The following is a 72089-nucleotide window of genomic DNA, read 5'->3' as shown; positions in this document are numbered from 1 at the left end:
TTTCTTATATAAGCTTTGCCTGAACTGTTACTGACATGTATTTCTATTGGCACAAAACTTACTTATCCGGCATTAATACGACAATTTCAGTATGTATAAAGCAATATAGAGGGATAAATAAGATTGTTCTAATCTTCTCGGCCCCTCTTGTTTGTCTCTCATCGCAGGGTGGTGTGGCTGGCAGCACGTGTTTATCCCGGAAGCGGGATAAGGCCTATGCTACCTTGGTGACGATGATGTCATTGCATATAGTAGGGTCGTGAAGGAGTATTGGGAAGGGATACTCTCTAAGTATGATGTCAAGATCTCAACATCAAAATCATTGACCTCTAACCCTAGAGCATTTGAGTTCACCAAAAGGTTCTGCCTTAGAAAAACGGAATGATATCAGCCAAGGCTCCTCACCGGTGCAGAGCAGCATTCAGCCTTGCCTCCATTCTGAACACTATTCCTCCACCAACAGTGCTCAGAAAAGGTGAGAGTTCAAGAAACTCTGATTTAGCGTCAAAGTTTACCATATGCTATTTAGGATTAACAATTACTAACAAGGATAAAATTCTAAGGTAAGAACTCCACGATTTACAAAAATACGTAAAAGTTCTTCACTTGACATGGTGTACATGTTATTAAGATGTTACAATTAAGCAGTTGCACAACAAATAATACAAAATCAACACTAGCCTTTTCATCATCAATGACTGTATTCATGATCGCCTTAATGGATTTTCTTAATTAACCCCATTACATAAACAACACTTCTAATAAAGATCTGTAAGCTAACTGCAGCACTACACAAACACCAATAAGTAATCTAGGATATATTCTGTTTCTACAATCGAAGGGATGAAGATCAACAATTTGGCTGAAAGGAAGTTTAGAAAGTCCCAATACCAAGTAAATTATAAATTAATAAAAAGCACTCTAACCTCATAAGTGACAGTGGAACCAGAACTTGCAGGAGGCCGTAACGTTACAGCAGAAACTGCACCATTAGCTGTTAAGACACATAAAGCCCTTGGCCTCTGTTCCGCAAACGCCAGTAATTTTGCCGCAACATCCTGCAGACATTAAGGTACTATCTTATCCCATTGCATATACGGAACAGGCAAAACAAGCAAGAATATTTTGCATCATACAAAAATAAAATAGGCTGCAAAAATTTTGGCTGATTATAATGTTAAGGGCACACATATGTTTTTAGCATACAAAGACATATGCTGCTATCATATTTTCATAATTCTGCGTAAGAACTCTTCCTTTTAGAAACTTTGTGGATGTCTTCCCAACAACATCAAGTGTAAACAAGGAGCCATGAGCTTATGTGAAATTATACAGAGCACTTCAACTTTTCAATGCAGTGCTGATCATATGGTAACATACCACATGAATTCTCAATCATTTATGCGCCTAATTTCTTTTTTAATAACCGTGGTGTCTGAGCCAGCCTGCACGCACCTCGACTGATTCCATAGATACCTGCCACCTCCCACTAGCAACAGGAACCAGGTGTAACTCTATCCATCAAGATAGATGGGAAGAAATCACCTAGTGTTTTTTGCCTCCGATGGGATTTGAACTGAGACCTCCCACTTGAGCTCGCAATTGACATTCTCACTAAGTTTTTAGGAAACTCCCGAGAGTTCGACTGACTAAGAGGCTTTCACCGAGGTCTATTTTTTACTTGTTTGCTATGGCTTGAGAGTTAATCGCACGAGAGAGTAAGAAATTGAAAAGAGGATCATTGGACCTCCCTGTCGGTGTACTAAGTTCTGCGTGTACGCCTTCGGATGAAGCGATGTACCGCTAGACTACACCCTTCGGTGCCATTTATGCGCCTTATTTAAGCTAGTATGATTTCAAATGTATAAAAAACATTGTAAAATAGGTAAAACTATTTTAAGAAATGAGGGATGACATTACCTCTCCTACATTGATGTGTAAAACATGAGGAGTGAAAGCCAATCCAGCTGAATTATTCATCCATTCACCTGCAGCAAGCAATTTGTCTTCAGAACTACACCTTAATAAATGGGACATTTTCCGAATTACTAGTACTGCAATTGGAAAAATTAATCGGCCAAGTTCAAGAATTAGCAATACTAAGTGAGAAGCGTTGCCGCCCACCAGTACTAACAGAAAAGATAATCACAATAAAAGAAAAACATAAGATATACGAATGAAGTTGGTTTGTTCAAATAGCATTAAGACCTTATAAGTTGCGGAAAACATCATTTAAGGTATCTCCATACCAAGAAATAAAAGCAAAGCAATTTGCTTCTCCAGGACACATAATAATAATAGGGGCATCAAACTGAGTTTGGATTCCTCATAAGATTATGTTCTCCTTTTTAAATGTAAACAAGTTTCAGGCCGTAAGCCCTAGTTCTCAGTGGCAAAATCACCATATAGTACAGATTAGACACAATAACTCAAACCCCAAAACTCATACTCCCTCCGTCCCAATTTATGGGACACTCTTTTCATCGTAGTCAGCCCCAAAAAGAATGACACCTTTTTTGTATTTAGTAACAATTTCACTTTAAAAGATCCATTTTACCCTTAGTAAGATGATTTATAGCCATACAAAAATCCATGACTCAAGTTTAAACTGCAAGTTTCAAAGGTTTTTCTTTCATTCTTAAACTCTATGCAATCAAACATCATCACATAAATTGGGACGGAGGGAGTAACAATTAGGTGATAATGAAGCACAGCAACAACAACAACAAACACAAACTCAGTATAATCCGACAGTGAGATCCGGGGAGAGTAGTGTAGTGTGTACGCAGCCTATGAAGGTAGAGAGATTGTTTCCGATGGACTCTCGGCTCAGGGGAAGCTTAGTCACATCACATGTTGGTAGGTGATAACTAAGCTCATAAATACACAATATGAAATTATATCATCTCATTCCCAATGTAATGCAAAAGTTATAAATCATCTTTACAACACACTTTAGACAAATAAATACAAAATAGAGTTCAAACAAACTCCTAACTCATCAATTTACACAACATTAATAGAATGTCATAATCCATTAAGTTCAACCAACTTAGAACTTACCAAGTGGAGCTAATTGTTGCTTCCATCCACTTCCAGGAGGTCGACCCTTAGCGCGCTTTGGCCCCGGAGTAATAGAGCCAGTTGAAGGACTAGATGACAAGGGTGATAGTCCTAATGACATTTTTGCCCCTCCGTCAGGACCATATTTCCTCGGCCGACCTCTCTTCTTTTTCACTGGATCACCACCAGGTGAAACACTAGACGCTACAACACTCATATTAATACCATGGCCAAAATTATTAGGTGATGAATTCCCAACAACTTGGTATGTACTAGAACTATTCAAACTACCACCTCCTCCTCCTACATTGGACTGAACTACATTGTAACCAGGTGGTACAGGTACTACCCCTGTGGGTCCCACAGACCCTGAATTAGACCCACTAATCCCTCTATTGAGATAATAACCACCACCCCCAGATAACACCATCCCTTCCCTTCCATCCATGCATTTACTCACCAAAATTTCCACAACTTAAAAAAAAAACTAATTCTCTTATGCTTCTATATTCAAAAAAATTGAAACTTTAACATAAATTTATCAAAAATACTAACACTACAACTCAAAATTCAACCAAAATAAAGATCTTAAAAACAACATAACTCTACTCACTAAAATTTTCTCAACTAAAAACTGATTCTTTTAGCTTCTATATACAAAAATATTGAAACTTTTAACATAACTTAGCAAGAACTTGACAAGGGCTTAAGTGGGGTATTTCAGAAATGGACTATAAAGCTAAAAACAAGAAAAATAAAGGGAAATGTTGGACTTTCCAGTTAAGAAAGTACCACAAACAAGGGGAAAAAAGTCAGTTAAAAATGCTAAAGGTTGAATCTTGAACTAAAAGAACTAAAAAAAGATCACATATTAAAGCTCAAAACTGAAAAATGGCTAAAATCTAAAACTATATAACACAACCCAAGTTGTAGTTTATAGTGAAAAAAAGCTAAACACTGAACTTGAACTAAAACAACTACAAAAAAATCACACATTAAAGCTCAAGACTGAAAAATGGCTAAAATCTAAAACTCTATAAGACAACCCCAAGTTGTAATTTTGAGTGAAAAAAGTTGACAAACAGCTCTTTAGCAAAAACAAAGATGAAAAAGAAAAAGAAAAATGAAACCCTAGATTTGAAGTGAGAGAGAGGAAAGAGAAGAGGGAGGGTAAAGACAAAAGTGCAATGAAATAGAAAATTTTGAGCTTTTCTTGATTTTGAATTAAAGTAAAGGAGTAGAGTCAGTATAGATACAGACACCTTTCTTTTTTAGACTTAGAAATAATATTATTTTAATGGGGTTTTAGAGAGGGTTTCAAACAGAAGTCAGTGAGAGAGAGAGTTTGTTTCTGACTTAAGGGGTTGGCTTTAGAGGTCATTGGTAGACAGTTGGCTAAGTTGGGTGCACCTAAGTATTAATATGTCTTTGTCATATTGCTAATATTAGTATTTCAAATTTCTGGGCAAGAAGTGGAGAGAGAAGATAAAGAAAGACCTTTTCTCTTTCTCAATTTCATTATAGTTGAAGAATTAAAAAGTAAAAATTGCAAGTGTGCCTATTTGATCACCTCATTTAATTTATACCTATTTTTTTTTTAATTTTAATTTGTATCCAATTTTTAAACAATTTCAGCTCATTTCTCCTCCTTCATTTTCTTCTTCTTCTTCTATTAACAACTGAAAGGCACTATGATTAATTCTCTAATACTACCACCATCTTAAGAGAATTTTTCATTCTGTTTTTAACATTGTATTGGTAGAATGTTTACATTATGTGAATGCAATGGTTGCAGCAGTGTCAGAACAAACATCTTTGGATTATTAGTGTTTTGTGTAACGTTTGTGGGATAATTGATTGTTGACTTGAAATTTGTGAAATGTTTCAATGCTGATTCGATTTTTACAGATAGAACTTAAGCTTTGCCATTTATATTTCACTCTTCCTGCAAAATGCTACTTCAACTTATATAGTGCTGAAGTTTTTACAAATGAACTAAATAACTTCAGCATCTTCTGCTGAAATTTTTGAAAAAGTTTGTCCATGACAAAAAAAAAAACTTCAGCTTATTTAGTGCTTGAGTTTTTACAAATGAACTAAATAACTTCAGCATCTTCTGCTGAAGTTTTTGAAAAAGCTTTATGACAAAACTAATGAATCCAGGACAAAAAAACTTCAGCTATTCTAGTGCTTAAGTTTTTACAAATGAACTAAATAACTCCAGGCCCGTCTACTAGAATGCTGAAGTTTTGCGTGATTGTCTTTGCTACTTCAGCACTTACGCGAAAAAGTGGGTACGCTTGCAATTTTTTTTTTGCAAAGTGGGCACAAGTTAAAACGTCACCCAAAAAGCGGGTATAGATGCAAATCCCCCAATTAAAAGTGATGTATAATTTATGTATACCGGCTAGAAAAGTAAATATGGAATCTGACCGGTTATTTGTGTAATAATCTCAGGAAGAATTAACTCAAATAGTCGTCCACCTAATCGGTTAAACTAAAAATAGTCGCGAGAGGTATGATATAAGTATAATTTGTGTATTATATGTGTATAATTGTATATAATTTATGTATATAGCTGGAAAAGGTAAAAATTGAATCTGACTGGCTATTTGTGTAACAATCTCAGGAAGAATTAACTCAAATAACCGTTCACCTAATCGGTTAAACTAAAATAGTCGGTGGATGTATGATATATCCATAACTTGTGTATTATGCCAATAATTGCGTACAATCAATATACTCTCTCTCTCTCTCTCTCTCTCTCTCTCTCTCTCTATATATATATATATATTGCTAGAAAAAATAAACAGTTAATATGACCGGCTATTTATATAAATATCCTTTTTATTTACGATGATGACCGATCAACTTGTTACACCTCAATTTTTAATCGAATATGTGTTACTTTTTACTAATATAAATATTAGATAAGTCTATCCATCAAAACTTAGATAAATATATAAAATTACCCAACATTTTTTGCATTTGTTGGGATCTTTCTAACTATATTTGTACCTTGGTGAATTTATTTTGGGGGACCCTTTGTTAATTTGCTTTTGAAAGTTTGGATATAAAAGGTGACTAAAGAGAGAGACAATAGAGAGATGGGAAAGAGTCAAAAGTTCTTTGAAAACAACAAAGATTCAAAGGAGGAGAGGAAATAACTCGTATCCTTAGCAAATTATTGTGACGGGTTTTGGTTTTAGTGTAGTATTAAATTTTTGTTGAATTTTTTTAAGAGAAATTTTATCTTTATATTAGTCTTTTTTTCAAAGTATTTTTATCAGCATGCTAAGCAATAATCGATTGTATCCTTCTTAGAATGTTAAGAAGCAGCTATCGTGTTTATGTTATGTTAAGCCTTCTTATAATATTATAATCCACATCAAAATAGGGTATCTATAAGAATTTTTTTTCCTCGAGATTCTATCAAAAACTTATACATGTGATCATTGTGGCTTTTTGTCACGATCCAAAAATTTCTGGTCATGATGACACCTAACTCAACCCGCTAGGTAAGCCAACTAACAGACAATATAACTCAATAGAGATTATAAGAAAATAAAGAATAAATAACTTAACATTTACAATTTATCCAATACCTGATAGTACGACTCATGAACTTCTAAAACTTGGAATTTACAAAGCTGGTACGAATAATATATGTTCTGTTTGAATGATACATAAACAGAATAGTAAGATCTAAACTGCCAAGGACAAGAGGCAGCTATACCCGGAATGCGCGAACATCTTTCGAATCAACACTCGATATCACCAACAGCTCCGTTCCAGAAATCTGTACACATCTTACAGAAGTGTAGTATTAGTACAACCGACCTCATGTACTGGTAAGTATTTTGTCTAACTTCGTCGAAGTAGTAACAAGGCTTTTAGTTAAAAGATGCTTATTGTTATAACATGTACATTAGATTAACAGTAAAAGCAGTTCAAAGCATAGCAGATAAAAGTACCATATATAACTCAGCGAGACAGTCAACAATTACTAAAAGGAATCATAGTAGAAGATTTACAATCTTTCCTAGTATGAGAAGTATATCCAAAATATTAAGTCAAACGGCACGGTAACACTCTTCGTGCTTCTATCTCTGCCTCGCCATATATAAAATGATTTTTGTGACAAATCAATTAGCACGACAATACCCCCCGTGCGTTCAACTCATCTTCCCAAATGTACGAGTAATAGAACCAACCAGATGACAGAAATATCGATAACAGAAGTTACAAAGTAGAAAATACACAAGTAACAACAACAGACAAGGATACACATGTGGGCACAATAAAAGACTAAGCGGAAAGCACGTGAATAATAACAACAATTGAAAAACAAGGAATATCAACTTCAATTAACTAGCATATTGGAGGCCTAAATACAAATATAACAAATAAGAAGGAAACACATAATTTTTACAAGTTGACAAATAAGAGCATGAATGGCTAGCATAGTGGAATGCTTATATTAAAGTGCAACATAATAGATACGATATGAGCATAATTATAAAAGTAGAAAATAAACATGGTATTTGTAAGTTAAGCGAGTTGAGGGCATGAGCAATACAATAATAATTGAGATAGAGATCAATGACAGGACAATAGCAATAGGTCATATCAGATCTATAATTATAACAATAACAGTTCAAGGTAAAGACATGAACGTATACATGGAAGACTAATATCAAACATAATGTATGTCCCTCATCCTCGTCTGCATAGAAACACCCATCGTTCCATGACCTCACTATAACATACAAGCATAACAATATAAATAAAACGGCACGACATCATCTTTCGTGCTTTTACCCTCAAATGATATGGTACGACATCACCTTTCGTGCTTTTACTCTCAAATGATATGGCACGACATCACCCGTCGTGTTTTACACTCTTTCTCACATGATAATATATACAAAATGACATGGCATCACCCTTCGTGCTTTACACTCTTCCTTACCAAGCATATGAATATCAATAAAATGACAAGGCATGAAGTATAAATAACATCGAGGGGAGTGTTTTAACAGATATATCACGCAAATTTCAAGTCACAACTTTCCAAGTCAACAATGATTTAACAACCTTTAAGAACCGTATTATTCAAATACTTCCACAAATCTCACAAATGATCCATTACACAAGTATAAAGTCTAGTATTTCAAGAATATCGGCCGTAGTAATAATATAATGATTTTGCATAGAGATAACCAAATTAGACACATCAATGTATTCTCAGAATTTCCGTCAAGTTTTATCAAGTTATAATAAGCTATGTCTTGATTTCTATCATCTAATATTATGTTCTTAGCATTTAAGAGTCAAGTAAGGTATGAAGCAGGAAGGTCACGAAGTTCTACAAACGCAAATGTAATATAATCTACCCCCGATCATGATTAACCCTGACACATACATATACGCTCGTTACCTCATATATGTATTACCCCCACATGTAGCAAACAATGTCAAATAGGAGGAAAAATTCCCTCAATAAAGTTAGGCAAGACACGTACCTCGAACAAGCCAATTACAATACCGAGCAAGCCTATCGATGCTCCAAAAATGCCATCACGCGCGTAGTGACATCCGAATGACTCAAAACTAGCCAAAAACAACTCAAATACATCAAATAAAGCCCAAGGAAAATAATTCCAAATGATAAATATCGAATCCTAAATCAAATCCCAAATGTGGCAAAAAATCACACTCAGACCCACGCCTCAGAACCCGATAAAACTCATAAAATTCGACAACCCATTCAATTACGAGTCCAACTATACTAGTTTCACTCAATTCCAACTCCAAATCAATGTTCAAAACTCAAAAATTCATATTATGAAACTTTAGACCAAAACCCCCAATTTCCTCTTTAAAATTCATCTACCAAAAGCTAAAATCAAAGATAGATTCATGGAGTATAACCAAAACTGAGTAGAGAATACTTATCTCAATTCATATGGTGAAAATCGCCTAAAAAATTGGCCAATTCCGAGCTGCCCAACTCAAAATATGTTAAATGAACAAAACCCTCATTTTAACATTTTTCTGCCTCATTTTTTGTGCCAAATGATCTCGTCACTTTTGATGTCTCCAATGGATTTCTTGTGAAATTCTAGTCAAGTTAGGTACTTGAATCACTCCATTTGACCTTATATTGAAGGAGATATGTTGGTTTCAATATTTGAAAATAGAGCAGATTTTTAAATACGAAGTGACAATTTCATAATTAATCCGAAAAATTTGGCAACCAAATTTTTAGTAAAATGATCATAAACTCATCATACGATGTCCAAATTCGATGATTCTTTTCGATATGACTCCATAATTACGATATGGATCTAATGCTTTAATAAAAACAGAAATTGTAGCTCATTTGTTTAATGTAGTACCATTTTATGCTTGAAGACACAATGTCGAAACATAAAAAAACGAGTGCAACCCAACCCAAACCTATCTAAAACTCACCCGAGCCCCTCGGGACCACGTCCAAACATACCAACAGGTCCCATAACATAACACGGACTTACTCGAGGCCCCAAAACACACATAACAACATTGAAACGACGAATCACACCTCAATCCAAAAATCAATGAATTTAAAACTTAAAACTTCCGCAACTGATATCGAAACCTATCGAATCACGTCCAATTGCCCTCATATTTGGAAAACAAGTCACATTTGACAGTACGGGCCTACTCCAACTTCCGAAATTGAAATCCGACCTCGATATCAAAAAGTCCACTCTCGGTCAAACTTTTCAAAAAAATCCAACTTTCGCTATTTCGAGCCAAATTCAACTACGGACCTCCAAATCACAATCCGGACGTGCTCCTGAGTTCAAAATCACCCATCGGAGCTAACGAAACCATCAAAATTCCAATACGAGGTCAAATACTAAAAAGTCAAACTCGGTCAACTCTTTCAAATTTAAAGCTCCCTAGTTGAGAATCATTCTTCCAAATCAGTCCCGAATAACCTGAAAACCAAAACAGACGATTCACATAAGTCAAAATGCATTAGACGGAGCTACTCATATCCGTAAACTATCGAGCGAAGTGCAGATACTCAAAACGACCAGTCAGGTCGTTACACTTTTCTTATAATTGATGTTATTATTACATACCAAAATGCATACATGTTAGGCATACAAAGGTGCAACAATATAATATATACGCATGTTTTTATATATATGAAGTATGTGCCTAAGTATTGATAAGTAGAATTATTCGGTATTTGACTAGTGGAAGGTGGTAGCAAATACTATATGGAATAGATGAAACACGCGCAAATTGATCAAGACACTATTATTATTAAAAAAAGTATTATGAAACTCGTTATGCGCAAGTTGACCAAGACACTATCGTTATTTTAAGAAAAAGTAATGTGAAACGCGTTATGTGATGTATTGTGATATACACACATTCAGAAAGGAACAGTGGCCGTCTATTTGACATTGATGAAATTAACTCTAATTAGAGTGAGCAGGGGCAACAAAATAGTCTTTTTGTTTATCTTGTGGGTTCAGAGAAGTGGGGGTTTCAACTGAGATAACAATATCATTCAACATAAAAAAAAAATAGTTACTAATTAGACTATTATATAAGCTAAAATCTGGAATTAGTTTATCATATCAATCAATTTGTCTGGGTGGTGTAGTTGGTTATCACGCTAGTCTCACACACTAGAGGTCCCCGGTTCGAACCCGGGCTCAGACATTACTCTTTTCTTTACCTCTTTTTTACTCTTTTTTTTACTCTTTTTTTTAGGCATTTAAAGCATCCCTTCTTCTTTTGAACAGAAAAAAGAGACATTTCTTGGTAGATATGAGATTTTCTTCTTCTCTTTTTATATCAAGATTATCTCTAGATTGAATGGTATCAAATTTTGCAGGTCACGTGTGGAAACTTATGTGCGCCTCAACTAAAACATCAAACATCTATTACCTTTCACTAGCGTAATTACCGAATAAATCTATCCGTCAAAGCTAAGAAAGACGGAACCTGGGATAGAAATCACCTAACACTTATCTTTATTGCATTTTGGACCATGACCTTTCACTCAACTTTATTGACCTCTAGGCCATATCCTTGGATGCAAAAGGTCTGGTTCTCGGTCGTTTTGTGGACTTAATTGGTCGAAAAAACTGCTATTAATCTTACTTGTTTGATAATGTGTATAGCTTCAGCCTTCAATGTGTTCTCTAACTGCATTAGGATTTGCTTCACAGAAATGAGGACATAATGGTAAGAGCACGAAGAGATATGTATGCAGCAGTTGTTTCAAATACTTCAGTACCTAGGCAATATACTCAATTGTATATGTTATACACTTCCTATATACAAATATTACTGGAGATCTATAAAAAATAATACTACTACATAAGATCTGTAAATAAATTAAAATTTAGACGATTTTTATAGATTTATTTTTTTTATTCAAATTATATTAGGTGATCTGTAAATATTGCTGTTACTTTGTTTTTTATGGTATTTATGTTATGTTATGAATTTTATGGTACTTTATGTTGTTTTATTATGAGTCTATTGATAGTACTAATATAGTGTCTCTTGTTGCCTCTTTGAGCCGAGGGTCTCCTGGAAACAACCTCTCTGCCCCTCGGGGTAGAGGTAAGGTCTGCGTACATATTACCCTCCCAGACCCCACTTGTGGGATTACACTGGGTTGTTGTTGTTGTTGTATATGGGCCATAAGAGATCATGTACTCCATATCAATATGTTATTTGCTTTTATCTTGATGTTCTTCCTTTTGGTTTTGAAACAAAGATCTTCAACTCCATCTTTACCTTAGCTTCAAACTCACAATTTTTCAATTTTGGCAAATTAATATAGCTTGTGTGATTATTTTTCAACTACTTTGTAGCATTTTTATGTCTAAAAATCAAGGTGGATGGACAATTTTAACAGGGTGGCCCAAGGGTCAAGCCACTAAAGCAAAAAGCTTTAGGCCCTCAATTTTTGGGTAAAAATAGCACGGTATAGCCAATTTTTGGACTGGTTATTTAAAAACAGCCAACGTTTACGAAGTCAATGAAAAATTGTTACTATTTTGCTGTAACTGAGACCGGTCCAGCATAATATACTAGATTTCGATGCATCTGTGTATGAACTCTAGCATATTATGCTGGATCGATATACTTTGCTGACTCCAGTATAATATACTGGAGACTGGAGCACCGATGCTCCAAACTCCAGTATATTATACTGGAAAATTATACTTGCTGGAACTCCATTATATTATGCTGGAGTTCTAGTGTACTTATGCTGGAACTCCAATATAATATACTGGCGTATTTTTCGGGTTTTGAATAGTATTTTCGCTCATATTTATCTTTACATAAAAAGTGGTTAAATTTCGATTACTTTTGAAACTGGCTATTTTTGAATGACCAGTTGTAAATCTAGCTATTTTTTAATTTCTCCCAATTTTTGGGCCCCCCAAATTTTTCATTTTGTTTCCTACTTGTATTTGTATTGAGACCCCGACTAATTGAGATTCGTACTGCGTAAAGCCTAGTAGAAAAGAGAACACATTTTAACAGGGCTCAAACTCAATATATCTAATTAAGGTAAATTGGATCATATACATCTCACAACAATCTTTAGAGATAGGGTCTAAATATATTAGGTATTTTAAAATAAAAAAGTAAAATATTTTTAAAAAGGTAAAGATAACTTTTAGTTTAGTAGTGGTGTAAAACTTTGAGCAAAAATTAGAGAAAGAGAATCACTCTCCCTAAACCGTTGTCGCGAATATAAAACTTTTTATTATTTGAATTTTAGGATTGATATCATTAGTGAGGTGCCGATATTATTATTCTCCTTTTATATTTCTCACTAAAAACGTGTAATAAATTTTTAGAATCTGTTTTTTGGTATCTTCAATATTTCAAGTCTTATTTTTTATCTTTCTCATCAATTGATTTCTAAAAAAAAACTTAAGTTTTCGATAGTTATATTGTTCTATGTAGAAAGAAAAAATTTATTTTTTCTATAAAAAACAAGAGTTAAGAGGACTGTTTAATAAAACTATATTGCCATTCTTTCTTTCCTTCTTTCTTCTCAGGTTTCAAGCATTTCAACAAGTATATTAGAACATCAAAAATTATTTCGATATTAAGTTATCAACTTCTTGAATCTGGTTCTATTATCTACGATCAATAATATCTTAGGAGAGATTAAATTATTTATAAAAGAAATTATTAACAACTTTTGAATTGATTTTTGCTGAAAGACCCCACATTAAAAATTGGCTTTCGGCCACCAATCTTCTCGAGCCGCCCCTGAATTTTAAACCAATTTTCATATTTTGACCCCATTAAGAAAAAATTTGGGAAAATAGCCCCACATAAGAATTTTAAAACACGCTCGCTAGAATTTTAAAGCACCTGCTAGAATTTAAAGCACCAGAAATTTGACGATCACCAAAATTTTTAGCGTCAAAATTTTGAAGCTCCAAAAATTATGCCGATCTCCAAATTTTCCAGCTACAATATTGAAAATTTCCTAGCAAAATCCTGATGATCATCATAACTGATACGTGCTTTAAAATTTGGGTGAAATTCAAAAATAGCCAGATTTACAAGTGGTCATTCAAAAATAACCACAGTTTCAAACTTTTTGCGTGTTGGAGTTCCAGCATAATATGCTGGAAGTTCATACACAGGTGCACCGATCTCCAATATATTATGTTGGAGCTTTTCGTGTTGCAGCAAAATAATGACCATTTTTCAATGACTTTGCAAACACTGACTATTTTAGAATGACCAATCCAAAAACTGGCTAGCCCGTGCTATTTTTACTTAAAATTTTGGCAATCCGTGAAAAATTCTTACGAGCGAATTTTAAAATTGTGGCTTGGGGCTTTCCTCCTAAACTTCTGTTACTTGGGTCGAAATATCAATTGGCGATACAGAAACGTCTTATTTCTATCCTTCTCAGCTTCTCCCTTTTTAAGTTGGGGCTATTTTTTAAATTATAAACACTGGCTATATTTCTATTAGCAGCCCTAAAAGTGTAAAAATAGCATGGTACAACAAGTTTTCAGATTGGTTATTCAAAAATAGCCAGCGTTTAAGAAGTCAATGAAAAATAGCCACTATTTTACTGCAACAGAGATCGGTCCAGCATAATATACTGGAGTTCGGTGCACCTGTGTATGAACTCCAGCATATTATGCTGGACTGATATACTTTGCTGACACCAGTATAATATATTGGAGACTCGAGCACCGGTGCTCCAAACTCCAGTATATTATACTAGATAATTATACTTGCTGGAACTCCAGTATATTATGCTGTAGTTCTAGTATACTTATGCTGCAATTCCATCATATTACGCTGGAGTTCCAGCATACTTATCCTGGAACTCTAGTATAATATGCCGGAGTTCAAGCATACTTATGCTGGAACTCTAGTATAATATACTGGCGTATTTTTCGGGTTCTGAACAGTATTTTCGCTCAGATTTATCTTTACCTGAAAAGTAGCTAAATTTCGATTACTTTTGAAACTGGGCTATTTTTGAACGACCAGTTGTAAATCTGGCTATTTATGAATTTCTCCCCCTAAAAGTGGCTACCTTCTGTAAATCTTACTACAATTACATAAGCAGCCCAATGTACAAAGTAATTCTTTGTTTTTTCTTCTGGAAAATAAACTTTTAAAAATTTCACAAGGAAAAAAATTCAGTCCGAACACTAAGGTTTCTTTCAAATCGCCGCCGCCGCCGCCAACTTCCGACGAGTTGCGCTGCTTCATAGTTGCTTCACTAGCTTCGGCGGCGGTTATCGTCGGTCTAAGATTCTCCAGTCCAGGTAAACCTACCTCTTTTGCTGCATCATATTTTCTCCTCCTCTTTGAATTTTATACGAAGTTACTTGCTCAAATTGCGTTGCAGCTCTGTTACATTCATGTAGAAAATTTTGTATTTTTGGTTTAGATACTGCTCCTTGAGCTTAAGGCCTTTATTTGTTTTAACCTTTTGGTGAATCCTATTACTTGTGTAAACTTCAGTACTAATGAATATAGACGAGTTTAAGTTGTGTGCATTGACGGTGTAAAAAAATATTTACACAATCATGTCACTTATTAGGTAAATTTCTGGTCAATTTCTTGATAAGCATTATTGGTAATTCGGTATAAGTGGTAACTAACTTGCTATTACAAGTTAAAATTCACCGATATTGTAAAAAAATCAATTATTTATATATATAGGTATACAATATATATATATTTTCTATGATGGTGGTTTTGGTCTCAACTTGCACATACGCGACTATTACGCTCTGGTACCTGCAACCTCCAATCAGCACAAGTACCAGGTAACTGCCGTCCCACCAGCACAAGTATTGGGTAACAGTGCCACCAAGGCTTAGGCAGATGGAAAGAGAAGAACTAAGTTTGTTTTCTTGCCTCTGGTGGGATTTGAATGTGAGACCTCAAGGTTTTTCTCTCACTTCATAGACCACTAGGCTTTGGGTGCTATGACTTGTTGATGTATTGCAAGTAATGAATTTAAAGTTTGAGCCTTGAGATTAAGTCCTTTGTGTGTCCATGAACTATTGGGTCATTTCCTTCTGTCTGTCCATTTTTATCTTACTTATTTTTTCTTTTCCAGTGTGAAAAAAGTTTAGAATTATTTGGTATTTTATTACTAGGATTGTAGTTGGTTCTTCCAATTGAAAATTCTTAGCATTCTTTGTGTTTCCTAGTTGCATCTTAGAAGTTACCGTCTGTATGTTGTGCCGATTTATGGATGCATTTACGTGATTTATTATAAGTATATGTCAAAAAGACATCAATCTTATGCCCCGAGGCTTTGATCTAGTGATTAGAGTGCAACTTGTGATGTGTTGGTTAGGCGCACGTCATAGGTTCGAACCTTGACGCAGACAAAAACCTGGTATTTAAGCGGAGAATGATAGAGGAATCGGTGCATTATCCACCAAATTTTGAACCGTGCGGCGTGTGCCACTGGCCTTCGGGATTTCTCAGCTATCAAAAGAGAAATAACATGATATAAGAAAGAAAAAACATCCTGTTGTTTATATTAATAATTTTTTTTATTCTAACAAATAAAATTTGCAATTCAGTTCATCCGTCGTACTCATCTTTTGCTGTTGAAGTTTAACTCTTTTTTCCTCTTTTCCCCCCAAATTAATGAATGCTGACAGATGAGAGTGAAAAAGCAGAAGCGGCATAGGAGAGCTGTGAGGTTTTACACAGCTTGTTTTGGGTTTAGAGAGCCATTTAAAGTCCTTTGTGATGGAACATTTGTGCATCATCTTGTTGCGAATCGCATAACACCTGCTGATACTGCATTGGCCAATATTCTAGGCGCCTCAGTTAAACTTTTTACTACCAGGTTTATTTTCACCAGCTCCATTTGTCTCTTCTCCACTTGATCTTCACATGACTTAGCTTTCTTTGCATTAATTCGGAGCACTAGCTAAATATGTTTTGCTTTAAAACCGTTTGGTCAATTGGTCAATTCATAGTTCATATTGCCTTTGCTTGCAGATGTGTTCTTGCTGAGATGAAGAGCCTTGGTAGTTCCTATCGTGAATCACTGAATGCAGCTAATAATCTTATTATGGCGCGGTTAGCCATTTCTTCTCTTCTTCTTGCTTGCTCCGCTCAAAAGCAGGATATGTTGCTTCAGTTCTCAGGACATTCGTTTGAGTTATGCCACTTAGTCTGAATCTGACTGTATTGCAGATGTGACCATGAGAAGCGGCAAAGTGCTGTAGCTTGCATAACTGAAGTTATTGGGGAGAACAATTCTGAACACTTTTTTGTTGCTACTCAAGATGCTGAATTACGGAGAAGTCTTCAAAAGGTATTTGAACTTAATTATTCGTCGGAGATGGTATTGATGATGTCCTATATTGTGATACAGACATTTCATGTTATTACAAAATGTGAACTGAAAAATCCCATAAGATCCTAGGAGAACATTTTATTATGTATATACCAACTGGCTTTTCTCCTGTTTTTTCTGACCTTTGTTTCCCCTTTTCCTGACCCGGGGTAGATACCTGGTGTGCCTGTAATTTATGCTCTTAGGAATGCATTATTTCTCGAACAACCATCGTCATATCAACGTCAGTTTGCCAAATCTGCTGAAGAAGAACGTCTTCATATGACTGACATGGAGTACAATATGCTTAGACTTGGGAAAAAGAGGAGATTGTCTGGCGACGAACAAGGGGATTCTTCCGATGCACCAGAGGAAGAGGTAGACAATGTTTCACAGGTCCAGACCATCAAGACAAGTGTTAAGCATAGTGGAAATGATGTCAAGGATAAAGCTCGCTTCAAGAGAAAGAAAGCTAAGGTCAGGGTTCGGATAATGTTTTATTTTCCCTTGCACAGCTTAAAATCTAACATGTTGCTTTCTCATTCTGTTGAAATATTGTTGTTTAAGACCATATTCTCCACTTTCATGTGAAACATTATACTTAACGTTTTATTAAAGCAGAATAACACGAAGATAGTGCTGGTATATGGGGCTGGTATATGTAGAAAGAAGCAACAGAGAAAGCCAACAAAATAATACACTTGTATTTCAGTCCTAAGGACACCATCAGTTCTTCCTTGAAAAAACTGAGGTTCCTTCCCTCTATACCCCTCGCTGTATATACATGCAGGGATAGAATTCCAAATTGATTATTTCCTTTGTCAGGTCCTCTTCATTGTTCTTGGCATGGACCACACTTCACCTCAAAGATGCACAATAACACTTTTAGTTGCTTGGTGATTTTACAATGCAAAAAATAAAGTTTGATATCAAACAAGCCTCCGACTATCTAAAGCACGCAACCTTGAAAAATAACTTTTTTATACTATCAATATAAGTTTTTCACATGGTGTTTATTGCATTTTCATTTGGGGAAAAGTGCTGATCCATAGTGTTGTTTATTGTGGTCTCTTTTACCATTACATATCTGTTTTATGGAATTAGCACAATATTATATTTTATAGTAGGGTCAAAAACGGTTAGAGGACCCCAAATGATGATGGTTCTTAGGATTTTAGGGAAGGGTCTCGATAAACTAGGAAAACCTATACATTCTCTGAGGATCAAGAGAATCTATGAAATAATAGATTGGAGCATTGGTCGCCTGGAGATTTTAAGTCTCTGCCTAGATTTGGTTGATTTGGAGTTGCAGCTTTTGCTAGTTTTGAGCCTCGAACTTTTGAGAAACAATAAATGATTTTAAGAAATGGAAGTCACCAGAAGCTTTTTTGGAAATCACTTATGAAAGCAGTTTTCTGAAACTTGGGTATTGTTTCTGGAATGATTGTTAAGAGCTAGGAACCGTACGATGCCCAGTAAGGTGACCAAACAAAAAATCAGTGCTGGAAAAACTCTGGAGAAAAGAAGTCTGGCCAGTTAAAAGACTCCAGGGTCACCTTAATCATGAAGGTGAAAACCATATGAGCTAAAATTTGAAGAGATGCATATGGGATTGAAAAGTTACTACACTCGGAGGTTGCACCTCTTTCTCAATGATGCTTGATTCATAAAGAATGATTTTCCTCTAAATTAATATCCTCCTATTTTAACTTGTGCTGAGATTATGATATTTAAGATCTGAACCAAGGTTTTTCTTTCTCTATGCGAGAGGGCTACGCAGATACTTGATATGAGATATTATGTTTTTTCTTGTAAGTGTGGTATTGTATAGAATATAGATCATGTATGTGTGTATTTAACTATAGCTGTGCGTGTAGCCGTCTCTTATTTTTGAGTGGGAAAAGATTTTGGCTTATGGAGTTCATGATATTTGTTGCATATATCATGTAGTAATTTGAATTTTTGGCCTGTCATTCCTCTAAGTTGACTGAGTCGACCATATTTACGTACAGAAGATGGTATTATGGACGTTATTGTGGTAAATCATGTTCAATTAAATGTGTCCCTGACTAACTATGGTTTATGCCTTGCCTTTTACAGGGTCCAAATCCACTCTCGGTCAAGAAGAAAAAGAAATCTGTTGATACAAATGTTACTACCTCAGGAAAGGTGAGATTCAGATTTTAGAACAGTATTTTATTATGACCTATAGTGGATTATGTAAAAGAAATTTTTTAAAATAAAATATATGGGGGCATACAGGGTGGATTGGCGGACAATTCAAGATGTAAAGTGTGCAGAAATTCTTGGGGGTGTATAGGCAAATAGTCCAAGATGCAATGCGTATATAGAGTAAACACCCCTCCTCTCGAAATGCCAGTTCAACTAGACCTTAGGGCCCTAAGTTTGCCTCGAGGTGTTTAGAGGTTGTCTCACCCCGCCACGAGTCCTGATGTTCTATTTTCAGATGTTGCTTATAACCTCTCGAACTTAATAAAGGTTTAGTTAAGAGCAGTATACATAAGAAGCAAAACGTCCATATAGCCTCCCTCCCCAAAAAGTCCATAAAGTCCATATTCGCCAACTGAAGTGTTATAAACTGTACTACTATTATCCGCACCCCCTCCCCCAATTTTTTTCCCCTCTTGGTGAATGTGGAAGTTCAAGTGCAGGTGCAGGAAAGCCAGAACAGGGATGGGACAGTGAGAAGCAGGAAGAAAAGGAAGAGGTCGAACAAGAGCAAAGATGCTGTTGAAGGAAACGTTTAGTGGTACTAGGCATCCACCAGGAAATCTTTTGCTCCTGACTTGCTTTGCAATATCAGGTAAGTGATAATCTATAAAGTTAAGAGTCCAAATGCTGATGCTGCATCATAATGTGAACATTTTTCGAGAGCACCATTTAACTGAAGGCATAGCTGCCACAAAATGCCAATACAGTGTAGAAGTTGCTCAACTGCTGTATAGTTTATGGCTAGTTTTATGGGTCTACTGCTTCTTTTCTTAGAACTTCCAAGAATTGATTGTGGTTAGTTTAGAATGGATCAACAGTTTCGGTTCTTTTGAATGTTGCGTCGTCAACTAATTACTTTTGTTGACCTATGCTAGGATCCTTACTAGTTTGTTTTGCATTAATATTGCATCTTCTGAATAGGAAAGTTATTAGAAGGAGAAACCTAATGTGTGCATGGTTTTTGACCCTTTCGCTCAAGGAGGATACTTGACGATATTCTTGGGAAGAGGAGACTGATTCTTGGGAGGGAAAGTCCATTCTTTTCAACTTAGAGCAGCATTAATAGTGTCTTTTAAATTTTATTTGGGGCTACTGCTTACGGGATTGACTAATCTGGTTTCAACAATCGTTATTATATTGCCATGCTCTCTTGTTTTGAGGCCTTTTGCTGTTTGTCCCTGCACTTTCCAGTTAGTGGATCCTTGCTCACCTTGCTTGAATCACATGTGAATAATTGTAGATTTGTAATATGTGAATCGAATTTTCTTTTAATCAGAAAATAGGCATCAATATTCTTTCTTTCATTGACGTTAGTGTTCAGGCAAGCTTGCCCCCACCTCTACTATTCCACTGTTACCTGCTATCTCCCACCAAATACAGGTAGCGGGTAACTCTACCTACCAACGCTTAGGCAAATGGGAAGAAATCATCCCTTGATTTTGTCTCCGTTGTGATTTGAACCTGGGATATTATGGTTCTCCTTACACTTCATTGACCTCTATGACACACGCTTGGTGCGAAAATGTGCATATGTTATTTGCTTAATTAATATCACACAGAATCTCTAAGAATTGTGTCACTTTTGGCAGGAGGAGTTTTGATTAATGGATACTATGAACATAGTACATCACCCACAAGAACTCTATTTATTTATCAAGGGAAGTGTCTGCCTGAGAGGTAGCAATTATCAGGAGAACACAATGGTCTATTGCTAATGTGATTCCATTTTGAGATGTCTTCATCTGTGTCTTTAGTTGATCAGCATTGTGTGGAACTTGTATGAATTTTGCCCTTGCAGTAACAGTTTTGTAACATGAAATTAGTTTCTGGAGTTCCGTTTGTGTTGACCTCAGTATACTTCTTACTTATTAGTGCAAGTAACTTAATGATAATATAAAATATTTATCTATTGACAGTGCACAAAACTTAAATACTATGATATTCTCTTCCATGACATTTCATACTAGACCAATCCATTGAAAATAAAGTATTTCATAATAATGTGTGGAATTAAACATTAATCTGTCTTCAAATGCAAAAATGGCAAATTAAAAGGTTATTACATTAATTTGAACTATAAGCACCCCCTTCAAATGCAAAAATGGCAAATTACGTCTTGATCCAAAGTCATGATGAGAATGTCGCACAAAGAACACCAAGAATTTGGGGGATTAATAGGATCTCTCCAACTTTAATTAAAAGTCTCGAATTCGAGCTTTGAGAATGAAAAAAAATTCTATTACAGTATTTTTTCTTTAATCTGTTGTATATGACCCGAATCTGGATTAGTTGGATTCCAAAGTAGATACAAAACGCCGCCGCCACCACCACCACCACAACCTAGTAAAATTTTACTAGTGGGGTCTGAGGAGGGTAGAGTGTACGTAGACTTTACCCCTACCCCGGAAGGGTAGAGAGGTTTCGGGAGACCCTCGGCTCAACAGAAGAGACAATAACATTAGAAAAGAAAAAACGGATAGATTCATAATAACAAAAGAAACCAGAAAAATAATAACAGCGTCGTAAATCAAAACACCGAGTGTGAGAAATAAAAAAGAAAAGGAATGTAGCACAAAGCAAAATTTTGTTGGCATGGATTTTCTTATTACTTAGGAAAAATTGTGGCCACATACTTGTTCTACTAAATACTAGTGATTAAGACGTGGACTATTATCATCATCCATTATAATTAGCATCATCATTATTATTACTATTATATTCATTATCAAAAACCCATTAAGAGTTGGCCAGTAAATAATAAAACCAATAAGGTGGTCCTAATCTCATATTTTCAACTTATAATAATTTCCATCTTATAAAATTCGATAATGTGGTTTATACTTTTTTTTTTTAAATTTTAAATTTGTTTTTTCTGTTTTTCTGTGGAACGTAATTGATTGGTCGGTTTGATTAGGGCGGCTCTGCTGACCCATGAAATTTATTAATGATGTGTTACGTAATTAGTCGATAATTAATGGTCTTGATAAGGTTTGGACGGCTTATTTATATTAGGCATTATAGATTGAATAGTTAATTTTTGTTTTCTATTGTTTTCGCCCTCTTTTTTTCATCTTTAAAAAAAGAGTACATCACACAATGTTTTTTTTTCCTGGGTTTCTCATTCAGTGTCGGTATTCGTATTGGGGCCCGACTAAATCCCGATTTGTACCGGAAAGTCTCACATTGGGCGGTAAAGCACTCCCCGACTAAATCCCTATTCGTACCGAAAAGTCCCACATTAGGCAGTAAAGTGTTCCCTAACAAAGGCGACTCCATACCTAGGGGCTCGAACACGAGACTTCTAATTAAGGATGAAGGAGTACTTACCATTCCACTGCAGCTCTTGTTGGTACATCACACAATATTGAATTACATGTAATCCAAAGTTTATTTAAATATAACATGTACTTATTAGTGGTGGGCGTTAACAGAGAGATGACATTGTAAGCTAAACAGGAGTAGAGCTAGAAGTTTAATCGAATTCAATAATTTTTATTCAAATTATATATTTGTGTTAAATTTTTTATTAAATATGTACAAATATCAAATTTGGAAATCAACTTAATACTTGAAATTGTTGTTCTAAAATTCATAACTCATAAAGTTAAAATTTTGATTCCGCCTTTAATGTCAAGGACATCATTTTTTTAACGTTGAATGTGTTTTCTTCCTCCATTTCAATTTTTTAGTTTATAATTTGTTGGGGCTGTCCAAAAAGAAACTTGAAAGAACATGACAAGAAAATTAATAAAAGAAAGAAAATCACAGGGCTTAGATTTGCATGTGAGTAGTTTGTTCAAAGCCAATTGGTCATCTCATGAGCATGAGTTGTCTAGACCATAATTGGGTAGTTTCTTTTTCATTTTACTCTTATTTGCATGTAAAAATAGCACGGTATAGCCAGTTTTCGGATTTATCAAATTAATAAAAAATAGCCACTATTTTGCTGCAACAGAGACCGGTCTAGCATAATATATTGGAGTTTGGTGTACCTGTGTATGAACTCCAGTATATTATGCTGGACCCCTTGCTGACTCCAGTATAATATACTAGAGACTGGAGCACCGGTACTCCAAACTCTAGTATATTATGCTGGACCGGTATACTTGCTGGAACTCCAGTATATTATGCTGGAGTTCTAGTGTACTTATGCTGGAACTCTATCATATTATGCTGGAGTTCCAACATATTTATCCTGGAACTTCAGTATAATATGCTGGAGTTCAAGTATACTTATACTAGAACTCCAGCATAATATACTGGCGTATTTTTCGGGTTTTGAACAGTGTGTTCGCTCAAATTTATTTTTACATAAAAATTAGCTAAATTTCGATTAATTTTGAAACTGGACTATTTTTGAACGACCAGTTGTAAATCTGGCTATTTTTTAATTTCACCCTATTTGCAGTTCTCTTCGAATTCTATATTATTTTGGCAGTATTAAGAAGAAAAGATTTTTTCTTCGAAATTCTTTTGGTCTTGTGTACAATACTAAATGAGTTTTTGAGAAGGAGCAAATAATTCTATTAACTTAGTCCTTCTTAGTAAATTTTACTCGGTTCAAAGAATTTGCACAGAGTAAGTGTAATATAATTAGTTTCAAAGAATACCAATCATTATTTATGTTACTAGCACATAGTTAAATGTGCTAGTAAGCGGAGATGGCAATTACTTTCATAGACTTATGAACGAAGAAGGGAACAGAGACATAGTGCTAGGGGAATTGAGGCACTTCGGGATTCACCAAAACTTTAGGTATTGTAGGAGTATTAAGACTGAGGATGTCGTGGGAGCTATGCGCAAGATGATTAGGTGTCGAGCGACCGAACAAACAAAATTTTGATGGAATTGTGGAGGTGTGTGGGTAAAGCAGGCTTGAAATGGTTGCCTGCGCTATTTAATGTTATCTTTAGGACGAAAAACATGCCAGATGAATGGAGGTGGAGTACGATGATACCATTGTACAAGAACAAATGTGATATTTAGAATTGTAACAACTATAGGGGCATTAAGTTACTAATACCATGAAAGTTTGGGAGAGGGTGGTAGTAGGGAGGGTGAAAAGGGCAATGTCTATATTTGACAACCAATTCGGATTCATGCTCGTTTTACTACAGAAACTATTCACCTTATCAGGAGGTTGATGGAACAGTACAAGGATAGGAAGAAGGATTTGCACATGGTGTTTGTTGACCTAGAGAAATCGTATTACAAGGTTCCTATGGAAGTTCTTTGGAGATGCCTGGAGGTGAAAGTTGTGCCGGTAGCCTATATTAAAGTGATAAAGGACATGTATGAGGGAGTTCAAACTCAAGTTAGGATTGTGGGAGGTGACTCAGAGCACTTTCCGATAGTTATGGGGTTGCACCAAGGGTCTGCGCTTAACCCGTTCTTATTTGCCCCTGTGATGGATGCACTAACACACTATATTCAAGGTGAGGTGCTATGGTGTATGTTGTTCGCTGATGATATAGTTATGATTGATGATACGCGCGACGACGTTAATGAAATGCTGGAGGTTTGGAGACAGACTCTTGAGTTTAAAGGTTTCAAGTTGAGTAGGACTAAGACAGTATATCTGGAGTGTAAGTACAGTGATGCATCAAGGGAAGCGGACATAGACGTGAGGCTTGACTCACAATTCATCCCCAAGAGAGGAAGTTTCAAGTACCCTAGGCCAGTTATCTAGGGGGGATGGGGAGATAGACGAGGATGTCGCGCATCGTATAGGAGTGAGATTGATGAAATGGAGGTTAACATCTGGAGTCTTATGTGACAAGAAAGTGCCACAAAAATTTAAAGGCAAGTTCTATAGAGCGGTGGTTAGACCGGCCATGCTGTATGGGGCTGAGTATTGGGGCAGTCAAGAATTCTCATACTCAGAAGATGAAGTGGCGGCAATAAGGATGTTGAGATAGATGTGCGAGCACACTAGGCTGGATAAGATTAGGAATGAAGATATCCGTGAGAAGGCAGTCGTGACTCCCATGGACGATAAAATGCGGAAAGCGAGGCTTAGATGGTTCACGCACGTGCAGAGGAGAAACATAGATGCCCCGGTTAGGAGGTGTGAGCGGTTAACATTGGCAGGTATGAGGAGAGGCAGAGGGCAACCGAAGAAGTATTGTGGGGAGGTGATCAAACATGACATGACGTGACTTCAGATCTCCGAGGACATAACTTTGAATAGGAAGATGTAGATGTCGAGCATTAGGGCTGTAGGTTAGGAGGGAGTCGAGTATTTTTTTACATTGTACCGGGGGCGGGGCTAGGCTGATAATGTTTCGCCTTGGGCTGTTAGTGGTTTATATAGTTTCCACACTATTTTCTATGGCATTATTATTGGTTATTGTTATTGCTTTTATAACTGTTTTCTATTTTTTACGATGCTTATATTATTTTTCTAACTTCTATTGTTGTCACTGATCTATTGTCTATTGTTTATTTTCTTCTTCTTGTAGCCTCTCTACCCTTCGGAGTAGGGGTAAGATTTGCGTATACTCTACCCTCCCCAGACCCTACTTGTGAGATTTTACCGGGTTGTTGTTATAGCACATAGTTAAATGTAAAAGTCTATTTGTAACTAATTTTTAATTACTTAATCCCTAATATAGTGTAGTAATATTCCTGTCAGTAACAAGTTATTAGCTAGCTAACAACTATGAAAAGACGTGTACCAACTCCACATCATTCTTCTTTCAGAATTGTGGCTGTGAATTCTCCCACATGAAGAATAAAAACTGGTTTTAGTGTTTGACATTTGAGCTTTATTACGTTGCTGAGCTAAGCAGCATTTATATAAAAACTTCTTTTTGTGTAAGTTGTGATACTTTTGACATTCAAAATAAAATTATACAAACAAATAATATGAGGGAAAGCCAGAATTTTACGGTTATGAGTTCTGAATGCCATCGAACCCTAACTCGTTTTAGTTACTGACTATATAGTTAAATATTTTTATATGTTTAATAATTTTTAAATACAAATACAAAGTTTAAGCAAAATATACGAATTCGGTCAAATTCATAGTTGTCATACTACCTCCTCCCCTACAAATAATTACTTCTTTAAAGTTTTAAAATATAAAATATTCACCTCAAACTTCATTCTTACACTTAATTATACGAATTAGTCTCACTTTACATGAAAGTAATTTTGCTCCATCATTGAGTTCGAACCGGAGAAACTTCTCAATAGGCAATGCTTTAATTACCTTTTTAGTGGATCTATATACGCGAATCTGGATTAGTGGGGCCAGTGAATTTCAGGACAAGATGGTTGGACTAATAATTTTCTTTTGTCTCCACCAAGAAATATGTGTTTCTTATTTTATCATTTTAGTATTCTAAAATAGTACGGGCTAACCAGTTTACGGACTGGTCATTCAAAAATAGCCAACGTTTGCAAAGTCATTAAAAAATAATTATTATTTTGCTGCAATAGGGACCGGTCCAGCATAATATACTGAAGGTCGATGCACATATGTATAAACTTCCAGCATATTATGCTGGAATTCCAACACACGGAAAGTTCCAACATAATATACTGGAGTTTGGAGCACCTGTGTATGAACTTCCAGCATATTATACTAGACCAGTATATTATACTGGAACTCCAGTATATTATGCTGGAGTTCCAGTATACTTATGCTGGAACTCCATTATAATATGCTGGAGTTCAAGTATACTTATGCTGGAACTCCATTATAATATACTGGAGTTCCAGTATTCTTATGCTGGATCTCCAGTATATTATGCTGGAGTATTTTTCGGATTTTGAACAGTATTTTCGTCCAAATTTATACAACAACAACAACAACAGCAACCCAGTATAATCCCACTTAGTGGGGTCTGGAGAGGGTAGTGTGTACGCAGACCTTACCCCTACCCTAGGGTAGAGAGACTGTTTCCAAATAGACCCTCGACATCCTTCCCTCCAAGAACTTCCCACCTTGCTCTTGGGGAGACTCGAACTCACAACCTCTCGGTTGGAAGTGGGGGTTGCTTACCATCAGAGCAACCCCTCTTGTCCAGATTTATCTTTACATGAAATGTGGCTAAATTTCGATTACTTTTAAAACTGTGGCTATTTCTGAATGACCACTTGTATATCTGACTATTTTTGAATTTCCCCCCTATATTTATGCTAAACATAACATTTTATCCAAATAATAGTACAATCTTTTGAGCCAAAGAGAAAAAGTAGCTTAAGTATACACAGTTGCAAATGACTATATTTAGACTATGAGGGAGGTTTTTTTAATTTTTTTTATTTTATAATTGGGGATGCTCTGATGGTAAGCAACCTCCACTTCCAACCAAGAGGTTGTGAGTTCGAGTCTCCCCAAGAGCAAGGTGGGAAGTTCTTGGAGGGAAGGATACCGGGTCTATATGGAAACAGCCTCTCTATCTTAGGGTAGGGGTAAAGTCTGCGTACACACTACCCTCCCCAGACCCTACTAAGTGGGATTATACTGGGTTGTTGTTGTTGTAAAAAAGAAAAAAAAGAAAAGTAACGCTATGCAATCATTATCTCATAACTATTTAATTTCAAATATATTTGCTTAGCTGCCCACATTCTCAGAATTATTTGAAGATTAGGTGAATAATTTGGGCTAGACCAGCTAATGAAATTGATATATGTTTAATTAAATAAATAATGAGATACTTTTTAAAAGATAAGAAAAAGAAATAAAACCAGACAAGAATATATCTGCCAACTCCTTCCCCTCTGGTGCTCTTTAATTTCCAGAACAGTCTTTTTAATTACTCTCCCTACTAAAGAATGTTGATAATAATATCATTAATTAAATAATTTGTATAATTTGTTTCAGAAATTACACTAATGAAGTAACATTTTTTTTTCTTTGATTCATTTTATATGACAAGATTCTTATTTCAAGTATCAGATAGCTTGCAGTATTTGATAATTATTTCTGTAGAAATACACCTTCATTACAAATTAATTGAAACTGCCTGTATAAATCCTTGCTATATAATAACTTTATAATTAAAATTTTAATTATATAAGAAAGTTGCAATTAGTGCTCTCACCTTCCTACAATGAATGGTACTTTTTTATTTTGGGAGTTATTTTACTACAATATTTTCAAATAATATTAAAAGATTTTTAACTTTAAAATAGTTGGTTTAGAGTATATTTTATATACAACAACAAACCCAGTAATTTTCCATAAAAGTATGTTTTATATAAATCTCTAAATACTATCAACATTTTGTTTCCAAAAGCTTAAGAAATTATTTTCCAAAACTAGATGGATGACTATCATATGTTGTAATTAGTGACGAAGCCACATGGTCATAAGGATAGTCAAATGACCTCAACTGACCACCTTTCGTCAAAAAATTGCATGTGTATATAGCTAAAATATTACGTTTTAGAGGTATATAACGCATATTGAACACCCTTTGTCGGAATTTTTTTTTCACTTCTTTCAAATTTGAATACCCTTGAGAAACTTCGCCACTGATTGTAATTCGTTACTCTATTTTAAACAAATAAAAGTATTATATTTACGTCATTTCTAATCATTTATCTCATATTTCAGAAATACAAAGAAATGGATGCTTAATATCATACTATCAAATTACGTCTTTTTTTTGGTTATCATCCACGTTCTGTATCCGTATTGGAGCCCTGACTTATATGAATTATACCGCATAAGGTCTATTAAAGGAGAAAACGTTCTCTACTAGATTTTTTTTCATTTCTAGACGATCTTATTCGTCCCACCACAATCGTCAAATATTATCAAGGTGGAAGTGTTCTCTATCGATCCATCCCACCAAATCTTTTTTCATTTTCAAAACTTTGAATACGAAATTTCTAATTAAGGATATAAGGATCCTATCCATCCCACCATAATCGTCAGATATTATTAAATTATGTCATTATTTTTGTTTTCACATGGAGATGGAGTTAAAAAGAATTAACGTTTAACTTTTGGCGCATTTTTCATTTATCAAATAATGACTTCTCCACTATAAAAAGACAGAAACACTTTCCTTTCTCAGTACCTAACTTAGAAACAGAAAAAAAGAAAGAAGAAAAAACCTTCTAGTGTGTGTCTGTGTGTGAAAAAAATGGCAGAAAACAAAGAAGAAGATGTGAATCTTGGAGCAAACAAATACAGAGAAACACAACCATTAGGAACAGCAGCACAAACAGAAAATAAAGATTATGTTGAACCACCACCAGCACCATTATTTGAACCTGGTGAATTATCATCTTGGTCATTTTACAGAGCTGGAATTGCAGAATTTATGGCCACTTTCTTGTTTTTGTATATTACAATCTTGACTGTAATGGGACTTAAAAGATCAGATAGTTTGTGTTCTTCTGTTGGTATTCAAGGTGTTGCTTGGGCTTTTGGTGGTATGATCTTTGCTCTTGTTTACTGTACTGCTGGTATCTCAGGTCAGTTATTCTTCTTCTTTTGTTGCTTCACTTGTTCTCCTCTTTTTCCTTATCGTTTTTTGTCTCGCTCTTCTTTCTTTCTTCTTCTCCCTTATTCTCTCTTTCCATCTTTTCTTGGGTCGATGGTCTATCGAAAACAACCTCTCTATCTTCCAGGTAAGGGTATCTTCCAGGTAAGGGTAAGGTCTGCTTACACCATACCTCTACCTGTAAGATTATACTAAATATGTTGTTGTTGTTGCTGCTGCTGTTGCTTCTCTTGCCCAAGTCTTGTTCTTTTACCAATAATAATAAAAATGTAATCTTTTTTGGTCTATTCTCCCATAATTTTGTGACTGTTTTTCATTTTTTCCCTTCTTTAGCTTAGTTTATTTTAGCTTGCTGGTGTGCCTCATCCTATTTTTGACAACTAGTTTTATGAAATATTCCTGAATGTAGGTATGTAAGTACATACCGTGGCAGAGCAAGAATTTTTATTAAGGGGTGTCAAAAGATAAAAAAGTAAATATATGAAAAAATAAAGGGGTTCCATATAATATGTGTATTTTTTTTTTTTTACCTAGTTACGCACTATAATTTTTCAGGCGAAGAGGTGACACCCTTGGGATAAGGTGGCTCTGTCACTGTGTGTATATATACCCAAAGTTTTCAGCTTTGTTTTTTTTGGTAGCTCAAAAATGTAATTTTTTGTGTATCATGTACCGAAAATGTGATTTTTTCTTTTCTTTTTTGGGGGTGCGCGTGTGTGTCGGGGCTGTTCTCTCTATAATTTGTGACTGATTTTCATTGTTTTCCCTTCTTTAATTAGCTTACAGCTTGTTTGGATGGTTGTTACTTATTGTATCGTATCGTATTGTTACTTTAAATACAATCTTTGTTTTGGTTGTTACTTAAATTTTATTGTATCGTATCGTTAAAACCGTCGTTATGTAACGATGAAATGTACCACTTTATGTAACGACCGATTTGGTGTGGTCGCGTCGTTTTATTGTATTTTTCTCTCAATCTCACCCTTCATTATTATTAAATAATTTTATTTTATCATTTACCCTACCTTTTTATATATCGTATCATAATTTTTCTTTATAATATTGCAAGTTTATTCATCATATTACTGGTGTGTGATACCATGAAACGACGCCAAAACGACACAATCCATCCACACATTGTATTTGTCAAACGATACAGTACAGTACAATACGATACGATATATTATGAAACAATATGTAACAATCATCCAAACAAGGTGTTAGTTTATTCTGGTTGCTTATGCTTCCATCCTATTTTTGACAACTAGTTTTATGAATTCTTGAATATATACCCATAAAAATAATTCAGCTCTCTTTATTTTTAAAGCCAAAAGTTGTTTTTGGTTCTCTTCTTTTTTTCAATCTTCTTTTGATATATGTGTTGCTTAAAGATCCAGCCTTGATTCAGAAGTAATTCAAGATTTTGAGCAGGTGGGGGTCGCAAAGGGGTACAACAACAATAACGAACCCAGTATAATTTCACAAGTGGAGTCTAGGGAGGATAGTGTGTAAGCAGAACTTACGTCTACTGTGAATATTGAGAGACTGTTTCCAATAGACCCTCGGCGCGAGGAAAGATGAAAATAAAGCAAGGGTAGTCTATTATATATAGAGTTGAACTTCTACACACAGAAGGGTAATTATTATCAAGTTGCCTAAAATAATTACATTTAATAATCCATAATAGATAGAACTAATAACTTCAAATACAAGGCAGACAACCTATTGAAATAGGTTATATTACATTGATTACTTTTTGCATATGTAGACATGATTCTAGTAGAAAGCTATTGGTTTTTTTCACCCTTTTCTATTTTCTATTTCAAGAACTGACTTTCTATTTTTGTACTGAAACAGGAGGCCACATTAATCCAGCTGTGACCTTTGGTCTATTCTTAGCAAGGAAACTTTCCTTAACCAGGGCAGTATTCTACATGGTAATGCAATGCCTTGGTGCTATTTGTGGTGCTGGTGTTGTTAAAGGTTTCATGAAAGGTCCATACCAAAGACTTGGTGGTGGTGCCAATGTGGTTAACCCTGGCTATACTAAAGGTGATGGACTTGGTGCTGAAATTATTGGTACTTTTGTTCTTGTTTACACTGTTTTCTCTGCTACTGATGCCAAGAGAAATGCCAGAGATTCACATGTTCCTGTAAGTGCCTTCTTGCCTTTTTAATTCAAAAGATATTTCTTACCGATAATGCGTCTGGATTTGAAGGGGAGCCTTGGTGTAACTGGTAAAGTTGTTGTTATGTGCCTAGGAGTTCACAGATTCGAGCTGTAAAAACAGCCTCTTGCAGAAATGCAGGATAAGACTGCGTACAATAGACCCTTGCAGTCCGGCCTTTTCCCGAACCCTGCGCATAGCGGGAGCTTAGTGCACCATACTGCCTTTTAATATGTTGGATCATTATACTATCCGTAGTAAGCTGTAACAAGTAAGAGGAGACAATTTGGATGCAAATTCTGTAACGATTTCTCTTTTGTTTTCCTCTTTTTGAGATTTTGGTTGAGTAGAATGAGTGAACATTTTTGGTCTAAAGGGCAGCCCAACGCACAAAGCATCTCACGTTTACACAGGATCCGAGGAAGAGCCGTATCTCAAGGGGGTGATATCGACTCCCTACCCTAATGCAAGCATTAGTGGCTGCTTCCATGGTTCGAACTTGTGACCTATAAATCACACGGAGACAACTTTACCGTTGCTCCAAGGTTCCCCTTCCGCCTTTGGTCTAGAAAAAAAATTGCTCATACTAGCATGTGCTATTGATGTTTGCTGACAGCTCTAAAATAAGATAAAAAATGCATAAAATTCCAACTTGTTTCGGATTGAGGCAGTTACGGTTGTTTGAAGAATAAAGAACTGCATTCCTAACTTTCATGCTTTCTTACAGATTTTGGCACCTCTTCCTATTGGATTTGCTGTGTTCTTGGTTCATTTGGCCACCATCCCAATTACTGGAACTGGCATCAACCCTGCCAGGAGTCTTGGAGCTGCTATTATCTTCAACAAAAAACAGGCATGGGATGACCATGTAAGCCCTTCAACTTACACATGTTTCATTTTTTTAATAACCTAGAAATCCCCGAGTGCTAGCTGGCGCACGATTTGAAATTTAGTGGATAATGTGTCTGCCTCTTTACCCTTCTCCACTTGAACATGAAGCTTTTGTTTACAGCCAGATTCGTACTCATGATATGCGCGTAACGCACGCGTCACGTGTTACGCTCTTACCGTTGAACCAAAGCCCCAGTGGCTTTCATTTTTTTATATTGATAGCCGATAAATTTTCGAGGGCTAGCTAGCGCACAGGTCGAAATTCGGTGGATAACGAGCCCTCCCTTCTATCCAGAGGCGGATCCAGAATTTAATATTTACGGGTTCCTGCAATAACCTCAAGTAATTTTTCAATAGTAACTAGGTTCACATTAAAATATTTATAGATATTGAGTGAATTTTTCGAACACATTTACACTGTTTGAACAAAAGCTACTGGGTTCGTGTGAACCCGTAGGTCGCAAGGTGGATCGGCCCCTGCTTCTATCTTCTCCACTTAAATACCAGGCTTTTGTCCAAAGCCTGGTTCGAACTCATGACATGCGCCTAATTCATCCATCACGTGTTGTGCTCGTACCACTGAAACAAAGCCCCAGAGGCTTTCACTTCTTGTTTTTCATAGCTAACAATGTGCTGTTTTTTCCTGATATTTTCAGTGGATCTTCTGGGTTGGACCATTCATTGGAGCTGCTCTTGCTGCAGTTTATCACCAAATAATTATCAGAGCCATTCCATTCAAGAGCAAGGCTTAAGATTCTCCTGCCATTTGCCTTTTTCAAGACTCTGTATTCCATTTTCTTCTCTTGCTGGTGTCTGTCAAATGTGTAATTTCTTCTATTAAGATGTCAATTATGTGAATAAATTATCAAGTTGTATCTAAAAGCTTTGTCAATGAATGAATTTCTATCTTATTCTTTTCCTTCCCCTCCCTCTAAAAATATAAATTATATTCTATTGAATAATATTATGTGTCGCGAATACAACTTGACATAAAAACCTTTTTGGTTAAAATTGTCTAATATAAGATCAATTTTAAAGAGCTTAGCAAAATTATATGCTCGAAAATACTCTTTTTTTTTTTTCCAACTTCAATCAATTATTGTCCAAATGGCTAAATTTTCATGGGTTGCCCAAATGACAAACTATTTTCGTGTTAAAACAAAATGAATAAGATTTTTTAAGGTTCGTTTATTTCCACACGTAGATAGAAGTTTTTAATAGACTCCTGAATAGACACAAAACCAATGTAAAAATAAGAGCAACAACAACTAAATTTAATCCCAACTAGTTGGTATCGTCTAGATAGATATGTTGTAAACAATTTCTGAGGGCCATCGGACTGGGTAAAATCTGAATTAACCGTGGTGCCCTTGCGGGAAACTCCTTACCGAAGGCCTGTGCACCCCCGAGAATAGTCGGGGCTCGAAGAGACTCGGACACCCGGGGCAAATAAAAAAAAGAGAGAAAGATATGTTGTATCTTATGTTAAATATGCACCAAGTTTCTTTCAACCAGTTAATATAGAACATTCCCTTTATTATGCTGTGTAAATTTGCATCAATTTTCGAGAGATTGTGGGTTATTTCAGAAATTTTAGGCTTACCTCGTATCTTTTATCATATTCAATCATACTATTGTCGCACCTATGTATCGGTGTACAGAAAATGTAAAATTATTTATCCAAATTCCAAATAGTCAACCGCTTTCACTGTACATTTTTTTCTAGCTGGTATACATAAATTATAATTCAAAGAATTATCAAACAACTAGTTAATTTGCCCGCGCTTCGCGCGGTCCTCAAGATTGATTTCATTATAATTTTATTGACATCCACATATTTTTATTCAAATAATAACATATCTGTATCTCAAGAGCATTCAATGAATTATCAAGGAAATAGTACCCTTTAAACAGACAAGAGGGGTTGCTATGATGGTAAGCAACCTCCACTTCTAATCAAGAGGCTGTGAGTTCGAGTCTCCCCAAGAGCAAGGTGGGAAGTTCTTGGAGGGAAGGATGCCGAGGGTCTATTTGGAAACAGCTTCTCTACCCCAGGGTAGGGGTAAGGTCTGCGTACACACTACCCTCCCCAAACCCCACTAAGTGGGATTATACTGGATTGTTGTTGTTGTTGCTGTTGTAGTACTCTCTAAACAATCTTATTTTTTGCATATTCTCCAACCACAACATTTCCTTACTAATCTAATTAACTGGGATTTGTACCGGATAAGCCCTTAGTAAAACCCTCCCTATCAGCTACAAAGAAGTTTTCCGCCGCAAATAAAATTTAAACGCAACTTTTATATATATATATATATATATATATATATATATATATATATATATATATATATATAGGGGCGGACCCACGTGGAGTCAAGTGGGTTCATATGAACCCGCTTCATCGAAAAATAACACTGTGTATATAGGTATATTTTTGCTGTTTTCAGACAAGTAATGGTATAAATATAATTTTGAACCCACTTAAAACAAGGAAAATGTCTAGCCTGTTGGTAAAGAGGGTTCAAATTTTCCACATGGTCCTGAGTTTGAAACTAGCTAGTCACATATGAACCCGCTTCATCTAATGTTTTTTTTTGAACCCGCTTGATAAAAATCCTGGGTCCGCCACTGTATATATATATATATTTGTATTTTATGATATTACATTAATTTTAAGAATACTATATAAAAAGAATCTACTAACATGTGTTTGGTGTTGGTTGCATGAAAAGCTCAACATTTCACAGTTTCAAGTCAACCCTCTTTCCCCTAACTTTAAGAGAACATTCTAAAATTAACAAACTGATTTCATTTAACTCTCATAAATTTCAAGACGCATGCTATAAAGGAAAATCAAGAAGTAACAATTGTACACATCCATTAAATGTTGGAGAATACAAAACCTAAAATATGTTGGAGATTATCTGTGTAAACATATATAGGATTTTAATAAACTAACTTAATAACAGAGTAATACAATAACATAATAAAAAGTTGTAGGAAATTAGCATATTAAAATGCTAAAACTCATAAACAAATGAGTTGGCCAATATCATGCTTGTCATCATATAAAATTAGCAAACAAACGTAAGATCTAACATAAGAGTTGGACCTTTTTATAAGCCAAAACATTCTTGAATTATTATGCATATTGAATCTCCATTGAAATTAGCTGTAAAGGTGAGTAATTATTTTTGTAACGGTTAAAGAAAAGAGTATGGTGTAATTAAAAGAATAAAAGGCTGACTTTGAAACGGATGATCTTAGTTTTGTAACTGTCATTTTTCCTCTTCCTTTATTTATCATTATCATGGAACTACAATTAAACATTAATTTTTTGGTTTAAATAATTAAATATAGTACTAAAATGAGAGAAAACTCTCAAAAATCCGAGAAAATAGATAAATCATATCCTAGATTAAGAGAGCTGCCACATCAACTTTTTCATTCCCTACTTTATATATATATATATAGAGAGATTAAATATACAATTGAAAACAGAAAATAAGAATTGTAACGTTTGTATAATTAGAAACACGATTGAATACTAATAGTCATTAAGGAGACGTAAACGTGTAACGGAAAAGATTAAAAAACAAAGAAGAATACTAATAGTCATGATGAGAACAAAATCGTTGCCAACTTTTGGCTGAGGCAGCTAATGGGCTGAAAAATATGTGAAATCCCAAGGTAGATATATATAACAAATAGGGGTGTTCATAAAAACCCGAAAAACCGAACCAAACCAACCAAAAAAATCGATACTTTTTTGTTTAGTTTGGTTTTGGTTTTGAATTTTAAAAACCGATCAAATTTGGTCTGGTTTTGGTTTTAATCAGAAAAAAATCGAACCAAACCGACTATAGGAGTAACTATTTCAAATTTATTATGGGATTTTTACCTATCTATACCATATATCAAAACTTATTACCCTCAATGTTTAAGGTTTGTGTTTATTACATTTAAGCATACTAAATTACCATTTCTATACCATAATTCAAATTAGGGATATAATTAAGGGTTCATTTTTATTAGGCATAATTATAGGACTGTATCTTCACGTTATTTGGTTTACCCGCCCCTCTCTCCTCCCACCCCCCCACACCCCCTACGATTTACCTTCAGTTCCCCACCCCCACGATTTACCTTCAGTTTTTCCTCCATTCTCGTACAATCTCTTCTCACCCACAATTACCATCACTTTCTTCTCCACTTAATTACCTTCAGTTGATAGTATCCCCCACGATTTGAATTCACTTCCATCTTTGTCTTCAACTCCTAAATCATGAAAAAAACCAACACTCCCCAAAAAAATCATCAAAAGCTATATTAGCTGATATTCCAACCTTTGATTTGGGTGTTTTAACACCAAAATCACCACAAAAAAACCCACAAACGACGCATGCAAGTGAACAAACTACTGGTATTTCATCTCCTAGACAAATTCGTGCGGAAATGAGAAGCAAGCATTTGCACGATGTTGATGTTGGTGGAGTTGATAAACTAGTCGACAATCAACTGAAACGCAAGGGGAAATAGTTGAGTGTAGATGACGATTTTGTAGATGATTCTCCCAAAGTTCAATCTGTGAAAAAACACAAGGTCTCTCCTTCTTCATCAAAACCAAAGAAGAAGAAACCCTCAAAAAAAGTACCAAAATTGGTTAAGGAAAAAATTTCAATAAAGGTAAACACTATTTATGTTTCCTCACTGTTTTGTAGTTTGATTTTGGTTGTAAAAATCTGTTGTTCAAGTGTTAATTTAGTGTTCAAGTGTTTTTTGGCCAAATGTGGTATTGTCCTAATTTTGTAGATTATTTTTCACAATTTTGTAGGTTTAATGGAACTGTGATTATTAGACAGTGTATACTGTAGTTAGTTTGTAGTTGATTTGTAGTCTGATCGTTAAATTGTAGAGATGGTATTTTTCATTGCAACCTGTATTGCTGCTACATTTAACTTCATTCTAAATACAATTTATCTACATGTTGTGAGTTAATTGAAGTAACTGTTACATTCTGTAGATAATGTTTACAAGTGCATTGTTCTTCTTTGATTGTTCAAGTGTATTTTGGTAAAATGTGGTGTTGTCCTAATTTTGTAGATTCTTTGTCTCAATTTTGTAGTCTAATTGGAACTGTGACTCTTAGACAGTGTATAAATGTAGTTAGTTTGTAGTTGATGTGTAGTCTGATGGTTAAATTGTAGATATGTTATTTTTTATTGTAGCATGTATAGCTCATATATTTAACTTCATTCTAACTACAGTTAATCTACATTTATGTGACATATTTGAAGTAACTGTTACATCCTGTAGATTCTTTGTCTCAATTTTGTAGTTTAATTGGAACTGTGACTCTTAGACAGTGTATAAATGTAGTTAGTTTGTAGTTGATGTGTAGTCTGATGGTTAAATTGTATATATGTTATTTTTTATTGTAGCCTGTATATCTCATATATTTAACTTCATTCTAACTACAGTTAATCTACATTTATGTGACATACTTGAAGTAACTGTTACATTCTGTAGATAATGTTTACACGTGCATTGTTCTTCTGTTATTGTTTTGTAGTTATAGGTGTGGGTAGGCTATTCTTCTTCTAGTTATATTTTGTATTTGTCATGTAGTTATATGTAGATTACTGTTTCCTTTTTATGCAAACTACTAATGTTCATTAATTTTATATTTTCTACAGAATGGACCTTACTTTGCACAACAAAATGTTGATTATGGTGTGCTTAGATTCCACAGTTTGTGTGATCCTAACATACCTAGCCAGATACAAGCTTTACTCTCTCCGAATGCTTTAAGGGTTTTTAGAAAAACTTGTTTTGGTTACTTATTAGGTCTCCCCAAAATCTGTATGCAAAACCAAACACTTCATCTTCTGATGAAGTATGAATTGACAAAGTCTACTGACTCATATTTTTCAGTACTATTTAAGGGTGAAAAATTGAATTTTTCCTTGAGAGAATTTGGGTTGATAACTGGTCTTAATTGTGTTAATAAGTTTTCAGACTATGGTTACACTTCCACCTATGTTAGCCCTTTAATGAATACATATTTTCCGAACAAAGAAAGGGTTGAGAAATGGCATTTGAAAAAAGTAGTGACTAATAAAGCATGGGCAAACGATGTGGATGCGGTGAAGTTGTGCATTCTTTATATGTTGGAATTTTTTGTTTGTCCTTCTGATAAAGACCATGTGACTTTCATAGACAAGTTTATGTTCTTTCTAATAGAGTCTGGTAATTTTGAGTCATACCCATGGGGTATCAAATCCTTCAAGCAGGTTATTGAATCTGTCCGACATCGTCTTAATCCCCATGTACATTCTTATCTGATACGGGGATGCTCATTAGCCTTGCAAGTGTGGCTATATGAGTGTTGCTCGTCCGTCAGCACCGAGCTTGCTACGAGATGTTCTGAATCTATACCTCGCATTTTAAGATGGTCAGCTACAAAGGGGCAGATTTGGTTAACTGCAATTGAAGAGAAGATGATCAAGCCTGAGTGGATCAAGGTATTTTTTTCCACTTTTGTATGATGCTACAATTACATTCATAATAACTACATTGAATCTACATTTTTTTTGTCACTTGAATTAACTGTTATTTTCATCATTCAGTTCACAAACATGATTGAATCTGGAGAAGAGCTTGGAGTGCTTAATCTGCCAGACAAGATTCAATATGAAGATGAACATGGTGCTCAACCATCACATGTTCCAACTGCTGCTTCTCCATCATTTGAACCCAAATATACAGATTGTCAAGAGGACATTGAATCTGTCAGTAGCAAGCTCATGAAGTTGGAAAAGGGGATTGTGCAGGTATTATGAATAACTACAATATATTGACATAATTTGCTACATTTTGACTTCATTACATAACAATTATAGTATGTTATACATTGTAGTTAATTTGTGGTATAAATCTATAACAATTATAGTTTGTTGAATTGTAGTGTAACTGTAGCAGTTAGAATAAGATTACCAACTAATTATATATTTAATTTTTAGGTTGATGTAAAGTTAGATGCCTATAGGAAGGATGTTTTTGAGGAACTCTCAAGCCTTCGAGAGTTCATAGATCAATCTTTGAAGGGTGTTATGAATGTGATAAACAAGAGGTTTGATTTGGATGAGTCAAAGGTAAGAATTTACATATAATTTTGTACTAAGACTAATTAAGACATATGAATAAAGTAGTCTCAAATATTTCCCAAAATTGTAGTTTGCTGGTAGTTCAACAAAAAATAATTACCAACATCAAGGAGATAACAACCAGCAATTCCAGTTCAATGCTGGTGATCAACTGCATGGAAGCACAAGCAATACAGGTATCTACAAAATTCCTGCATACATATCTACAAATTTCAAGACAGCATTATTAAATTATACTAATCATTTTTTTACTATGTGTTGCAGCTACAATTTCTCCAGAACATTTTCAACCACATGTTGACTTATATCCTGACTTCCAAGAAGCAGCTGAGGCATATAAAGCAGGTACAGAACCATTCCTTCATTACAATAAGGTTTTTATGCAAAATTTTAATAATTTACACCTTAACTACATATTCCTACATATATCTACAATTCTCATTCCCAATTATTCATTCAAGCTGATGTTTCACCAGAACATCTACAAGGAAATATTGAGGAAGAACCAGTAATTGATGAAGTGGCTGAGCCACAACAAGCAGGTAATATATTCTCTATATTCTCTATAACTCCATAATACTGTTCATATCTACATTGATCTACACTTATCTACAGAAGGTGAAGTTCCACAGTCGCCAATTCACGGTGTGACTGTGACTGAAGTTGTTCCTGAAGGCATTGATAAAAAAGTTGTTCCTGAAGGCATTGAAAACAAAGGTTTGACATTGGATGACTTTGAGCTGCCAGAAAACTTATCACAGTTGGTCATGTATGGCGAGCCCATACGAGATGAATCAACCCCTGTTCATCCCGGTAGAACAAGGCAACCGGGAAAACATGCACGATCACCTTTCACATCTTTGTATAGTTCTGGAGGCAGCACATCTGTTGGACCTAAATTTTTTTACCTCAAGCACCCCTTCACAAGTGTCATAGGTGAAAATGTAGATCCTGAATTGACAGAAAGGTTCACCAACTGGTTATACATTCGTAGTGATAAAGTATCTAGGAGGTATGAATGCTTCATTTTACACTGTCTGTTCACCATTTTTATACTTTAAAATTGTAATTCATTTTGTAAATTTTTTGTATTTGATCATCTTTTTTTTGTTATTACAGGAGGAAATATTACTTTTCCAAGAAGGATAACCAAATCAAGCCTTGGTTGGATTTTGGTTGTGAAAAGATTGATAAGAAGGACTGGTTTTATGACCTTGCTCACCCCGGACAAGTCATCAATAACACAGTAAGTATAAAGAACATAATCATTCACAATATCTGTTTTGTCTTCAGCTGTGTAGTGTAATTGTAGTTTATTTTTCAGCTATGATGTGTAATTGTAGTAATATTGTAGACAACATATATATGTTACTATATTTATGTCTCAGCTGTGAAATTTTGCTTTTTATGGACCTTATGTATCATATGTGATGATGATTGTATGTACAAACTGGAATTTTGGTACTTTTGACTGACTTGGAATCTCCGTGTACCACAACTGTAGTTACCTTGTAGTAATATTGTAGAGCTTGTGATTGTGCCTATTAATATTAACTGTAGGTTGAACTTGCTGATTTTTGGGAGCTTAAGTTAGGTGGTATGTTTCATTTGTTCCTCTGTATAGTGAATAAATGTAGACAGTGCATAAATATAGTTAATGTGTAGTTGTTTTGTAGTCTGATGGGTCAATTGTACATATAGTACTTGTTCACTATGGTTCATACAAACTACAATTAAATTACATTTTGTGAGGAACTTGGACTAACTGTTATATTTCTGTAGTTATAGTGTAGCTAATTTGCAGCAATCTGTTAGAGTTTTTAATAAATTCAAATTGTAGTTAATCTGTAGCTGTCTTGTAGACAAGTGTGGTTACACCGTACCTTATTGTATATGTTTATTCTATTTTGGCAGCACATTGATGTTATTATGTATTATCTGCGAAAAAGAGGCAAATATGGCCCCAACAATAATACTAGGTTCACAACCACGGATTGCTTGCTCAAGACAAAGATTGAAAGAATCTATGACAAGTTCATAAGTTCTCCACCGGAACAAAGGTATTCGGTTGTTAAACCCGAGGATGATGTTGGAGAATATATTCTTGGGTACAGAATTCTTGCTAATGTTGCCTGGGATCTTGTTGACTATGTGCTCATGCCTGTGAACCTTGTAGAGAACTTCCATTGGTTGTTGCTAGTTTTTGACATAAAGGACAGACAACTTTATGTTTATGATTCCATGGTGAGAGCAAACCGTCATAAAACAGTAGAGACATTGGTTGAAAAGTTTTCAATCATTATCCCTCTGTATTTTTCATGCACTGGTTTCTATGGTAAACGTAAAGACATTAACTTCAAGAGCACAAAGGCATACATCGAAAAACCAGTTACGGACCCTCTCGACATACAATGGATGGTTGCTGAGATTCCACAACAAAAGGAAGGCTCAGTGTAAAAAAATAATCTCCCTTTCTATATGTTTAATTTTTTTATTTTAATCATTTGTTATATAATGAAAAATTCTCATCTTATGCAGCGATTGTGGTGTATTTGTGGCTGCATTTGCGGAGTATGTTAGCCTTGGAGATTTGGCAATCCCAAAGGAAGATCTTTCTGATATTGACCAACACCGTAGACGCTATGGAGCTCTACTGTGGGACTATGCAACAAAGAAGCAAGAAGATGGGTCAATCAGTGAGAGTGAGGTTACTGGCAGGCTAGCAAGGAGGAAGGGTGCTCCGGCAAAAAACGAGAGGACTAGAGTGCAACGAAAGAAGAAATAGACTATTGTGTTCCTAGTTTGGTCTGTGAAATTTGGTAGTTGAATTGGAAAACAATGTAGGAAATATGTCGTTTTGGTTTTCTACAACACTTTTTGTTGATTACATTATACTCTAGTACTCTGATTACATTTTTACAGCAACAACTTTGTCTTACAATTTGACTTTAATCTTCAAGTTATTTTTATAAATACCTTCAAGTGCCAAGTAATATCTGTATATAACTATCATTTGTTACACATCAGAAAGATAAAATAAATACAGGAATCATATAAATAATTTAGCCATCTTTTATCAACAAGGTTTATCAAAAAAATTCAATTTATCTACATTTAAACTACGTCAAACTACATTTTAACTACAACTCCTCTACATATGAATAACAGGACTACAGTTCTAACACAGTTAAACTACATATTCACTACAATCTGGATACAATTTACGTTGAATGCATTCTTTATTAATATCAGTTTTTTTGTATACAGTAAATATTAAAGTTTAACTATTCTATAAAAAAAAGACAACTTTAGATGCTTGACAGAATACATAAAAACATAAATAGTGCAGATACACAAATTGATGTTTATACTTCTTATTCATCTTCAAAAACTTAAACAATTAGACAAGAAAATCCGATAATTTGAGCTCACTAACATTTATTTTGAATAACTATTCTAACTACATGATATTCATTTCTTTTTCGGCGCATTCTTGCAAGTTCTTTTGTTATGCCCTTCACCTCCACAATTACCACATGACACCTTGTATTTCTTTGACTTTATTTCATCAAATGTTTTATATCTTTCCTTGTGAGGTCTCCCTGGCTGCCTTTTATCTCCCGCCGGTGGCTTTACTACCTCATCCAAAATATGTTGTGGCACTTCCCATTTGCCTTCATCAGGAAGAGGGTTTACTGGCATTTCATATGTAAGCAGAAGGCTCTTCCTTGTGTAATATGGAGAGCAATAGTTTTCGTATGTTTCATTCCTATGCCTTAATGCTGCCAAAGCATGCGCACATGGAAATTCATCAAGTTGGAATTGTCCACAGCTACATTTCTTGTTTTCTAGACACACAATGTACCGCTTCACACCATCTAACACATTATGTATATGATATGTTGAAGCCCTCACCTACAATTGAAGACCAAACAGAAATAATAATACATCAATCATTAAATTGGATTATCAACAATTTACCTACAAATCAGCAACAAATATATTACAGCTCATCTACAAACTATTATTACCGACAATTTGACTACATTTTAACTACAATCTGGAAAAACTGCAGCTAGTACTTTTTTGATTCTACTGCACCAAAAAAATATCTTACCCTTAGTTTCTGAGATAATGTACTGTTGTCTTCCAATTCTTTGTTGTATTTGTGACCAAGGTATGTGAAAGTACCCTTTGCCTTCGATAACTTTTCTTTTGTCCAACGTTCAAGAAGAGTCCTCATATACTCAAATAGATCAAATATTGGAAGCTCTCTTGCATCTTTTGTTACAGCATTCAACGACTCGGCAATGTTTGACGTCATAGTAAAAGTTCTATTTACCGTTGCATGTACTCTTGACCATCTATGATAGCCAATATCATATAGGTAAGACTTTACACGCAGGTCTACCTCTTCAATCTTCAACATCCTTTCATTAAATTCATCCATAGTGTATGACCGTGCTGTAGCAAAGTACAATTCATGTAATTGTAGATGTCCCTTCTTGAATTTTGACCTTATATTTGTCCATATATGCCACATGCAAGAGTAGTGTGCCAATCCCGGATAGACAACTGATGTTGCCTTCAGTATACTCTCATGCCTATCTGAAACAACACACATTGAAGGTCTTTCACCATATGCCTCCTTGAATTGCTCAAAGAACCACTTCCAAGACGCGTCGTTTTCAGAATCAACCACAGCATATGCCAAGGGAAAAATAGTACCTACATTTTTAAGACATAAAATATGATTAAATAACAACTACAATATATATTGAGAAATATAGACATGCTAACTACATTCTTTTATATAACTACAAAATAACTACAACATAACTACAATTTAACTGCATTTTAAAGACTGTCTACAAATAAGTACAAAATTATTCCATTATTTACCTGCTGCATCCATGGTGCTTGCTGTCAGCATAATCCCCCTGTAGGCTGACTTTAAGAATGTCCCATCAACCACTACTACCGGCCTACAATGTTGCCAACCATTTATTGATGTACAAAGAGCAACAAATGCGTATAAGAAGCAATCATCTGCTGCCTTCTTCAATTTAACAACAGAACCAGGATAATTCTTCTCAAGAATATAAAAATATTTGGGTAATTTGTTGTAGGAGTCACACGGATTCCCTCTCAAAAACTGTAAAGCTTTTTCCTTTGCTCTCCATGCTTGCATGTAGCTTAGGTTCAGTCCATGTTCGGATAACATGTCAGTTTGTATGTCCTTTGGTGTGTAAACAGTCTTAGGATCACAATACTTTGGAACGACCATGCTACCAAGTACTGCTGCAGTACGTTTGCGCTGTATGAATGTTTCGTCCATTAGGCAGCATGTGTGTTGACGGCTGAAACTTCTTATCTTGAACATTGCCGAATCATTAATTGACGTTGCCTTGAAATGCCATTTACAGCTTTCAGCAACACATATAAGCCAGTAGCTACAAAAGAAATACAATATTTACACAAATTTATGAAAAAACTACAATTAACTACAAATTGACTACAATTTAACTACAATTTATAAAACCCACCTATCTTCAATCATACACTGATTTTGCTGATATATTATCCACAAATAACTACATACCTTCTATGACTGGATCTTTTTACTCTGAACTGGAACTTGTGCATCACTGAATAATTCTTCATTGCAGCAGCTACTGTTTGCTTGTCCTGATAAACTTGTCCTTCTTCAATATATGTTTGCGTAGATTCAGTTATTATTTCACTTTGATATTCCTCTATAGCTGGTGAGGATGGAAATTCAAGTAAGTTTAGGGATCCAGACGAACCTGCAAACAATAAATTCATAAATGTAGTTTCTATGTAGATAATTTTGAAAGCAACATTGCTTTATCCTTTTCAGTACTATGTGAGCTTTGTAGTTTAATTGTAGGTAATTGTAGTAATATTGTAGATAACATAGTAACACCATAACTCTCTGCAATGTCGAATCAAACATACCTGCACTGGTGCTTTCATTGTTGATTGCCAATTCCATATTGAAATCTCTTACGCTTATACATAAAGGATACGAACCTAAGTTTTTATTCTCCTTTTTGGTTTCCATGTAAGCACGAACCCCCATATCATTCCTAATCTCCATTGGAGGACAATTCTCGTTCACAATGTATTTGATTTCTATAATTTTATCCGATGTATCAATCGATAATTGTTCTGCAATTGTAGAACTGAGAATTCCGTAGTTTGCATTATCATCTACCACAATGGCATCAACTTCAAAATCTCTAAATCTGCCATAGTTATCCCAATTACCATTCGATTTCAGCATTATTGGGATTTTTGACATGATTTCGTGTAGTTGATAGGAAAAAAGACGAAGAAGAGATATAGTTTCTACAATTTGAATACTGATATCGACGAAGAGCAATTTTGTACAATTTGAGACGAAGAACAGATATAGTCTCTCTTCAGTAATTGTACAATTTGATTGCGTTTTTTGTGAAATCTCTTTCTGTTGAGGAAGGAGAGAATTACGCAACTGGTGCCTTCATCAGGAATGAAAATCGCCTTCATTTCAAAATTGGAATAAAATCCTTGACAGAATCACATCAGATTTGGTGCCTTCATTTTAGGGCTTTTTTAATGGCAAAATCTACCTATTTTTGGATTGGTATATAATTTGTAGTAAAAGTGTGGACTACATGGGTAAATAACAAATTATGAACATTTTTGGTAATAATGTTTGATATATGGTATAGATAGGTAAAAATCCCATTTATTATTACACCTATATATATGTATATTGTTATACAAAGTTTCAAAAAATTTATGGTAAATGTTAATAGTTTGCACTTTTAATATAGTTCTTTACCTTTACATTCTAGTTTGATTGGTAGTTTTCTTTTGTTTAGTGTAAGAATCCATTTCGTGTTAAAAATAACATATTTTTAATTGAGTCCTTAAATTATTCATCACTATTTGATTCAATTATCATCAATATATTTTGGTAAATAATAGATTTCTCAAAGGGCAATTGATTTGATAGTGTTACATTGAAAATGTGGTCACCGGAATATGTATTTGGTAGTGTACAACAACAACAACAACAACAACAACAACAACCCAGTATAATCCCACTTAGTGGGGTCTGGGGAGGGTAGTGTGTATGCAGACCTTACCCCTACCCTGAGGTAGAGAGGCTGTTTCCAAATAGACCCCCGACATCCTTCCCTCCAAGAACTTCCCACCTTTGCTCTTGGGGAGACTCGAACTCACAACCTCTTGGTTGGAAGTGGAGGTTGCTTACCATCAGAGCAACCCCTCTTGTCTTGTATTTGGTAGTGTATGTCTTATATTTAAGAAAAAACCGACAAATCCAAAAAAATTGAAAAACCGACATAAACTGAATTGAGAAAAACCGACTTAATTGGTTTGGTTCGGTTCTAATATTTGAAAAACCGACTTACTTGGTTTGGTTTAGTTCTAATATTTGAAAAACCAACTTACTTGGTTTGGTTTGGTTTGATCCTTAAAGTAACATATGGAAAGAACAAATCATTGAAAATTAGTACTCACAGCAAGGCCTACAGCCCCCAGTCCAAATATAGCCACACTTGATCCTTTAGTTGGTTTAGCCACATTCAAAGTTGCACCAAGGCCTAGAAAAAAAATCATTTGATCAATCAACAATTGAACTCCTCAAATGAAACTACTACTATTTGAGATACGGTTCATAGTTTCTCCTATACCTGTGGAGATTCCACAACTGAGGACACAGACTTTGTCAAGAGGAGCAAGGGGGTTGATTTTAGCAACACAACCAACATGGACCACAGTGTGTACTCACTAAAGGTAGAGGTCCCAACAAAATGGTAAATAGGCTTTCCATTTATGGAAAATCTTGATTCTCCATCTTGAATCATTACTCCCCTATCAGTGTTGATCCTTAAGAGGCTGCACATATTGCTTTCTTCCGATTTGCAATGAGCACAATCTTTACATTTTCCTGTGAACATTGTTGCGGAAGCCAAATGTATATAGTGTGGATGAGTTACAACTACTATACCAAAAATTATGGCAGCCACCAAATAATAAATAAGACAATAAAGCAACAATAAAAGGAACACCAGAATTTACGAGGTTCGGCCAATTTTGCCTACTTCCTCGGACACAACAAATATTTTATTCCACTCCAAAATACAAGTGAAATAATACTAAAGAGAGAAGATACAAATGCCTTAAGAAGATAAGAAGGCAAATGAAAGGTGTATTTCAATCCTAAACATTAGGCCTCCTTTTATAGGTGAAATTTCCATACACATTTTGCCCAAAACCGATGTGGGACTTTAGCAATCAACAAATCTCCACCTTGCAAAATTCCACATCTTCAATTTTCTCTCAGTAACAAATTTTGGTTGTGTCTTCATCTTCAATCTTCAGTGTTCAACAATGTTGATCAAATCCAAACAATGTTGAAACTTGACCGTAGTCACCACTTTTGTCAGCATATCAGCAGGATTCTCTGTAGTATGAATTTTCTTCACCGTGACTCCACTTTCTTCAATAATTTCTTGTACGAAATGATATCAAACATCAATGTGCTTCGTCCTTGCATGATAAACTTGGTTCTTCGCTAATTGAATAGCACTTTGACTATCACAAAAATTGTGATACCTTTTTGTTCAACACCAAGCTCCTTTAGGAATCTTTGAAGCCAAATTGCTTCCTTCACAGCCTCTGTAATAGCCATATACTCTGCCTCTGTTGTAGACAAAGCAACTGTTGACTGCAAAGTAGACTTCCAACTAACTGGTGCATTTGCAAAAGTAAACACATAACCAGTAGTTGATCTTCGTTTGTCCAGATCACCCGCAAAATCTGAGTCACAATATCCAACTACAGACTGATTGCCTTCCTGCTCAAAAACTAACCAACATCTACAGTATTATGAACATACCGTAGAATCCACTTCACAGCTTGCCAATGCTCCTTTCCTGGATTATGCATATATCTGCTAATAACTCCAACAGCTTGTGAAATGTCATGTCTCGTGCAGACCATTGCATACATCAAGCTACCAACAACATTTGCATATGGTACCTTTGACATATACTCTCGTTCAGCTTCATCTTTTGGCGACATAGTAGTACTTAGCTTAAAATGGGGAGCAAGTGGAGTACTAACTCGCTTAGTATTTTCATCTATGCCAAAACGTTGTAGTACTCTTTTCAAATATTCTTTCTGAGATAAACAGAGTTTCTTTGAACGTCTATCTCTTATTATCTCCATGCCAAGAATTCTTTTTGCCTCACCCAGATCCTTCATCTCGAACTCCTTCTTCAGTTGAATCTTCAGCTTATCAATTTCTTCCGAATTCTTGGAAGCTATCAACATATCATCAACATATAGGAGAAGATATATAAAGGAACCATCTTTAAGCTTGCGCAAATACACACAATGATCGTATTTGCTTCTCTTGTACCCTTGCTGCAACATAAACTTGTCAAAGCGCTTGTACCATTGTCTAGAAGATTGTTTCAATCCGTACAACGATTTTTCAAGTTTGCACATCATATTTTCTTTTCCAGCAACTTTGAATCCTTCTGGTTGAGTCATGTAGATTTCCTCCTCCAAGTTTCCATGTAAAAACGCAGTTTTTACATCCATTTGAACTAGTTCCAAATCCAACTGTGCTACCAAAGCCAACATAATTCTAATGGAGGAATGTTTTACAACTGGAGAAAACACTTCATTGTAATAAATTCCCTCCTTTTGAGCATATCCTTTGGCCACCAATATTGCTTTGTAGTGAACATCTTCTTGGTTAGGAAATCCTTCTTTCTTTGCAAATACCCATTTGCACCCAATTGCTTTCTTTCCCTTCGGGAGATTGGCCAATCTCCATGTGTTATTCTGATGAAGGGATTGTATTTCATCATTCATGGCAGTCCTCCACTTATCTTCTTCTGAACTTTGGACTGCGTCTTTATAAGTGGTAGGAACATCATCAGCTACAATTGAGGTTGCACAAACAACAGTCTCTATTAGACGAACATGTTTTGTTATTGTCCTTTTTGGCCTGATGGTTGCAATTGATTCAAGTTGTTGTTGTTGAGGTTCCTGAGTTGGAATCTCCCTCTCTACTGGCTCTTCTTCCAGAGGATAATCTTCATTTGTTTCCTCCTATGCTTCTTGTGTAGGAAAAATAAATTTTCTCTCAAACTCCACCTGCTTAGAAGCACCCTCATTTTGTTTGGTATCTTTTGTTACCTTATTTACCATAGCAGATTCATCAAAGGTAACATCCCTGCTGAATATTACTTTCTTTGTCATAGTACACCATAATCGATATCCTTTGACTCCAGAAGTAATCCCCATAAAAATAGTTTTCTTTGCCCTTGGATCCAATTTTGACTTTGTCACATGATAATATACAGTTGAGCCAAATACGTGCAAAGAGTCATAATCTACAACAGGCTTTCCATACCATTTTTCAAATGGTGTCTTGCTATCAATAGCAGCAGATGGCAGATGATTAATGAGGTGGCATGCATATGTAACTGTCTCAGCCCAAAATTCTTTGCCCAAGCCAGCATTGGACAACATACACCGTACCTTCTTCAGCAAGGTCCGGTTCATACGTTCTGCCACTCCATTATGTTTTGGTGTATGTTTGACAGTAAAGTGTCGGACGATGCCATCATTTTCACAGACCTTATTGAAATGATCATTTTTGTATTCACCTCCATTGTCCGTGCGAATACACTTGATCCTCCTGCCTGTTTGATTCTCCACCATCGTCTTCCATTTAAGAAAAATTTCTAACACTTCATCTTTGCTCTTCATTGTATACACACACACTCTTCGGGAAAAATCATCAACAAAGGTTACAAAATAGTGTTTCCCACCCAATGAAGGTGTTTTGGAAGTACCCCAAACATCAGAATGTACATAATCCAAAATGCCTTTAGTATTATGGATCGCTTTACCAAATTTAACCCTTGTCTGTTTTCCTTTGACACAATGCTCGCAAAACTCCAAGTTGCAAGCCTTTACTCCTTTTAACAATCCTTGATCTGATAAAGTTTTCAAGGATTTTCCTCCAGTATGTCCCAAGCGCATGTGCCATAGCCTGGTTGCTTCTGTCTCTTTTTCGTTACTGGATGTTACTGTCGCTGTCCCAATAACTGTACTACCCCGATAACGGTACATGTTATTCTTCCGATTGGCCTTCATTACCACTAGTGCACCGGAGCATACTCTCATCACTCCATTTTCTGCAATGATTTTGAACCCTTTTGATTCTAGGGCTCCCACAGAGATGAGATTTTTCTTCAAATCCGGTACATATCGAACATCTGTTAATGTTATGATCATTCCATCATGGTTCCTTAATCGTATTGAACCAATGCCATATGAGGTAAGAGGGCTGTTATCCGCTGTGTGGATGACTCCATATTTCCTTCTTGAAAATCCATGAACCAGTCCCTGTTGGGACACATATGATAGCTACAAGCCGAGTCCATCAGCCATATGTTTGCTGATGTTGATGGCTCTGTTGTAACTAATGAGAAGTCTGAATCATCACAATCAACTACATTTGATTCCATAATGGCCTTTCCATTGTTATGTTTGGCCTTATTCTTCAACTTCAGACAGTCATTCTTCCAGTATCCCTTTTCTCCACAAAAGGCGCATTCATCTTTGCTGGGCTGGATCTTGACTTGGATCTTCCCTTCTTTGTCCTCATTTGATTTTGAGGATGACCCCTCACAACCAGTGCTTCTCCTTCTCCGCCCTTTTGTTTTTCTCCCTTTCTTTGTTCATAGCTGTACAAAGCCGAACAAACTTTCTCTGAGAGAAATTTCGTCATTCCCATGGAGTAGAGTAGTTTCAAGGTGCTCGTACTCATCAGGAAGTGACCCCAATAACATCAAGGCCAAGTCACCATCATCAAAAGTTGCATCCATATTTTGCAAATCTGTGACCAACTTATTGAAACTGGTGATATGTTCGTTCATTGTGGTACCAGGAACATAGGTGAAGCGAAACAGTCTCTTCTTCATGTACAATTTATTTTGACTGTTTTTCTTCAAAAATTTATCCTCTAGTGCTTTCCATAATTTACTTGCAGAAGTTTCCTTTGTGTATGGATATTTCTGCTCTCTAGCAAGGTAGGATCGAATGGTACCGCAAGCAACACGGTTGATAATTCTCCAATCTTCTTCTCCAATAACATCTGGTCTTTTTTCTTCAATGGCAAGATCTAGCCCTTGTTGAAAAAGGACATCTAGAACCTCACCTTGTCACATCCCAAAATGTCCTGATCCGTCAAAAATTTCTACCACAAATTTCGCATTTGACACAATTCTTGTCATAAGCGAAGATGCCAACGATGACGTATTATTGACACTTGATGTAGATTCTTCTTGTTTATTGTCTCCCATTTTGACACGAATATTATTTAATAGCTGATGAAACAAATCAAGATTATTTCCTTTCTGGTGTGGAAGATCAGACTAAGCTGCAACCACAGAGCATACTAAGACAAAACCTTGACACAGTTACCAAGATAAATCTTTTCTGATGTGGAAGATCAAACTATGCTGCAACCACAAAGCATACTTAGACAATACCTTGGCTCTGATACCAATTGTTGCGGAAGCCAAATGTATATAGTGTGAATGAGTCACAACTACTATACCAAAAATTATAGCAGCCACCAAATAATAAATAAGACAATAAAGCAACAATAAAAGGAACACCAGAATTGACCAATTTTGCCTACTTCCTCGGATACAACAAATATTTTATTCCACTCCAAAATACAAGTGAAATAATACTAAAGAGAGAAGATACAAATGCCTTAAAAAGATAAGAAGGCAAATGAGAGGTGTATTTCAATCTTAAACATTAGACCTCCTTTTATAGGTGAAATTTCCATAAACATTTTGCCCACAACCGATGTGGGACTTTAGCAATCAACAAACACAGGCAAAACATGGTCTCCTGGTGCAACTTCTGTTACTCCCTCTCCAACACTCTCCACAATCCTAAATATCCAAATCAAGAAAACAACAGAATTCAGTACCCTTTTGGCTTTAGAAACAATCAGTTATGAGTTTAAATTAATCAATTGAAACAACAAAATACATACCCTGCTGCTTCATGTCCAAGAATGCGAGGAAAGACTGGATTTTGGCCCTGAATCAGTCAATGAGTTAAAAGATAGCAATCCACATTGTGGTATTTGCTTAAGTTAAGAAATTTTTTCAAGAATGTAACTTGTTTTTTTTACCTTTGCTTCCCAGAAGTAGACATCAGTATGACAGAGAGAAGTGTAAAGGATCTTAAGACGAACTTCCATTTTTTGTGGAGGTGCCACCTCCACTTCTTCCATTACTAATGGTTTCCCTGCCTCCCATGCCACAGCAGCTATAAAATACACGTCCATTACCATTAGTTCAAAAACGTACCACCAAAATATTCAGAAAAAGAAAAACACAGCCACCTTTTGTTCACTGTGTCATTACTTAACTATTAATGATAATGTATAAGAAATTAAATGAATGTTTCATACCTTTGCAACGAATGACTTGCCCGACTGTGCTTGACATTTTTTTCTTGATTTCCTTCACTAATCACTAAAATATGAAAATTTTATGTAGAGAAGAACTTTGGTTGTTTCTGAATACTGAGTTAAATATCTTGAGGTGTGATGTGGCACTGCATTAGCTGGGGTATTTATACCTGAAATTTGAAATCGAAAAGTTAAATACAACAGGCCAAAGTAAAACCATTTCCATGTTTTGGTCGCTAGGTTTTGGAAACCGGTTTGTGGCTGTTTGTTTTGTGTTACTGTTTGAGTCTTTGTCAAGTAATAAGAAAAAGGTGTTGTTGTTATAAAATAAAGACTATAAAATAAAGACAAAGTATAGAGAGAAACTAATATATTATTCGAATTCAAACTGATGTACATAATGAACTGAAATCTCTTCTATTTATAGAAGAAAGGAAGCTGCTGTGTAAGCTGTTACTATATCAGATATGGATAATCTTCTATTGAGAGCAATGTTGATCCATAACGGAGTACCGAAAGGAAAAACATATTATACCCGATATGGATAATCTTCTACCGGGGGTAATGTTTATCCATAAGTGGGTACTGAAAGGATAAGGTTATTATACTCGGTATGGATAATCTTCTACCGGGGATAATATTTATCCATAACTGAGTACCGAAAGGATAAGTTTATTATACCCGGTATGAATAATCTGCTACCGGGGGTAATGTTTATCCATAACCAGGTATCGAAGTGATAAACTTCTTGAGGAAACTTATTTCCAATAGAGTACTTAAATAGATAAACATATTTATGGTGGAGTCACATATGGATAAGCTTCTTCAGGAAGCTTATTTACAACGGAGTACTAAATGAACATCCATAATATAATATATTTACAACAGTGGTAATATTCCAATAGAAAAATCGATGTGATTTATTAAACTAAATGTTACGACCATTTTTTAATTTTGGATAGACACGATTTATTTCTCCATTGGTCCTCTTAAAAAAGTCAGATTTAAATAATAATTATGAAAATACAGAAAAAACTATTTTTGTTCAAAACAATGGAAAATATATTGAATGTTTTATTTATCAAGATTACTCGACTCAACTTTGAGGAGGCAAAACAAGAATTTGGTATCAGTTCTTGATTTTATTTTCAAGGGGAAAAGCTTAAAAGAACTTTGATGATGATGTCCATCTCATTGAAGAAGTATTAGACATGTGCCTAATAAGAATTTTCTTTGGTTTGGTAGCCAACCTTGTTGACTTGGTTTGGTTGGTAGCCAACCTTGTTGAATTTCTTTGGTTTGGTAGCCAACTTTGTTGAATTGTGAAAAGTGTGTGTAAATTGTCAAATATTGTAGGCTTTAGAGGGTGAAGCTTTGGCTATAAAAGGAGAGCTTCAACTCTCATTTCTTCACACCAACAAAGAGAGAAAGAAAGAGTGAGGTTTCACAGACAAGGTATAAGAAAATAGTCTGTGAGGAAAATAGAGAGTGAGCGATATTGTAGTGAGGTGGGAATATCAAAAGAGGGTTATTTCTTTTGAGTGTTGTAGTGGTCTTTGGAGTATTTATCTCCGACCTACAAAGTGTAAAATTCCTTACTATAGTGATATCAGTTGCTCCTCTCGGGGTCGTGGTTTTTTCCCTTATTCAGAAGGGTTTTCCACGTAAAAATCTTGGTGTCATTGTTACTCTTTTATTCTTGTTAATTACCGTATCTCGGTGCTACATTATTATTCCGCTTTATTACCGTGAATATTATTTTGGTAAGGGGTTTATTCCCAACAACTGGTATCAGAGCACAGGTTCTGCTCGTTCACTGAAATACTATTCACTGTCGGTAGTACTATACTTGGTGAAAAATAAAAATGTCCGGAGTAAAGTACGAGGTAGCAAAATTCAACGGAGATAACGGTTTCTCAACATGGCAAAGAAGGATGAGAGATCTGCTCATCCAACAAGGATTACACAAGGTTCTAGATGTTGATTCCAAAAAGCCTGATACCATGAAAACTGAGGATTGGGCTGACTTAGATGAAAGAGCTGCTAGTGCAATTAGGTTGCACTTATCAGATGATGTGGTAAATAACATCATTGATGAAGACACTGCACGTGGAATTTGGACAAGGTTGGAAAGCCTATACATGTCCAAAACGCTGACAAATAAATTGTACCTGAAGAAGCAGTTATACGCCCTACACATGAGTGAAGGTACGAATTTTTTGTCACATTTAAATGTGTTTAACGGACTAATCACACAGCTTGCCAACCTCGGAGTGAAAATCGAGGAAGAAGATAAAGCCATCTTGCTATTGAACTCGTTGCCATCTTCGTACGATAATTTGGCAACAACCATCCTGCACGGTAAGACTACTATTGAGTTGAAAGATGTCACATCGGCTCTTCTACTCAATGAGAAGATGAGAAAGAAGCCTGAAAATCAAGGACAGGCTCTCATCACAGAAGGTAGAGGCAGGAGTTATCAAAGGAGTTCGAACAACTATGGTAGATCCGGAGCTCGTGGGAAGTCAAAGAACCGATCCAAATCAAGAGTCAGAAATTGCTACAACTGTAATCAACCAGGTCACTTCAAAAGAGATTGCCCAAATCCAAGGAAGGGCAAAGGTGAAACCAGTGGCCAGAAGAATGACGACAACACAGCCGCCATGGTGCAAAATAATGATAATGTTGTCCTCTTTATAAATGAGGAAGAGGAATGCATGCACCTGTCAGGTCCAGAGTCGGAATGGGTGGTTGACACAGCGGCATCTCACCATGCCACACCGGTAAGAGATCTTTTTTGCAGATATGTAGCAGGTGATTTCGGCACAGTGAAAATGGGTAACACAAGTTACTCAAAGATTGCGGGGATTGGTGACATTTGTATCAAGACAAATGTCGGATGCACATTGGTTCTAAAGGATGTGCGGCATGTACCTGATTTGCGGATGAACTTGATCTCGGGAATTGCTTTAGACCGAGATGGATACGAGAGTTATTTTGCAAATCAAAAGTGGAGACTCACTAAGGGATCATTGGTGATTGCAAAGGGAGTTGCTCGTGGCACGTTGTACAGGACAAATGCAGAAATATGCCAAGGTGAATTGAACGCGGCACAAGATGAGATTTCTGTAGATTTATGGCACAAAAGAATGGGTCATATGAGCGAGAAGGGATTGCAGATTCTTGCCAAGAAATCACTCATTTCTTATGCTATCTCTTCTAATATAGGAGTAAGCTCGAAATCGGAGAAACGAAAGACATTGTGAACAGGGTCCCAAAAAGTTACTAACGCCGCAATCAAATCATCACGTGGTTTAACTTTCATAATATCTGTAAGAGTTCCCAAATGCTTAACGACCCATTTCTGACCATCTTCTCCTAACTCATGCCACCACAACTGAAGCCGAAATAGAAACTCATCTACATCTGCGAATGGTGGGTTTTGGGTGGTGCTCATTTTGTATCTGCGATTAATTTTAACCAAATCAAGACTCATTTTGAAAACAGACACTCATAAAAAAAATCATTTTTTTTTATTTAACACTTTTTCTTTTTCAAAATTTGAAACTATTTTGGGAATTTTCTAAAACGACCCATTTTATTTCTCAACTCTCACAATGATTTTTTTTTTCAATTACGCTGGTCAACAAGCAAATCCGAGGCAAATGAATGCACAGGTAGCAAGTAGGATGCATCAGGATGGTCTTTTCATTTTGGGTTCACCTGTCCTAGACAGACCCAACCCCTGTGTTGAGTCTCCAAGGTCAAATGTATATGATGCAAATAGACGTTCCTACTAGGGATCCGGTACGAGGCTGAGTTATTCTAAGTGAAAAACCTGAGGCAGATTGTTCTAGACCTGGCTTACCCAAATGGATAGTTTGAGCCGAAGTGGGGGCAACGTACCGGGAGCACGAAAGTCTACCCGACCTAGTTACTTGTCCCAACTTCGTCTTATTTGGTATGACTTTTAACAGAAAGATGGGCCACGCGCACGTGTGTACCATAAATTCAGAAGACTCAGAAAGAAGGAGGGTTTCGTAGCAGTTTTATATACACAATTCAGATAATATTAAAGCGGTAAAAGCATCATTTAGCACATTAGGCGTATATCATGTAATAATCAGATAATAAATAAAGCCAACTATAACAGTTATTTTAAGCTCGAATTCTTAAACCATGAACCAGAGATTCTGGGTTCCTCCCCAACAGAGTCGCCAGAGCTGTCACACCTCCTTCTTCCGCCCCCGCGAGGGTGCAAGGAGTTTTCTCCAATTAAAGGACAGTCGAAAGGGGATTTGTTTATTTATTTCAGAGTCGCCACCTGGGAATTTTATGGCGTCTCAAGTCACCAGTTTTAATCCCGAATCGAGGAGAATATGACCCTGTTTGTCATTCTGCGAACCAGAAATCCGAGTAAGGAATTCTATTAATTCGGGAGAAGGTGTTAGGCATTCTCGAATTCCGTGGTTCTAGCACGGTCGCTTAACCATTTTTATACTTGGCTTGATTATCTCGACTTACTAAATAAATTTTTTTTTCTTATTGCATGATTTTGTTACCGCTTTTGTTTAGATTATTTATAATTATAGATCTTTCTTGAAACGAATCACGCGTACGTATATTCGTATTGGTGACATTTGTATCAAGACAAATGTCGGATGCACATTGGTTCTAAAGGATGTGCGGCATGTACCTGATTTGCGGATGAACTTGATCTCGGGAATTGCTTTAGACCGAGATGGATACGAGAGTTATTTTGCAAATCAAAAGTGGAGACTCACTAAGGGATCATTGGTGATTGCAAAGGGAGTTGCTCGTGGCACGTTGTACAGGACAAATGCAGAAATATGCCAAGGTGAATTGAACGCGGCACAAGATGAGATTTCTGTAGATTTATGGCACAAAAGAATGGGTCATATGAGCGAGAAGGGATTGCAGATTCTTGCCAAGAAATCACTCATTTCTTATGCCAAAGGTACAACTGTAAAACCTTGTGACTACTGTTTATTTGGTAAGCAGCATAGAGTCTCATTTCAGACATCGTCTGAAAGAAAATTGAATATACTTGATTTAGTATATTCTGATGTTTGCGGCCCAATGGAAATTGAATCAATGGGCGGTAACAAATATTTTGTTACTTTTATTGATGATGCTTCACGAAAATTATGGGTTTATATTTTGAAAACCAAAGATCAGGTGTTTCAAGTTTTCCAGAAATTTCATGCTCTAGTAGAAAGGGAGACGGGTCGAAAGCTAAAGCGCCTCCGAAGTGACAATGGAGGTGAGTACACTTCAAGGGAATTTGAAGAGTATTGTTCAAGTCATGGGATCAGACATGAAAAGACAGTTCCTGGAACCCCACAACACAATGGTGTAGCCGAGAGGATGAACCGCACCATTGTGGAGAAGGTGAGAAGCATGCTCAGAATGGCTAAACTGCCTAAGTCATTCTGGGGTGAAGCAGTTCAGACAGCCTGTTACCTGATCAATAGGAGTCCATCAGTTCCGTTGGCGTTTGAAATCCCAGAGAGAGTTTGGACCAACAAGGAGGTGTCCTACTCGCATCTGAAGGTGTTCGGTTGCAGAGCTTTTGCACATGTACCAAAAGAGCAGAGAACAAAGCTGGATGATAAATCTGTTCCTTGTATATTTATCGGATATGGAGATGAAGAGTTCGGGTACAGACTGTGGGATCCTGTAAAGATGAAGGTCATCAGAAGCAGAGATGTAGTCTTCCGAGAAAGTGAAGTTGGAACTGCTGCTGATATGTTAGAAAAGGCGAAGAATGGTATAATTCCTAACTTTGTTACTATTCCTTCTACTTCTAACAATCCCACAAGTGCAGAAAGTACAACCGACGAGGTTGCCGAGCAGGTGGAGCAACCTGGTGAGGTTATTGAGCAGGGGGAGCAACTTGATGAAGGTGTCGAGGAAGTGGAGCACCCCACTCAGGGAGAAGAACAACCTCAACCTCTGAGGAGATCAGAGAGGCCAAGGGTAGAGTCATGCAGGTACCCTTCCACAGAGTATGTCCTCATCAGTGATGAGGGGGAGCCAGAAAGTCTTAAGGAGGTGTTGTCCCATCCAGAAAAGAACCAGTGGATGAAAGCTATGCAAGAAGAGATGGAATCTCTACAGAAAAATGGCACATACAAGCTGGTTGAACTTCCAAAGGGTAAAAGACCACTCAAATGCAAATGGGTCTTTAAACTCAAGAAAGATGGAAATGGCAAGCTGGTCAGATACAAAGCTCGATTGGTGGTTAAAGGCTTCGAACAAAAGAAAGGTATTGATTTTGACGAAATTTTCTCACCTGTTGTCAAAATGACTTCTATTCGAACAATTTTGAGCTTAGCAACTAGCCTAGATCTTGAAGTGGAGCAGTTGGATGTGAAAACTGCATTTCTTCATGGAGATTTGGAAGAGGAGATTTATATGGAGCAGCCAGAAGGATTTGAAGTAGCTGGAAAGAAACACATGGTGTGCAAATTGAATAAGAGTCTTTATGGATTGAAGCAGGCACCAAGGCAGTGGTACATGAAGTTTGACTCATTCATGAAAAGTCAAACATACCTAAAGACCTATTCTGATCCATGTGTATACTTCAAAAGATTTTCTGAGAATAACTTTATTATATTGTTGTTGTATGTGGATGACATGTTAATTGTAGGAAAAGACAAGGGGTTGATAGCAAAGTTGAAAGGAGATCTGTCCAAGTCATTTGATATGAAGGACTTGGGCCCAGCACAACAAATTCTAGGGATGAAGATAGTTCGAGAGAGAACAAGTAGAAAGTTGTGGCTATCTCAGGAGAAGTACATTGAACGTGTACTAGAACGCTTCAACATGAAGAATGCTAAGCCAGTCAGCACACCTCTTGCTGGTCATCTAAAGTTGAGTAAAAAGATGTGTCCTACAACAGTGGAGGAGAAAGGGAACATGGCTAAAGTTCCTTATTCTTCAGCAGTCGGAAGCTTGATGTATGCAATGGTATGTACTAGACCTGATATTGCTCACGCAGTTGGTGTTGTCAGCAGGTTTCTTGAAAATCCTGGAAAGGAACATTGGGAAGCAGTCAAGTGGATACTCAGGTACCTGAGAGGTACCACGGGAGATTGTTTGTGCTTTGGAGGATCTGATCCAATCTTGAAGGGCTATACAGATGCTGATATGGCGGGTGACATTGACAACAGAAAATCCACTACTGGATATTTGTTTACATTTTCAGGGGGAGCTATATCATGGCAGTCTAAGTTGCAGAAAGTGCGTTGCACTTTCAACAACTGAAGCAGAGTACATTGCCGCTACAGAAACTGGCAAGGAGATGATATGGCTCAAGCGATTCCTTCAAGAGCTTGGATTGCATCAGAAGGAGTATGTCGTCTATTGTGACAGTCAAAGTGCAATAGACCTTAGCAAGAACTCTATGTACCATGCAAGGACCAAACACATTGATGTGAGATATCATTGGATTCGAGAAATGGTAGATGATGAATCTCTAAAAGTCTTGAAGATTTCTACAAATGAGAATCCCGCAGATATGCTGACCAAGGTGGTACCAAGGAACAAGTTCGAGCTATGCAAAGAACTTGTCGGCATGCATTCAAACTAGAAGACAGTGCTACCTCCTCTGGATGAATGAGACTGGAGGGGGAGATTGATGATGTCCATCTCATTGAAGAAGTATTAGGCATGTGCCTAATAAGAGTTTTCTTTGGTTTGGTAGCCAACCTTGTTGACTTGGTTTGGTTGGTAGCCAACCTTGTTGAATTTCTTTGGTTTGGTAGCCAACTTTGTTGAATTGTGAAAAGTGTGTGTAAATTGTCAAATATTGTAGGCTTTAGAGGGTGAAGCTTTGGCTATAAAAGGAGAGCTTCAACTCTCATTTCTTCACACCAACAAAGAGAGAAAGAAAGAGTGAGGTTTCACAGACAAGGTATAAGAAAATAGTCTGTGAGGAAAATAGAGAGTGAGCGATATTGTAGTGAGGTGGGAATATCAAAAGAGGGTTATTTCTTTTGAGTGTTGTAGTGGTCTTTGGAGTATTTATCTCCGACCTACAAAGTGTAAAATTCCTTACTATAGTGATATCAGTTGCTCCTCTCGGGGTCGTGGTTTTTCCCTTATTCAGAAGGGTTTTCCACGTAAAAATCTTGGTGTCATTGTTACTCTTTTATTCTTGTTAATTACCGTATCTCGGTGCTACATTATTATTCCGCTTTATTACCGTGAATATTATTTTGGTAAGGGGTTTATTCCCATCACTTGAAAGTATTTTAAGTTTGCTAAAAATCTTATAAACTTCGATATAATTGGAGCCAGTTTTTAATTTTGCCTTCCTTTTTTTTTTTTTTTAAATTTAAAGTTATATTCCTATATATAGTTTGAATTTGGAAATTCATTAACTCCTTTTACTTCTTAAATTTTTTGTATTAGCTCTTGAAATCTTTGTCCGTTTGATTCTATTTAAGCAGTTGTATTGGGTTGTTTGATGGTTTTCCCCTATCAAATATTTGGTGGTTTATCTGTAATTGGTCTTTTGATTATTTCAACAACGATAGTTAAAGTTGGACATAAGTGAGCTACCTAAACCAAGTATCTTCATGTAATGTGCTGTCACCCTTAAAAAGGTGATATTTCAACCATTCGGTGGATTTTTGTTTTGACGGATTTTCTAACAAAACAGGTGTTAAGGTACGCGATTTGCGCGTGAATCTATTTCGACGAATTCAAAATTTAATTAAATATTAACATAAAATAATATGTATTTGTCATGCAATCAACGTCTCATTTCGATATTATTTCTACAATTTAATGACGTGCTAAAGATTACAATAACCATAAATATTAGATTATATGAATGTGCATTTATATTTTTGTATGTAAATTTTAGCTAGTCATTTATACTAGTATTAGTACTCGCGCGGATGCGCGAACACTATCATATCAAATATTTAAGTTATTTGGATTGTATGTAAATAATTTTAAAATTTATACTTTCTCAGTAAATATAGATAATCATTGGATATTAACTACATGAAAAAAATTAACAATTTCTTCTATTTTTCTTTTTTGATACCATTCTTGCCGGTGTCATTGGATCCTAAAAATAGTCAGGAAGCAAAATAATTACTCATATTTATGGCAAGACAATCAAATGTTGAGACAATTAATGACTCTTTGGATAAGACTTAACTCTTTTACCGCTACTTGAACTCTTATTTGGTGTGTTGATATATCTTAAAAAACATTTCTTTCTTAAAATTTCAGTTTCTAAAACATTATTTTTCAATAATAATCATTTTTATAGTAATGTAATTGAAAATATTATTCTTAATTCAAAACTCATTTTAGTTTGCTTTCTAAAAATATAAAAAATTCTTTAGCTAGGGAATTTTTTTACTCCATTTTGATATTTGACATTAACCATGTTACATATCTGAGTTATTTGAATTATATGTAAATAACCTTAACATTTATACCTTCAAAATAATTATAGATAATCGTCAGATATTAGTTAAGAAACACTACATGAAAAAAGACTAACATTTCCTCAATTCGTAGTGATAATTTTATTTTTGCACTATTCTCCTAGGTGTCATTGGAACCTAAAAATAGCCACAAATTAAAATAATAACTCATATTTATGGTAAAACACAAAGGCTGACACGATATAAACGATTCTTTAATTACGACGTGACTCTTATACTACGACTTGAACTCTTATTTGGTATGATTTTATCTTTCAAAAAATATTTCTATTTTGAAATTTCAATTTCTAAAACTTTATATATATATATATTATAATAATGATTATCTTTATAATGATGCAAGTGGAGATATTATCCTTAATTTAAAATTCACTTTAATCGGCTATCTGAAATTTAAATAATTCTTTGGCCGGATTTATTTCAGTATGACGCCACTTTAAGTTTATCGATATCTCGCCCCAGACTTTGAATTTTTAATACCCTATATATACAATTTTTTTTGAATCATTAAATGTTAAATTAGTTGATTATTATTATAAAATATTGCATATATTGTCTTAAAATTATCAAGTAGTTTATTTTTCGGCACCATACTTGGCTTAACCTCAATGCAAACTACTCAAATTGTATTCCAATTCAAATTTGAATATCATATCAGTTTGTTAGTAATAGTAATTTTTTAAAAACAACATATAATGTAAATTAAAAAAAAATATTCGAAGATATCCTTATCTTATAATCTATGTATTTGAATTGAAAAAAAATATATTTGAAATCGATGAGATTAAGTTTCAAATTTTTTATACTCAACAAAGATGAAACATAAGAAGAAATTTGTTGTCATCTTTTATTTCTCGTTTTTAGATCTTTCTAACATTTTTTTCAATATTTATTTTCTTTTATCTTAATTTTATGTCATTATTTCTGTTGTTACAAAAAATTAATTTATTTTACTATAAAAGGATGAGTTTTATTAAAAATTATCTGCATATGAACTTTAATTATATATATAATATTTGTATTTAACTAAAATAGTCAAATATAGAATAAAGTTACCATATACTATTGATATTTGTTAACTTGCCACTTAGTTTAACCATAATGTCAATTATATATGGTAATTTTCTTGCTTTAATATATATATATATATATGAGTTTTTAATAAATTAAGTTGCTATGTGTATTTTTAATAGGTTGCCACTTGGCTAAATGAGAAGACAAATTTATTCGAACTCACAAGAACTCCCCAACTTGCTCTTGGGATGATTCGAACTCACAATCTCTTGGTTAAAGTGGAGGTTGCTTACCATTAGAGCAACCCCTCTTGTCAAATTGTGTTCCTAAATAAGTACTAAATATTAGTGATGAGAAAGGAAGTTTTTAAACGCTATTGTTGAAAAATCCTTGTTTAATTATAGTAAGGATTAATATTTCCTACCTAGTTGAAATAAGGAAGGACTTATATAAGTAAAATTTATATAAGGAAAAGATTAAATTCCTAAATATTAGGGATTTCTATATAAATGACTATTACTAGGTATTTAGGAAAATCATAAAATGACTATTTTTTCTAATATGAACTCAATTTTAAAAAATAAAAAAGACGAATGACATTTCAAGAATCTTCTTGCTTTTAATATAGTATAATTTTTTTTTTCCATTTTTACCCTACGAAAGTAATTGGTCTCCTAATTGTTGTCTTATTGTTTTTCCTTTTTTACCTACGAATTTTTTGACTTTACAATCTTCGTAGATTATTAGGGATACTAATTAAGGAAGAAGGTTCCTACTTCTACTCTTCTTAATTATTATTATTTTTTTATTCTACGGCTATATCTTCTTCTTTTTTTAAAGAAATTTATTTATATTTATAATTTTATTCATTATAAATTATACTTATCTTTTATTTATTACTATATTAAAAACACGAAGGTATTTAGCGAAATATAGTTCGCCTTTTTTACCTTTTAAAATATAGAGTTCACATTAGATAAAATAGTAATTTGAGTATTTCATTAATATTTAGAAATAATTATTTAATTAATTCTCCTATTATTAACAGTCTAGGAAAGTGAATAAAATTTCGCCTAAATTTTTTCTTATTCGTTCTACTCCCTATGTACATTGGAGTAGTTAAAAGCTTTAAGGTTTTGGAGACCTTTTTTGTAGTTAAAAAAATTTTGCCTAGCCTAAATTTTCGCTCCTATGTTGGAGTATTAAATTTGTTTATTTTGTAGTTAACACTACAAGAAAAACGGCCTTTAAGGAAGAAAAATCTGGTCCCTAAAGATTCAAATCTGGTCCTAATGGAGCAATTACGATGGGAAAAAGTCGGTCGCCACCCGTCGTAATAGCCTCCGACGCCAAAAGTCAATAACGACGGTTTTAGAAACCCGGTCATTAATTGTTGTTTGCAACGGACAAAATATCTGGTCGCTAAATACATTTAGAGACAACATATCTCGTCCCAGTAGACGATTAATATAATATGAAAAATATATATTTGCCCGTCGTTAAAAAGTATTAGCGACCAGCCTTCTCCTCCCTAATAGATAATAAAGATATTATGAAAAATATATATTTGCCCATCGTTAAATGTTTTAGCGACCAACATTCTCCTCCCTAATAGACGATAAATATATTATGGAAAATATATATTTTTCGGTCGTTAACCAGTTTTGGAGACCAACCTTTAACTGGTCGTAGATTGTCTTTTAGAGACGAGCAACATTGGCCCCTATCTAAAATAATTGTAGTAACTTTAACGACCGTATTTATGGTCTTTTATTACCCACAATCAGTCCTAAATGTTACAAAAAAGTTATTCTTATCAATAAATGTCAAATTGCTATATAAAAAGCTATTAATTACAGAGTTAACATTCCATGATGTTATATAGTTTCAATATTTGCTCAACACCTTAACAAAAAAACTTAGCTAACATCCTGAGCTAGATTATGATATCATGTTTTACATAACATTCCTAGCAAAATAATAATAAGGTTGTGTTCCTTCTAAACTTTCATCTTGACTTGTAGCTTCAATCTTCAAAACCTGTAAGTAAAAATTTTGAAAAGACGATGAATAACTATTGATGAAATAATATATGTAAATTTACACTAGCAATGGTTAAATCGCTTACCCTAAAAGCAGTCTAAATTCATCAGGTGTTATCCAACAACAACATCAAAAGTGCTACAAGATTATAAGGAAATTAATTAGAAAAGTTTTGGAACAGTAAATCAAACTTCGATTCGATAAAAGAATCGAATCAGGGATTTGTACAATGTTAGTAAGTCCCTTTTCTCCTAGACTTACTATTGTTAAAACATGTAGACTTCATTTCAGTATGTTTGATTTATCAATTTTTCAAACAAGAAAAATTAAATCTTTCTTTACAAAATAAATAATTTAGATGTCAATTATTAATGGTTTGAAACCAAAAATTAGCTTTCAAAGGTGCCTGTTCGAAAGTGAAAATTAATTTTTGAGGTCACAAGATTCACCAGGGTAAGACACAAAAGAACATTATTAGAACTTTCTCAACATGCAGTTTCATGTTGTAAAAACGACGCATATTATCTTGTATACTTTTTTTTCCTTTTAATGATAAGCTAGTCTTACATCCTATTTGACGTCCTAAAGTATACATTCTCAAGTATCTGCATAAGGTCTTATACATTTTGAAACATATTCTATCCCTATATCTCTCTGATGTACTATGAAGCAAAATCAGTTAGTTTTCGTGCATCAGAAATAGGATAACGAACAAACTGTCGATGCTGATTAAAAACCATTGGCAGACAACAATTCAGATTTGAGAATGAAACGGAAGTGTATCTGAATATGACAAGGAAAATGACAATGCTAATCGAACACCAATGACAGACAACAATCAAGATTGGCGAAAGAGAGTAAGTGAATCAGAAACCCATGCATTATCCTCAAAAAATTCAACACTGATCTTACTTTCAATACACGTGATTAATAATATGGTTATGAGCATCCACATATTTGTCAGATATTATTACCTGGACTTACTATTGTTAAAACCTGTAGCCTAATTCCGTATCATATATTTCTCCTTTATTAGTCAATAACTTAATTATAGTTTCCACAACTGCTTGTAATTGATTATAGCCTAATGCATTTGATGAACTTAACAGTAGTTAAGGTTGAGGCCTCAATAATGTCGGGACGAGTAACCCTCAATGCTCAGATTTTCTACTTCCAACTTCGTGAACCCAAACTGTTATTCCCATCCTTGAGGCTCATTCATTTATAATATTGCAATAAAGATAGCAATAAGATAGAAATGGCTATATAAATATCAACAAAAAAAATTAAAAAGCAGGGCATACTATTACTAACTTGATCAGTCGAAAAAAGTCATCATTCAGCTTAGCGATGTCGTAGGCGAGACATGTGATTGTTGAGCAGCGAAAAATTCCCTTATTTTCTTCATTTCCTTCATCCCAAGATATGATCACGATGATCATTCATGTCAACACTCTCAAATTTATCCTACAATAATCAAAATATCTATTTAGTTAATGCACTGTTCAAGAAGCAGTTCATTGTGCAAGTTTAAGAAGAAGTTCATTCATAGTCTCAAAATTTATTTCAGTATCATCACCAAATCGGTAAACTGACATAGGAGTTTCATCTTGAAAGGACTAACATAGTTATCCAAAGAGCACACTGTTCCCTGGTGCATGCGCCCACATTTGGCATCTCTGTCCCTATCACTAACTGGAGTATAACTTCACACGCCACATGTACAGAGGTCATTGTGCCTACATTTGGCATCTCTGTCCCTATCACAAACTGGAGCGTAACTTCACACACCACATGTACAGAGGTCATTGTGTATGTCACGTCAACAATATGTCCGCATTCTCTGTCCACATCACTAGAACATGAATTTGGATTGACCCCTAGCATGTTGAATTGCTTCTTCTCCTATCAAAATTCTATACTGCCTCCATATGGTTGTATACATTGACAACAGTGTCATTACTAGCATAAACAGAAATAATTTGAAAAAATAAATAAATCAACTTTGTTTTATATTGCCTTGAAACAAAGTTGCATTTCTATTTCCACAAGGTTTGCAGCACCTCACTGATCAAGCTAAATCACAAAAAGAGCATCACGAAAGAGGCATGCTGGACCATATCCAATATTGCTAGGGACAAAAAGAGCATGTCGCAATTGTACCTCAATAGATGCCCACATGTGATTCAACTTTTCTTTCTTAATATCATTTCACGATGATACTCCCAGCAGACACATATTGCGGTCACGAACTATTCTACCCAAGTGCCTCGAAAATAGTTTGTTATTTGTTCCAATCGTTCGATTGTTGTAAAAGGTTACTTTCAGCTTTTGTCCGACTTCAAGTGATGCAACTTCTTTGCACTTATTCCTACCACAAACTCTTTTTACCTTTTCAGGATTAGATGAACCTATAGTTGGATAATTTGGTAAAACTATAGCAACAAAATTTAGTTTTACAAATTAATAACACATGGATTCAAAATGTCATACCTGTTTCAACTGTTTGAGAGTTTTTCATAGCTTGATCGCTAGATGGAGGCAATAAAATATTGGTCTGCATATGCTTTTTCTTAAGAACCAATGAGTTTTTATCCATTGTTCGCATTTCTTAATTAGAAGACATGGTAAAATTCGATCTTGTGCTTTTAGGAGTTTGCATACGTTGATTAGCATAAACTGCATTCTTATGGAAAGATCCCACCTCATTTTCAGAAATCCCTAAAGAGGGGCACAAAGATCTAGGCGTTTGCTTCCGTTCCTTCCTTATAGCACCTGGACCCAAGAAATCATATTAGTAAAAAATATGACATTTAATTATATATGCAATTAATTAACTGATAGCTCAATGATATCAACTACAGTATAAATTAGCAACATTCAAAAATCTGCAACTCCAACAAGACAATAGGAATCAAACAAGCCATGATCCAACATACCCAAAATTTATATGAATCAAAATGTTGCTTAAGACGAATAAAAGGGAAATTTCTTTGCAGAAATTCTAAGAAAGCAATAACTTGCCGTCAAAATTTCACTTAAATAGTGTTGGTCAAGGTTAAAGGTTGAAGAAACATAAAGGCATAATATTCTGAAATAGTACCAATCCAAACACACTTAGATTATAGAGCAAATGATCAACCAAACCACTACAATAGGAATCAAACAACTGAAATTTGAATCAAACAACTGAAAGATTAAACAAACATGGAAGAAGGAAGTAAACATAGGAGATGAGAATGAAAGAAATTTCTATAACTTCTTGCCTACTTTTTCCTTCCAGTATCTAGTTACTTATACTAACTCCCAACACCTTCCTTGCCCTTTATGTGACTTGTCAGAGTAAGAACAAAATCGGTTAGCTTCTTTGGCACAGTCCTCACACGCGTGCTCCTTCTTGATGCCACTTTCTGGACATTTAGGTTGACATCTTTCTTGTCCAACTCACTCTCCAGCTCAGTAGGCTCTGGGTGCACAACATTATCCACCTAACAATAGGTGCCTAACCCAACATAAAACTAAAATTCTTATGTGTCTATTTTTTTCCAATTTGTAACTGTATGAATTGCTACATATATCCCAAACCTTTCTCCTCCCTCCATTCATTGATAGCCATTCACCATAATAACTACTATTAACTAGAATAACCAGTCAAATTTAAAAATGCTCTAATAATTGACAAAATAATCATTTATTAGCTACAAATTCTGCAATTACAACTTAAATAGAGTACGCTGCTTTACCAAATACCTACGACAACTACTTTACATCTTGATTCTAGTAGCCAAGTTGCAATCTAGAAGTTTTAACTATAATACAAACCACATAAAATAATATACCAAAAAAGCACTTTCTACAAAATAATTACCAAACCATTTCAGACTGTGGAGAACAGAGATTGCAAAACTCCAAACATTTGACCAAAATATTGAATGACAAGTTGAAAATGAACTGTTTTCTCATTTTTTATTTCAGATTTGAAAAAACTTACTTGCTTCAACACAGAAGAGGAGGCATACTTGGGATTCACAATTGAGGGAGGTCGAAAACTGGGTAGACCTACGATACACAAGCCAACAAACTCGCAACAAACTCGATTTGAGAAAACAAAATTCTTGAGTCGTGAATAGAGAGGCAGACGAGTTCTGTGTATCTTTAAGACACTAGGGCATAACTTTTTGTTTTTGGAAAACAGAGAATTTCTTTTAATTTTTTGGAATTTTTAATTTTAAGATATTAGTTTTCGCGCCTATTTTTTAGAAAATAATATTTTTAATATTTTATTATTATATTGGGCGGTACTCTCTCCCATTCATCGCCCCTGTTGGCACCTACTAATATCATTTGGGACCGATTACTAATTTCTTTAGGGACCAGATTGAATACCTTCGCAATAAAATATAAAATTAAGGACCACAATATAATCTCGTCCTAATACATACACTTTTAGAGACGGGATTATTAACTCGTCCTTAAATGTTGGTCGCAAATAACGCTTTTTCTTGTAGTGTCATATCTTTTAGGTTTAGGAGATCTTTTTGGTTAAATTTTTTGGTTAAGTCGCACACACAATTTTCTTTTTAGTTAGGAGTTTGTATTATTTGGTAAAATTCATAGTACATGCATTGCGTGTGTATCTAATCTCAATATGTAAGTATACTTACTAAAAGTTATATTCGAATATAAAATAAAAATTTTAAATTTTTGAAATTGATGAATATTCAAATTCTATATATTCAACTTTTCAGTTTTAGCAAGAATACATAACTTTTGAAGCACAAAGCCTAGAGCGAAATATTAATAAACCTTTTTACTCTTAAAAATAAATTTCAAATAGGATAACATTGACATTTAATTATTTTTCCTAATAATTATAATTTTGAAATATGTTATAATATTATGAGAAAATTATCAACTTAATTGTCCATTTTTATTGATTACTACATAACGAATCATAATATACATGGTTATTAAAACAAAACCAATATTCATAAGATATACTAATTTCAAATTACTAATAAATTTTTTTGTATACATTAACTGTGATGACTCGGCCAGTCGTCTCATGAGTTACTCAGTTTTCCCATTTCTGCTTCTTATTGCTTTGTATAATGGTTCTATATGTGACGGGTTGATTGGTTAGGGTTCGGAAAGGAATTTGTAAGATTTGAGACACTTAGTCTCTTTTGAGGAAGGTTAAGTTGGAAAAGTCAACCGGATGTTGACTTATGTGTTATAGGGCTCGGATGTGAGTTTTGATAGTTCGGTTAGCTTCAGGAGGTGATTTGGGACTTAGGAGCGTGATCGGAATGAGTTTTGGAGGTCCGGAATAGATTTAGGCTTGGATTGGCGAAAATGGATTTTTGGCGATTTCCGGTTGGTAGGTGAGATTTTGATATAGGGGTCGGAATGGAATTTCGAGAGTTGCAGTAGTTCCATTATGTCATTTTGGGATGTGTGTGCAAAATTTCAGGTCATTCGGACGTGGTTTGGTTGGGTTTTTGATCAAAAGAGGAATTCGAAAGATTTTGGAAACTTAGGCTCGAATCCGATGTGTTTTAGTTGATTTGATGTTGTTTGAGGTGTTTTGAAGATTGGTACAAGTTTGAATAAGATTTTGGGATATGTTAGTGCCTTCGATTGAGGTCCTGGGGGCCTCGGGTGAGTTTTAGGTGGTCAATCGGGCCATTCCATGAAGTTTGGAGCTGTAGAAAATTGCAGGTCAGTACTGCAGAAAAATGACCTTCGCGTTTGCGAGATGGTCTTCGCTTTCGGAAAGGGTCAGTTGAGGAAGCTGGAAATTTAGCCTTCGCGTTCGCGAGGAAGGCTCCGCGTTCGCGAAGGGTTGGGCATCTGTGCATCGCGTTCGCGGGGGTGTTGTCGCGTTCTCGGAGAAGAAATGGGCAGCTGAGCTTCAGGGGAATTTAATTCATCGCATTCGCAATAGGGGAACGCAATCACGAAGGTCTGTCTGAGTAAAGCATCGCGTTCACGATGGGGTGATCGCGATCGCGAAAGAAGAATTTTGGTCAAGGTATTTTTGTGCTTCGCGAATGCGAGGCTTTGACTGCGTTCGCGAAGAAGGATTTCAGGTCTGGGC

General features: G+C 35.2%; 6 protein-coding genes, 1 long non-coding RNA gene and 1 other non-coding gene across 9 annotated transcripts in view; 4 read left to right on the top strand and 4 right to left on the bottom strand.

Moving 5' to 3' along the window:
- LOC104228264 (AT-hook motif nuclear-localized protein 5-like) overlaps positions 1-4403 on the bottom strand; it is an 8141-nt gene extending 3738 nt beyond the window's left edge. The window contains exons 1-3 of the mRNA XM_009780704.2: positions 3064-4403; positions 1921-1988; positions 927-1058 (exon numbers count right to left, since the gene is read on the bottom strand). Coding sequence (XP_009779006.1) covers positions 927-1058; positions 1921-1988; positions 3064-3511 — 648 coding nt within the window. The 5' untranslated portion in view covers positions 3512-4403. The remainder of the gene's footprint in view (positions 1-926; positions 1059-1920; positions 1989-3063) is intronic.
- A 6314-nt stretch (positions 4404-10717) lies between these two features.
- TRNAV-CAC (transfer RNA valine (anticodon CAC)) lies at positions 10718-10791 on the top strand. The gene has a single exon. It is a non-coding gene; the product is annotated as a tRNA-Val (tRNA).
- A 3939-nt stretch (positions 10792-14730) lies between these two features.
- On the top strand, positions 14731-21021 carry LOC104228263 (uncharacterized). 2 transcript variants are annotated; one of them, XM_009780703.2, is made up of 8 exons: positions 14733-14909; positions 16269-16459; positions 16615-16695; positions 16813-16933; positions 17129-17431; positions 19055-19123; positions 19627-19778; positions 20776-21021. In XM_009780703.2, exons 2-7 carry the CDS (start codon positions 16269-16271, stop codon positions 19720-19722), a joined length of 861 nt encoding a protein of 286 aa, XP_009779005.1. In that variant the 5' UTR covers positions 14733-14909; the 3' UTR covers positions 19723-19778; positions 20776-21021. The 2 variants fall into 2 exon arrangements, with proteins under 2 accessions (XP_070021540.1, XP_009779005.1); XM_070165439.1 differs by lacking the exon at positions 16269-16459 and having other exon boundaries at positions 14731-14909.
- Positions 21022-29204: 8183 nt separating this feature from the next.
- On the top strand, positions 29205-33622 carry LOC104228262 (probable aquaporin PIP-type pTOM75). Its single transcript, XM_009780701.2, has 4 exons — positions 29205-29623; positions 31510-31805; positions 32548-32688; positions 33368-33622. Exons 1-4 carry the CDS (start codon positions 29290-29292, stop codon positions 33461-33463), a joined length of 867 nt encoding a protein of 288 aa, XP_009779003.1. The 5' UTR covers positions 29205-29289; the 3' UTR covers positions 33464-33622.
- A 2236-nt stretch (positions 33623-35858) lies between these two features.
- LOC104234242 (uncharacterized) lies at positions 35859-42087 on the top strand. The gene is made up of 11 exons (XM_070165330.1): positions 35859-35894; positions 38411-39238; positions 39344-39547; positions 39737-39868; positions 39951-40056; positions 40145-40225; positions 40342-40422; positions 40496-40892; positions 41000-41126; positions 41795-41940; positions 42057-42087. Exons 1-11 carry the CDS (start codon positions 35859-35861, stop codon positions 42085-42087), a joined length of 2169 nt encoding a protein of 722 aa, XP_070021431.1.
- A 1264-nt stretch (positions 42088-43351) lies between these two features.
- Positions 43352-44123, bottom strand: LOC138884255 (uncharacterized). Its single transcript, XM_070165329.1, has 2 exons — positions 43998-44123; positions 43352-43795 (listed from the first exon to the last, which is right to left on the bottom strand). The coding sequence occupies exons 1-2, from the start codon at positions 44121-44123 to the stop codon at positions 43352-43354; spliced, it is 570 nt and encodes a 189-aa protein (XP_070021430.1).
- An 8488-nt stretch (positions 44124-52611) lies between these two features.
- LOC104223476 (alcohol dehydrogenase 3-like) lies at positions 52612-53565 on the bottom strand. Its single transcript, XM_009774928.2, has 4 exons — positions 53439-53565; positions 53157-53293; positions 53016-53062; positions 52612-52911 (listed from the first exon to the last, which is right to left on the bottom strand). Exons 1-4 carry the CDS (start codon positions 53473-53475, stop codon positions 52833-52835), a joined length of 300 nt encoding a protein of 99 aa, XP_009773230.1. The 5' UTR covers positions 53476-53565; the 3' UTR covers positions 52612-52832.
- A 12256-nt stretch (positions 53566-65821) lies between these two features.
- Positions 65822-70068, bottom strand: LOC104244487 (uncharacterized). The gene is made up of 4 exons (XR_011404492.1): positions 69981-70068; positions 68483-68764; positions 67304-67456; positions 65822-65986 (listed from the first exon to the last, which is right to left on the bottom strand). It is a non-coding gene; the product is annotated as an uncharacterized lncRNA (long non-coding RNA).
- Between the last annotated feature and the right edge of the window lie 2021 nt (positions 70069-72089).

Source organism: Nicotiana sylvestris, chromosome 12 (assembly GCF_000393655.2).
Source record: "Nicotiana sylvestris chromosome 12, ASM39365v2, whole genome shotgun sequence".
In the NCBI taxonomy this organism is placed as follows: domain Eukaryota; kingdom Viridiplantae; phylum Streptophyta; class Magnoliopsida; order Solanales; family Solanaceae; genus Nicotiana; species Nicotiana sylvestris.
The sequence above is the reverse complement of the archived record's forward strand: the minus strand, read 5'-3'. Positions and strand labels throughout refer to the sequence as shown.

Excerpts from the sequence above, each read along its gene's own strand:
- LOC104228263 (XM_009780703.2), top strand. The coding sequence starts at position 16,269 with ATGAGAGTGAAAAAGCAGAAGCGGCATAGGAGAGCTGTGAGGTTTTAC. Across the intron at positions 16,934-17,128 it reads TACGGAGAAGTCTTCAAAAG|ATACCTGGTGTGCCTGTAAT; the intron begins GTATTTGAACTT and ends GACCCGGGGTAG. Across the intron at positions 17,432-19,054 it reads TCAAGAGAAAGAAAGCTAAG|GGTCCAAATCCACTCTCGGT; the intron begins GTCAGGGTTCGG and ends TGCCTTTTACAG.
- LOC104223476 (XM_009774928.2), bottom strand. The coding sequence starts at position 53,475 with ATGTCAAGCACAGTCGGGCAAGTCATTCGTTGCAAAG. Across the intron at positions 53,294-53,438 it reads GCAAGTCATTCGTTGCAAAG|CTGCTGTGGCATGGGAGGCA; the intron begins GTATGAAACATT and ends TGTATTTTATAG. Across the intron at positions 53,063-53,156 it reads TCTACTTCTGGGAAGCAAAG|GGCCAAAATCCAGTCTTTCC; the intron begins GTAAAAAAAACA and ends TGACTGATTCAG.
- LOC138884255 (XM_070165329.1), bottom strand. The coding sequence starts at position 44,123 with ATGAGGACTCTTCTTGAACGTTGGACAAAAGAAAAGTTATCGAAGGCA. Across the intron at positions 43,796-43,997 it reads CATTATCTCAGAAACTAAGG|GTGAGGGCTTCAACATATCA; the intron begins GTAAGATATTTT and ends CTTCAATTGTAG.
- LOC104228262 (XM_009780701.2), top strand. The coding sequence starts at position 29,290 with ATGGCAGAAAACAAAGAAGAAGATGTGAATCTTGGAGCAAACAAATAC. Across the intron at positions 31,806-32,547 it reads CCAGAGATTCACATGTTCCT|ATTTTGGCACCTCTTCCTAT; the intron begins GTAAGTGCCTTC and ends GCTTTCTTACAG. Across the intron at positions 32,689-33,367 it reads AACAGGCATGGGATGACCAT|TGGATCTTCTGGGTTGGACC; the intron begins GTAAGCCCTTCA and ends TGATATTTTCAG.
- LOC104234242 (XM_070165330.1), top strand. The coding sequence starts at position 35,859 with ATGCATATTGAATCTCCATTGAAATTAGCTGTAAAG. Across the intron at positions 40,057-40,144 it reads TGGAAGCACAAGCAATACAG|CTACAATTTCTCCAGAACAT; the intron begins GTATCTACAAAA and ends TATGTGTTGCAG. Across the intron at positions 40,423-40,495 it reads GGCTGAGCCACAACAAGCAG|AAGGTGAAGTTCCACAGTCG; the intron begins GTAATATATTCT and ends ACTTATCTACAG.